Source organism: Aquarana catesbeiana, linkage group LG03, assembly GCF_042186555.1.
Source record: "Aquarana catesbeiana isolate 2022-GZ linkage group LG03, ASM4218655v1, whole genome shotgun sequence".
NCBI classification, from domain to species: domain Eukaryota; kingdom Metazoa; phylum Chordata; class Amphibia; order Anura; family Ranidae; genus Aquarana; species Aquarana catesbeiana.
Window position 1 is genome coordinate 730,877,160 of NC_133326.1, and position 72,089 is coordinate 730,949,248.

General features: G+C 43.5%; 1 protein-coding gene and 1 pseudogene across 1 annotated transcript; both read right to left on the reverse strand.

Moving 5' to 3' along the window:
• Positions 1-24,206: 24,206 nt before the first annotated feature.
• On the reverse strand, positions 24,207-28,547 carry LOC141133813 (E3 ubiquitin-protein ligase TRIM39-like). Its single transcript, XM_073623372.1, has one exon. It carries the CDS (start codon positions 28,530-28,532, stop codon positions 26,880-26,882), a length of 1,653 nt encoding a protein of 550 aa, XP_073479473.1. The 5' UTR covers positions 28,533-28,547; the 3' UTR covers positions 24,207-26,879.
• Positions 28,548-52,402: 23,855 nt separating this feature from the next.
• Positions 52,403-56,974, reverse strand: LOC141133814 (E3 ubiquitin-protein ligase TRIM21-like; annotated as a pseudogene).
• Positions 56,975-72,089: the final 15,115 nt, after the last annotated feature.

Genomic DNA, 72,089 nt, shown 5'->3' on the forward strand with positions numbered 1-72,089 from the left:
TTCATATCTGTCTTTCTGTCTAGAGTGCATCGCAATGAGGTGAGACGCTTCACTGCTTGTCCTTTGTTTTTAGGAAGGTGGCGTCGGGGTGAACGGAAAGGTAGTGGAGCTACCCAGCTGTTTGACTCATCTATAAAGACTTCTCTGTCCATGATCTCAAGGAAGAGGCTATCTTCAACAGATGGTGCTGGTTTGTCATCTTGCGTTCTTTCAAACACTTTGCATCCTAGCTAATCTGTATCTTCAGATGAGGTTATGGCCTCCATGTAACTCTGAACTTTCTGCTGTTGTATTGGGTTGACTAGTCTCTCTTTAATCTGTATCCTGTTGGTACAGGGGCTAAGACAGGAACAAAATGACCAGAGCTCACCATTTCACGGCGTATCAAGTATTTTGTCACATCTGTGACTCCTGCTGCCTCAGGTGAGCATTTTCTGGGAACAAACACAGGGCATGTCTGTGGCTGGTAAGACGGTTGGGATGCTTGGTTAAACCCACTATAGTCGTGTGGTTGTTCTCGTTTACTGCAAGTCTTTCTGCTATAGGCCGGATTTTTATTTTCCCGTGGAGGGATTATGTCACCATTCATTTGATTTCCTGAAGGACCAACAGATTGGTCTCTGAGTATGTAACTACTTGGCTTGTTATAGTAAAGTTCTGGTTCAGTCTTGTAGCATCGAGCGATATCAAAGTTGCCTGCTGCTAGCGGGACCCTGGATGATTCTAATGCATCATTCGACTGTTGATCAGTGTCCATGTTCGCGTGCAATTGTACATACTCACAGGTGCGTTGGATTGGACTGAGTGGTGTCATCTGGGTATCTATCACCGAGCGCTCTCTGTACTGTTCTTCGGCAGCTCTCTTGAGCACCTCGGCTTCAGCTAAGGCTGCTGAAGTTGTTTTTTCTTGCTTGATAATATGTAAAGATGCTTTCACCTCTGCTTTTCTTCTAAGTGCTTCAGCTTTACTTTTAGCTTTAATCATATGATGTTCTTCATCTATGCAGCCCTGTTCTCTTATCATTTCAGCTTCACGTATTGCATAGGAAGACAGTGCACGCGCGGCTTCTGCTTTTGCATGGGCCCTGGCAGCTGCAGCACTGGTGGATGACAGGTTAGAGCAGCTTGAATGTCTAGAGCTAGTGCGCTTGGACCTGGCAGATTCAGCACTAGCTGATGTCTGATCCGACTGACTAGAGACTCTGGAGCTTGTGCAGCGTGACCTGTTGGTTGGCATATTGTGTATGCTTTCCTCTGCTTGTGTATGCTGAGGGATGACTGGTGTATTATCCTTGTCTGTGTGCTGCATGATGAAACAGATTACTTCTTTGTAATGTCTGTGGCTGTAGAGGTTAGCTGATGATGAGCAGAATGAATCCACTCTTCTTTAGACTAGGCCCGCTGTGTTAAAAGTCTTTTTACTGTTCTGCCCTCACAATGTGTTCAAAGTACAAGGCTTGGCAGACAGCTAACAGCTTCCCAATAAAGACTCAGGAGGAAGGGCTAATAGTTGTAATCTTTACTGAGAATAAGTTTTTTGTAAAACTGCAAAACACAAATTATAAAAATATGCATTAGTATTTAACATTACATCACAAATGCAAATAGTAACAGGCATGCTACAATACTGTTAAGGCACTAGCTAGCAAAAATGTGGCCTAGCTGAATAATCTCCCTGACAGAAACATCCTACCAAACAAACAGATGAAATGTAGTTGAATTAGTAGAACATATACTAATTAATGGAAAACTAATGACAGCCTACTTACAGACTTATGCTTCCAAAGGCCAGTATTAAGAAATAGTGGAGGTCTTTAACATGCTTCCTTCACTGTAGAAAGATTATCTGCTGGGCAGGAAGTGGGTGTAATATACTACACTTCCTGTTAATAATGGATGCCAAAGTAAAGCAACAGTACGATCAGTAAATATATACCTTATAATGATCAGAACAATGTGTATGTCAAAGGAATTGACGTATTTTGTGGTATGCCAAGGAACCTTGTCTAAAATAAATAAATAAAGAATTAAAAGTGAAGCAAATGAAGTAAAAGTGATGTTTTCAATCCGTTTTGAGAGGGGTGACAAGTTATTGTCAAACCACCATGTGAATTCCCCGGTTTCGTGGAGGTTTGGTGAGAATTTCGGATCTCCTATGAAGGAGGGGTGTGGGGGTTTGGTAGAAATAAGTAAAACCTCGGATTGAGAGTAACTTGGTTTGAGAGAGTTTTGCAAGACAAGCAACTTTTTCTAAATAAATTTTGCCTTGATATACAAGCGATGTCTTGATATACAAGTAGCGTCACATCACAACGGAGTATAAAAGAGAAGAGAGGAGCCTCTAAGTGTAGTAATATGGTTACATTTAATGAAGGTACAACATTTAGCAACTCACATGGTTGATGAATAAAACAGACACATCTAAGTATGCAGACATCCGGGGTAAAGCTGTCCACATAGACCATCTCCCGCACTGCCATCGTCATCATCCCTTCCACGAGCGCTTCAATCGCTTTACTGCAGGGTGGTCTTCCTGGTCACGATTGCAGACTGACAGCGGTGAGAGTCGGCGGTGCGGGGGATGGTCTATGTGGACAGCTTTACCCCGGATGTCTGAATACTTAGATGTGTCTGTTTTATTCATCAACCATGTGAGTTGCTAAATGTTGTACCTTCATTAGATGTAACCATATTACTACACTTAGAGGCTCCTCTCTTCTCTTTTATACTCTGGAGCTCCTGATGGATTTTTCTTCTAATCCCCTTGTGGAGGCTTCCATTTGTAGATGGACATTTTATGATTACACAACCTGATCACATTGCTATAATCTTTTTATATGGGCTATAAACTGAAGGATTTAGGAATAAATGGTTGTGGAACGAATCATCCAAGTTTCCATTATTTCCTTTTGGGAAATTCTCTTTGATATACGAGTGCTTTGGATTACAAGCATGTTTCCGGAATGAATTATACTCACATTCCGAGATTTTACTGTATTTCTTATTGTGTAGCTTCCACAGTTGATATGATTGTGAGACTAATTGATTGAGAGTCTCTAAAGTTTGCTCTGAGATCTTGTTGGCCCATAAAAGACCTGAGATAGAATATGGAAGGATTGAGTCTTTTTCCAATCTGACCCAGGAGTAGGGATGAGCCGAACACCCCCCTGTTCGGTTCGCACCAGAACATGCGAACAGGAAAAAAGTTCGTTCGAACATGCGAACACCGTTAAAGTCTATGGGACACGAACATGAATAATCAAAAGTGCTAATTTTAAAGGCTTATATGCAAGTTATTGTCATAAAAAGTGTTTGGGGACCTGGGTCCTGCCCCAGGGGACATGGATCAATGCAAAAAAAAGTTTTAAAAACGGCCGTTTTTTCAGGAGCAGTGATTTTAATAATGCTTAAAGTCAAACAATAAAAGTGTAATATCCCTTTAAATTTCGTACCTGGGGGGTGTCTATAGTATGCCTGTAAAGGGGCGCATGTTTCCTGTGTTTAGAACAGTCTGACAGCAAAATGACATTTTGAAGGAAAAAACTCATTTAAAACTACCCGCGGCTATTGCATTGCCGACAATACACATAGAAGTTCATTGATAAAAACGGCATGGGAATTCCCCAAAGGGGAACCCCGAACCAAAATTAAAAAAAAAAATGATGTGGGAGTCCTCCTAAATTCCATACCAGGCCCTTCAGGTCTGGTATGGATATTAAGGGGAACCCCGGCCAAAATTAAAAAAAAAAAATGACGTGGGGTTCCCCCTAAATTCCATACCAGACCCTTCAGGTCTGGTATGGATTTTAAGGGGAACCCCGCGCCAAAAAAAAAAAAAAACGGCGTGGGGTCCCCCCAAAAATCCATACCAGACCCTTATCCGAGCACGCAACCTGGCAGGCCGCAGGAAAAGAGGGGGGGATGAGAGTGCGGCCCCCCTCCCTCCTGAACCGTACCAGGCCACATGCCCTCAACATTGGGAGGGTGCTTTGGGGTAGCCCCCCAAAACACCTTGTCCCCATGTTGATGAGGACAAGGGCCTCATCCCCACAACCCTGGCCGGTGGTTGTGGGGGTCTGCGGGCGGGGGGCTTATCGGAATCTGGAAGCCCCCTTTAACAAGGTGACCCCCAGATCCTGGCCCCCCCCCCTGTGTGAAATGGTAAGGGGGTACATAAGTACCCCTACCATTTCACGAAAAAAGTGTCAAAAATGTTAAAAATGACAAGAGACAGTTTTTGACAATTCCTTTATTTAAATGCTTCTTCTTTCTTCTATCTTCCTTCATCTTCTGGTTCTTCTGGTTCTTCTGGCTCTTCTGGTTCTTCTGGTTCTTCCTCCGGCGTTCTCGTCCAGCATCTCCTCCGCGGCGTCTTCTTCTCCTCGGGCCGCTCCGCACCCATGGCATGGGGGGGAGGCTCCCGCTCTTCTCTTCTTCTCTTCTTCTCTTCTTCTTTTCTTCTCTTCTTCTCTTCTTCATTTTCTTCTCCGGGCCGCTCCGCAATCCATGCTGGCATGGAGGGAGGCTCCCGCTGTGTGACGGCGCTCCTCGTCTGACAGTTCTTAAATAACGGGGGGCGGGGCCACCCGGTGACCCCGCCCCCCTCTGACGCACGGTGACTTGACGGGACTTCCCTGTGGCATTCCCCGTGACGTCACAGGGAAGTCCCGTCAAGTCACCGTGCGTCAGAGGGGGGCGGGGTCACCGGGTGGCCCCGCCCCCCCCCGTTATTTAAGAACTATCAGACGAGGAGCGCCGTCACACAGCGGGAGCCTCCCTCCATGCCAGCATGGATTGCGGAGCGGCCCGGAGAAGAAAATGAAGAAGAGAAGAAGAGAAGAAAAGAAGAAGAGAAGAAGAGAAGAAGAGAAGAGCGGGAGCCTCCCCCCCATGCCATGGGTGCGGAGCGGCCCGAGGAGAAGAAGATAGAAGACGCCGCGGAGGAGATGCTGGACGAGAACGCCGGAGGAAGAACCAGAAGAGCCAGAAGAGCCAGAAGAGCCAGAAGAACCAGAAGATGAAGGAAGATAGAAGAAGCATTTAAATAAAGGAATTGTCAAAAACTGTCTCTTGTCATTTTTAACATTTTTGACACTTTTTTCGTGAAATGGTAGGGGTACCCCCTTACCATTTCACGCAGGGGGGGGGCCGGGATCTGGGGGTCACCTTGTTAAAGGGGGCTTCCAGATTCCGATAAGCCCCCGCCCGCAGACCCCCACAACCACCGGCCAGGGTTGTGGGGATGAGGCCCTTGTCCTCATCAACATGGGGACAAGGTGTTTAGGGGGCTACCCCAAAGCACCCTCCCAATGTTGAGGGCATGTGGCCTGGTACGGTTCAGGAGGGAGGGGGGGCCGCACTCTCGTCCCCCCCTCTTTTCCTGCGGCCTGCCAGGTTGCGTGCTCGGATAAGGGTCTGGTATGGATTTTTGGGGGGACCCCACGCCGTTTTTTTTTTTTTTTTTTTGGCGCGGGGTTCCCCTTAAAATCCATACCAGACCTGAAGGGTCTGGTATGGAATTTAGGGGGAACCCCACGTCATTTTTTTTTTTTAATTTTGGCCGGGGTTCCCCTTAATATCCATACCAGACCTGAAGGGCCTGGTATGGAATTTAGGGGGACCCCCACGTCATTTTTTTTTTTTAATTTTGGTTCGGGGTTCCCCTTTGGGGAATTCCCATGCTGTTTTTATCAATGAACTTCTATGTGTATTGTCGGCAATGCAATAGCCGCGGGTAGTTTTAAATGAGTTTTTTCCTTCAAAATGTCATTTTGCTGTCAGACTGTTCTAAACACAGGAAACATGCGCCCCTTTACAGGCACACTATAGACACCCCCCAGGTACGAAATTTAAAGGGATATTACACTTTTATTGATTGACTTTAAGCATTATTAAAATCACTGCTCCTGAAAAAACGGCCGTTTTTAAAACTTTTTTTTGCATTGATCCATGTCCCCTGGGGCAGGACCCAGGTCCCCAAACACTTTTTATGACAATAACTTGCATATTAGCCTTTAAAATTAGCACTTTTGATTTCTCCCATAGACTTTTAAAGGGTGTTCCGCGGCATTCGAATTTGCCGCAAACACCCCAAATTGTTCGCTGTTCGGTGAACTTGCGAACAGCCAATGTTCGAGTCGAACATGAGTTCGACTCGAACTCGAAGCTCATCCCTACCCAGGAGATGTTAGGATTGTGGATGTGCCATTGGGCCATTTGTGACCATCTGGAAGGTAAATAATAGAACCAGAAATCTGGGAGGTCTAAACCTCGGCTCTTCTGTGAATTGAAGAACACTATTCTAGATAGACCAGGGTGAGAATCTGGCCAAATCAATGTATTAATATCCGATTGGAATTTGGTTATCGTTATTTGTTTTATTCTAATTGGGAGTGTCCTAAATAAGTAGAATAACTTTGGTAGAATTGTCATTTTAATTGCTTTTTTTCTGCCTATAAATGATACATTGAAAGGTTTCCACATTTTAACCCCTTCCCGACCAGCCGCCGCAGTTGTACTGTGGGAGGTTGGCTCCTCTGAGCGGAACGACGTTACCTTATGTTGCTTCGCCTTTTGACCATTAGGGGGCACACACCCACGGCTCGCCACCGATGGCAGTGCCAGGCAGGCGCGATGACCTGCGATCACTCGTGACAGATCGAGAACCCGGGATCTGTGTGTGTAAACATACAGATCCCGAATCTCTCAGGGCAGAGGAGACAGATTGTGTGTTCATACTAAGTATGAACAGCGATCTCTCTCTCCTTCTAGTCACTCCCCTCCCCCCTACAGTTAGAACACACCTAGGGAACACAGTTAACCCCTTGATCGCCCCCTAGTGTTAACCCCTTCCCTGCCAGTGACATTTACACAGTAATCAGTGCATTTTTATAGCTCTGATCGCTGTATAAATGTCAATGGTCCCAAAAATGTGTCAAGTGTCCGATGTGTCCACCGCAAAATCGCAGTCCCGATAAAAATCTCAGATCGCCGCCATTACTAGAAAAAAAAATAATAATAAAAATGCCATAAATTATCCCCTATTTTGTAGACGCTATAGCGTTTGTGCAAAACAATCAATATACGCTTATTGCAATTTTTTTTTTTACCAAAAATATGTAGAAGAATACATATTGGCCTAAACTGAGGAAGAAATTTGTTTTTTTTTAATGTATTTTTTTGGGGATATTTATTATAGCAAAAAGTAAAATATATTGTTTTTTTTTCAAAAGTGTCGCTATTTTTGTTTATAGCACAAAAAATAAAAAAATGCAGAGGTGATCAAATACCACCAAAAGAAAGCTCTATTTGTGGGGAAAAAAGGACGTCAATTTTGTTTGGGTACAACATCACACGACCGCGCAATTGTCAGTAAAGTGATGCAGTGCCGTGTCGCAAAAAAGGGCCTGGTCAGGAAGAGGGGTAAATCCCTCCGGGGCTGAAGTGGTTGAGATCATTGTTTAGTACTGAGATCGCCCTATAGTTTTGGGGTAATGTATGGTCTTTATTTGGTTTTGGGATGAAGGTCATGTTAACAACTCTGGGAATTGCTCTCCTTTTAGAATGTTGTTATATAATGTTCTCAGGTTCGGGATTAGAAGTTGGTGAAATTGTTTATAATAAAAGGAGGAGAACCCGTCTGGGCCGGCAGCTGAACCTCTCTTAATAGATTGAATTATTTGGAGGATTTCTTCATCAGTGTATGGTGCTTTTAACCACCTCAATACCGGGCACTTTCACCCCTTTCCTTCCCAGACCAATTTTCAGCTTTCAGCGCTCTCACACTTTCAATGACAATTGCGCGGTCATATAACACTGTACCCAAATGAAATTTTTATCATTTTGTTCACACAAATAGAGCTTTCTTTTGGTGGTATTTATTAACAACTCCAGTTTTTATTTTTTGCAATATAAGTAAAAAAAGAGCAGAAATTTGAAAAAAAAAAAAACAATATTCTCTTCTTTCTATTTTAAAAGAAATCCAAAAAAAATCAAAATTTGTCATAAATTAAAGCCAAAAAAATCCCATTAGGTGTATAATAATTGGTTTGTGTGATCACAGACAGATTGTAAATAATGAATCAAATTCATTACGTTTTTTGGGAGATCATGTTAAAGATGTTGGGGTCATGTATATTGGTGTGGTCTTTATATAATTTATGGAGATCTGTTGTGAGGGAATGAATCTTTTCCCATTTTTTCTTCTTCACTTGAGCTGCGTGTTTGATGAGGTGACCTCTCAGGACAGCTTTGTGCGCTAGCCATAGTGTTGTGGGAGATAAATCTGGGGTGGAATTTAACCACTTCCGGACAGCCCGCCGTTCGTTTTACGTCGGTACTTTGAAGAGGAATACCGTTGTTATGGCAGCAGCTACCATAACCCAGATATCCTCTTCTTCAGCAGGCGGTCTGCTTCAAAATAAAAGTGGTCTCTGTGGTGGATTCCCCTCAAGATCACTTTTATCGACTGCGGGAGAGGGCCTCCCCCACTCCCGCCGCTCTCCGGTGCCCTCCGCCGCCCTCCGACACTTACTGGAGCCGCCGGCAGCGGCAGAGGCGATTGCGTCCTCTCCCTGGCTTGGTATGGAGATGAGTGAGGAGAAGATGGCCCCCATCTGTCTCCATTACATTGCAGGGCAGAAGCGACGTCAAAACGTCACTTCCACCCATAGCTCCTAAAGGGGCGTTTTTATTATTTATTATTACATTGCATTTTAGTGTAAATATGAGATGTGAAGTCTTTTTGACCCCAGATCTCATATTTAGGAGGACCTGTCATGCTTTTTTTCTATTACAAGGGATGTTTACATTCCTTGTAATAGGAATAAAAGTGACACAATTAAAAAAAAAAGTAAAATAAAAGATTAAATAAATAATAATAAAAAATTAAAAAATTGAAACATGCCCCGTCCCGCCGAGCTCACGTGCAAAAGCGAACGCATACGTGAGCAGCGCCCACATATGAAAACGATGTTCAAACCACACATGTGAGGTATCGCCGCCATCGTTAGAGTGAGAGCAATAATTCTAACCCTAGACCTTCTCTGTAACTCAAAACATGCAACCTGTAGAAATTTTTAAACATCGCCTATGGAGATTTGTAAGGGTAAAAGTTTGTCGCCATTCCACGAGCGGGCGCAACTTTGAAGAGTGACATGTTGGGTATCAATTTACTCGGTGTATCATCATCTTTCACAATTTAAAAAAAAAATGTAAACATCCCTTGTAATAGAAAAAAAGCATGACAGGACCTCTTAAATATGAGATCTGGGGTCAAAAAGACTTTACATCTCATATTTTTACACTAAAATGCAATAAAAAAATAAAAAATAAAAAACTGAATTTCATTTTAAAAAAAAAGTCTCTTTAAGAGCATTGGGCGGAAGTGACGTTTTGACGTCGCTTCCGCCCTGCAGTAGTATGGAGATGGGTGGGGGCCATCTTCTCCTCACTCATCTCCATGCCACAGATGTGAGAGGATCCCATCACCTCCACTGCCGCTGATGGCTCTGGTAAGCGGCGGAGGGCACCGGAGAGCGGCAGGAGGGGGCCCCCCTCTCCAACCATCAATAAAAGTGATCTTGCGGCGAATCTGCTGCAGAGACCACTTTTATCTGAAACTGGACCACCCACTCTTGAAGAAGGTACCGGGGTTATGGTAGCTAGCTTCTACCATAACAACAATATTCCTCTTCAAAGTAGTGACGTAAAACGACGGCGGGCGGTCTGGAAGTGGTTAACGTATATCTTATTAGCTGTGCTATAATATCTATTACATTTTGAACTAAAGAAGTTGTAAATGGTTCAGCTATTGACGTTATGATGAACTTGGTGAACAATGTTGGAGAGTTAGACATCAAGAGAGTTTGATAGATCCACTGAGGCCATAACAAGTTTAGTTGGGTTTAAACTCATGTTTTAATACTATAGTGCATGTTATGTATAACTTCTTTGAAAGAATGATGACCACAGGGTTGTGTTAGACTCTAGAATACCTTCTAGATATAAACTCCCCTTGATGTCTAATCCCTCAAGTACAATATTCTTATATTTTAGATATAACCAAAAAAACATTAAATTGCATATAAAGTAGTTATAACTCTGGAGTTGTTTCTAGAGAATGTTTGATGATGAAGAGATTATATCTTCAGTTATTAATGGCTCTACTATAATTGATTGTTTTTAGAGAGGTGCCAAAAAAAAGATTGTGAATAGTTACAGAATTGTTACAAAAATAACTGCAGTTCATATTTAGGACAGAAGGTGGCAGTAGTAAGGTAATAATGAACTGTGATATTCTTTTTTTTTGTTTACAAACTTTTTTATTTGGTACAAAGAAATAGTACAAAAAGCTTATTGACATATGCCATAAAATGTACAATCAAAGTCATTTCTACAGAAAGGAATAACAATATATATTAAGCGGTTCTTGAATGGAGTATAAATTTATATATAAATATAGCAATTCCTATTATACATTAAACTCTATATTCATATAATACTCTTCAGTGAACTTCAGTATTTAGTAGAATTATTCGGGGTTAAAGAAGAGATTAGCATGGTTAAACCATGGGTCCCATTTCTTTGTGTAGAATTGGTTAGTGTTTTGTATTGTGTGGAATATTTTTTCCATTAAATTAATATTGTTAATTCTGGTTTTCAAATGTGAAAGAGGAACTGTGGGGGATTTCCAATGGTATGCTATCAACCAGTGTACAGCAACACATATTGTGTGGATCAATCTCATATTATGTATGGAAAGACCAATGATAGGGGAAAATAGGAGACAGTTATATATAGTGAGGTTTATGTTGCTATTTAAGATTTTGGAGGCAAATTTATCCAGTTGTTTCCATATCTGAGTAACTCTATCACAATCCCAGAAGATATGAGAAAAGGATCCTGCTGAATTGCAACCTCTGAAACATGTATGAGGGGTGTCAGGGAAAATAGCATGAATTTTAACTGGAGTATAATACCACCTTGTAAAAAGTTTGATTGCAGTTTCTTTGATCGTGATCGATCTTGTGCATTTGTGTAAGTTAGAGATACATTTGTCCCAATTTTCTATTCTGAATGAGGAATCACATTCTTGTTCCCACTTGAGCATATAGGGAAGTTTGGATTGTTCTGCATTATTGACTAGATTAGAGTAGATTTCAGATATCAGGCCTGCTCTCCTAGGTGTTTTTAGACAAATGTTTTCAAAAAATGATGGTGGGAGTGAGTTTACTGTTTGGAAATATGTACTAAAAAAATGTCTAATTTGGAGAAATTTATTAAACTCAGTATTGGGGATCTGATGTCTAGATTTCAATGAAGAGAATGAAGTGAAGTTGTTGTTTTCTATAAAATGATAGAGAGATATTAGGTTATTATTTGTCCACCATAAAAAGTCTCCTCTCTCATTGGAGGTAAGGGGGAATTTTGGGTCACCAATAAAAGATGCAAGTGGAGGTGTGTTAGAGGTTAATTTGTATTTTTTGTTATGTAGTTTCCATAATTGATATGAATGTGAGACTAATTGATTAAGGTTGTCTAGGATGTGAGTTGATACTTTATTACCCCATAATATACTTGAGATAGAATATGGTTGGATGGAGTCTTTTTCAAATCTAACCCATGGGACTTTGGGGTTGGGAATGTGCCATTGTGCTATTTGTGACCATCTGGCGGCTAGGTAATAAAGCCAGAAGTCTGGGAGACCCAGACCACCGTTTTTCTGTGGATTGTGTAATACTGATCTAGATAGACGTGGACGGGAGTCTGACCAGATAAATTTATTGATTTCTGTTTGGAATTTAGTAATAGTTACTTTATTTAATCTGATTGGGAGGGCTCTAAATAGGTATAAGATTTTTGGTAAGATTGTCATCTTAATCGCTGTAATTCGGCCAAGAAATGATATTTTAAATGATTTCCATAATTTGAGCATCAATCTCATTTTTTGTATTAATGGGGTGTAGTTTTTTAAGGAAAGGTCATTAATATTTGGTGTAAGAAATATACCAAGATAAGGGAGAGAATCCATTGACCATGAGAAATTGAATGAGGAACGTAAGGAGTCTAATTGGGATGATGGGATGTTAATTGGCATTCCTATAGATTTGGTGACATTCACTGTTAGGCCAGATAGTGAGGCAAATGTTTTAAGAGTGTGTAGTAAATTTGGTAAAGCAATATTGGGTTGTGTGAGGAATAATACCATGTCGTCTGCATACATACTCAATTTATAGGTATTATTGTTAGAATTATAACCTTTTATATCTGGGTTGTGCAGTATTGCTGTAGCTAAGGGTTCAAGCGCTAATGCGAATAATAAGGGAGATAGGGGACAACCCTGTCTTGTTCCTCTGCCTAGTCTGAAAAAGTCTGAATTACAGCCTGGTAATCTAATCCTAGTAGATGGGTTATGATAAAGAGCGTGAAAGGTGTAGAGAAATTCTCCTAAGAAGCCGTATCTTTTCAGAACTAAGTCCAGGAAATCCCAGGATACACTATCGAATGCTTTATTGATATCGAGACTAAGAAGTAAAACAGATTTGGAGTTGATATTTGCGTCTTGTATTATGTTAGTGGCTAATCTAATGTTGTCTGTAATTTGTCTACCAGGTATGAACCCTGATTGGTAGGGGGAGATTAGTGAGGGAATTATTAATGCAAGTCTATTGGATAATAATCTACAGAATATCTTAAGGTCATTGTTTATTACAGAAATTGGTCTGTAGTTTTGTGTGGCAATGTGTGGTCTTTGTTTGGTTTTGGGATAAGAGACATATTTGCAAGAAGCATTTCCTCTGGGAACTGTTCTCCTTTAAGAATGTTGTTATATAATTTTGCTAAATTTGGTTAATAATTGTTGATATTGTTTATAATAGAATGAGGTGAAACCATCTGGGCCCGGGGCTGAGTTTTTTTTAAGGGATTTTATTATATGATGTATTTCCTCCTCTGTACATGGGGCGTTTAAAGCTTCTATTTGTGCTTGGGTTAGCTTTGGGAAAGGGATTTTCTCCAACCAGGACATTGCTGTGGGCGCGATCGATGAGTTAGGGGCTGAAAGTAGGTCAGAGTAGAATTTTTTTAAAGATAGATAATATTTCTTGTGGATGAGTGACTAGTTGGTTTGAGTTATTTTTAAGTTTATATACATGGGTGGGTTTTATAGATTGATTAAGCTTGCGAGCAAACATTGATGAATATGCATTACTTGACAGGAGAAATTTTGCTTTTGACCATCTAAGGGACTTTTCTGCTTTATATGTGAGTAATGAGTCTAATTCATTACGTTTTTGGGATATTAATGAATATATGTTTGGGTCGTGCGTGTTGGTATGAATTTTGTATAGATTGTGAAGATCTTTAGTAAGGGTATGGATTTTTTCCCATTTTAGTTTATTACATCTTGCTGCTCTTTTGATGAGAAGGCCTCTCAGAACAGCCTTATGTGCTATCCATAATGAAGTTGGGGAGATCTCTGGGGTGGAATTTAGATTGAAATAGTCTTTTATTTCTAAAGCGATCTCCTGGTTGTGTATGGGGTCTGTTAGAATTGATTTGTTAATTCTCCACGAATATGGAGTAGAAGTGAAGCCTATAAATTGAGTATTAAACGTTGTGATTTGATGGTCTGACCAAGCACACGGGTGTATTGAGGCATCGTGGGAGTTGGCAAGGATTATTGGGGTGCAAAAGATGTAATCGATACGTGAGTATGAATCGTGTGGGTGAGAGTAATAGGTATAGTCACGAGCACCTAAATTCAATGATCTCCACGTATCGATTAGTTGTAGACTATTTATGTGCGTTATGGTTGTTTTTGAGAAAGTTTTAGAATTTTGATTTTGTTTGCTGCGGTCTAAGTTAGGTTGGTAGGCCGAGTTAAAATCACCACCTAAAATAATATGTGGTGAGTGGTATTGTTGTAGTATATTAAAGAAATTTGTGAAAAAAGTAGTTTGTGAATCATTTGGTGCATATACATTAGCAATCGTTAGTTCTCTACCGGATAACATTCCTTTTATGATGATGTACCTACTATCTTGATCCTTGTAAACCTGTTGAACCTCCAATGGAAAAGAATGGTGGATAAAAATTGCCACACCTTTAGTTTTGGAGGTGGATGTGGTATAAAAGGATTGATTAAAAGCTTTATGGAAATATGTGGGGTGTCCGTCTTTCATGAAATGTGTTTCTTGTAACAATAATACTTTGGCATTTAGTTTTTTATATTGTAAGAATGCTTTTTTTCCTCTTGTGTGGTGAATTAAATCCTTGGACGTTGTGAGATAAGATTGTTATAGTCATGTGGTTGGAAACAAATTTGGGGGCTCATCAGGAAGTAATAAGATTTGATAAAATAAGGGAAACATGGTGTATAATTGATCAATTGTGATAGGGATAGATACTGTAAAATAGGCGTACAAGGATTTAATCCAGAGTATAATCTTTACAATCAAGTGCAGCTTGAGGCATAACAAAAAAATTGTACCATCATTTTTCTGTATAGTGTCTAAGAGTAACATAACATTAATTAAGAGTAAACCAAATTTATAGTGAACAAACTGTATGGGGTTGGAAAGAGAGTCATTTTCCAACCGACCGAGAAAGTTAAATCGAACCCTAGAATTTAAACTCAGTCTATGGGACAAAATTTTTCTGTCTAACAAGAGATAACATTAATAAGAACATAAAAAGATATATGAATAATCTTTTAGAAAAAATAGAAAACATTTCTCTAGTGAGAAAATATGTAGAGACTGAGAGGGGGGTCAATCATGTCGGCATAGGTGGGACGCCAAATCCAATGTCATAGAAAAGTATAACTGTGCAGCTTATGTCTAGTATTCTAGAGCTTAAAGACGGTGTAATTGTATCTATTATTGATACCTGTGAAAAAGGGAGCTAAGGAAGAGAAAAAAAAAAAAAACATAGGAATAGATCCAAAAGTCTAGTGATGTTGAAGAACACACACATATAGATCAAACTTTAGATTCATTGTACTGTTGTATACTAATACGTAATGAATAGTATGCAATAATACTACCATACCAGAGAATGAAGCAAGTAATAGTAGTATTAACTGTTATACCCAATAGGTATATTGATCTACTGAAGGTCAGGCCAAATTGTTGATTAGTATAAGAGATGAAAACCATGTTGCTGCATGGGCACATGTCTAGTGAGGATTGAGCGAAGCATACCTGTAAAAGAGCAAAAAGTGACTATGGTCTGGTTCTTTTAATTGGTATGTCTTTCCAGTATATGACACAAGATGGCAGTGTTGTGGTATGGTATAACATATAACAAAACTGTATTGAGATTATTAAAAGCCTGTGTGAAGAAAGATATTTAAGGCATGTAGTGCCATGTAGCGACAGTAGATGTCAGTGTAGTGCCATTATTCAGATAAGCTTAGAAAGTCCATCTGAATATATTTGCCTTATTATGAAGACATATATTGAATTAATACAGAATTACCATTAGTTACTCATAGATGTATGTGATTGCAAGGCCTCAATAATTAGTAAGGGTGAGTAGGCACATACCAGTTATGTACTAAACTGTAAATAATACTGAAATATATTAACCGGTTCAATACCGGGCCTTTTCACCCCCTTCCTTCCCAGACCAATTTTTAGTTTTCAGCGCTGTCGCAATTTAAACGACAATTGCGCAGTCGTGCGACGTTGTACCCAAACAAAATTGACGTCCTTTTTTCCCCATAAATAGAGCTTTCTTTTGGTGGTATTTGATCACCTCTGCGGTTTTTATTTTTTGCGCTATGAACAAAAGAAGAGCGACAATTTTGAAAAAAACACAATATTTTTTACTTTTTGCTATAATAAATATCCCAATTTTTTTTGAAAAAAAAACAAATTGTTTCCTCAGTTTCGGCCGATACGTATTCTTCTACATATTTTTGGTAAAAAAAATCGCAATAAGCGTATATTGATTGGTTTGCGCAAAAGTTATAGCGTCTATAAAAGACGGGATAGATTTATGGCATTTAAAAAAAATATATATTTTTTTTTTTTTTTACTAATAATAGCAGCGATCGCAATTTTTTTTTATGATTGCGACATTATGGCGGACACATCGGACACTTTTGACACATTTTTGGGACCATTCACATTTATACAGCGATCAATGCTATAAAATTGCATTGATTACCGTGTAAATGTGACAGGCAGTGAAGGAGTTAACCACTAGGGGGCGGGGAGGGGTTAAATGTGTTTCCTAGGGAATGCTTCTAACTGTAGGGGGAGGGGACGCACAAGGGGAGGAGACGATCAGTATTCCGCTGTTCTGGGAACACAGATCGCTCTCCTTTGAGCTGACAGGACGTGGATGTGTGTGTTTACACACACACATCCACGGTCCGGCCCGGTTAACGGGCAATCGCGGGTGCCCGGCGGACATCGCGGCCGCCGGGCACATGCACCGGGTCCCGAGCAATGCGGCGGGCGCGCGCGCCCCCTAGGCGGCCAGGAACCCGAGGCCGTCATATGACGTCCACCCAGGATGGGAGATCCCATCTGTGGACGTCATTTGACTATAGGCGGGTAGGGAAGTGGTTAATAAAAAAAAAAGAAATTTAAGTAAATTTGAATAAAATTAAATAAAATAAAATAATATGGAGTTTGCAAAAATACATAAAAATGCATGTATCAAAATTCCCACTTCTGCATAAATATAGTAGCAGATGCTCAATGACTTATAATAAGCAGTGTATTGAGGAAGTAGAAAAAAAAATCAAAAAACTCCAGAAAAAAAAAAAAAAATATATATATATATATAAAAATAAAATAAAAATATAAAAGAATAAAAATAAAAAAATTAAAATAATTGTCTTCCTGTTAAAGCTTTATGAGAGAAAGAAAAGGGGAACTAAAAAGTTTTCATAGATTTTTCTAGCTCCATTGAGCGGGATCGTGTCTTTATCTGCGTCTGTCTCCACGTGAAGCCGGGGTGTTCCAGATAGGCGCTTGGCTGTTTGTAGAGGGAGTACGTGGGAGGTTGCTGGGGTTTAGAAGACCTAATTTTATCAGGATGTCTTGACCTTCGGTGATGTTGGTGGCTGTGTAGTTGGTACCATTATGAGGAATTATTAGCTTGAAGGGGAAACCCCATCTGTAGCAGATGGGGTTTCTGTAGAGAGAACTGAGGTGATTTCTTTCAATTTTCTGCGTCTATCAAGCGTTGCCTGCGAGATGTCCGGATAGATCTGTAGCTGGACTCCATCTAACGTGATGTTTCTGATGCTCCGTGCGGCACGCATTATTTCTTCTTTAATTAGGAAGTCTTTCATACAAAGTACAATATCTCTGGGGGGTTTATCAGGCGGAGGTTTAGCTCTAAGTGCACAATGTATGCGGTCACATTTGAAGGATTCGGGGTTTTGCTCTGGTAATAGAGACTGGAATAATTTTGTGGAGTATGCGATTAAATCTGTGACAGATTCTGGGGCTCCTCTTATTCTAAGATTATTCCTTCTGTTTCTATTTTCCATATCCTCCACATGCGCCTGCAACTGGGAAAAAGCTGATGCAAGAGATTCATGTTCTCTGGAGAGATCATTACAAGCAATTGATAGTTCATCATGCTTATTCTCTAGCAGGTCAGTACGTGTTCCTATTGCTGCAATTTCCTGGGATAAGGTACAAGTGGATTTTTGTATCTCTGTTTGGAATTTAGTGAGCAGTTTAGAGTATAAAGCTTCTAAGCTGTTGTCCAAATCTGATTTAGATAAGGGTGAGTACTCGCTGCTTTTTGAAGATCCTGTGTCTGTCTGTTGTAGTTCTTTAGCAGGGGGGATGGGCGGCAGATGATGTAGGCAGGGTGCCAGCGCCATATTTAGCCACGCTTTTCTCCTTTGATCTGAGCAGATAGTGAGTGAGAGAGTTCTGTTGGCTCTTCCGTCTCTTTTTCCGAGAATTCGGCATGCACAGATGATAGTCCGCGGGGGTATCTTACTTTCAGGCCGTTTTTATGAGTTTATGGCCCCGTTTAAGTGGCTTTAAGCCCTGAAGGCACCGGAGCTCTGATTAGAAGCGGCCGCTCCGTCCCATGCCGCGCATGCACCGAGAGCCAGAAATCTAGCTTGTTTGTAGGTGACAAATACTTATTTTCCACCATAATTTGCAAATAAATTCTTTCAAAAATTACAGGCCTCTCTCATCTTTTTAAGTGGGAGAACTTGCACAATTGGTGGCTGACTAAATACTTTTTTGTCCCACTGTAGTGCCTGGGGGGTCCCTTTAATGTGCCTGTAAGGAAAAAACAAAACAAGTCAAATCACATTTAAATTGACTTGTGGTTGCAATTTCCAGCACCTGGCAAAAAAACTGAAACAAAAAAAAATGGTGTGGGGTCCCCCCCAGTTCATACCAGATCCTTATCCGAGCATGCAACCTGGCAGATCAGGAAAGGGGTGGGGAGGGGGAATGCTCGCTCAATAACTGTCAAACTGTCTTTATTTTTATTACTTTTTGACACATAGGGGGGACGGGATCTGTGGGCCCCCTCGTTAAAGGGGGGCTTCAAGATTCTGATATGCCTCCTACTGGCATACCCCCACAAACACCGGCCAGGGTTGTGGGGATTAGACCCTTGTCCATCAACATTGGGATAAGGTGCTTTGGGGCAGAGCCCACCCCCATGTTGAGGGCATGTGGCCTGGTATGGTTCAGGAGGGGGGGCGCTCACTCATCCCCCCTTTCCTGACCTGCTAGGCTGCATGCTTAGATGAGGGCCTGGTATGGACTGGGAGGGACCCCACGCCATTTTTTTTTCTTTTTTTCTTGCTGGCAATTTTATTTTCTTTATTCAGCTGTCAGCGGGGGAAACCTATTGACAGCTGATGACTCATCGGTTGTTAGGTATGCCACGGCCGGCTTCCTGACCCTGCTCCCTAACAACCAGCTTATACTGAGCCATGATTGGGCGCAAAATGCACTTTTTTCACTTTCCACTCTCTTTCCACTCTCTTCTTTGCAACATTGAGACACTTTATGCTTTTTATCTAGTATAGCACACTATTAGCAAAGCACCACATCTATCTTCTATTCTTTCCTATGTATACATGTGGGGACACACTGTGCCGATGTGAGCAGCCGCTGGAACACTTTTATCAACCATAATCAGTGGCGGCTGGTGATCCATTTTGAGGGGTGGGCACGGCAAAACTGCCCAATACCCCCGGTTTGGTAGGTTGGTCACACACCCGACCGCCGTCGCTTGATCATTAGCCCACCAGCCCCCCCCCCACACTTACCCCATCCAGGCTGCGTGCAGCACTTCCTCTTCGTTGGCTTCCCCTGCGTCTCCTCCTCCTCGGCTTAATGGCGGCTTCCCCTGCGTCTTCTCCTCCTCTTTGGTGACCAATATGATCGCTTTTCCTTTCGGCCAATCGGGACAGGCTTCCTGATTGGCATGAAGGAGAATCAGGAAGATCATATTGAATATTATTTCGCTATTGTCACACAACTGGGTGGGCTCACTGTGCTCCCGAGCCCACCCTTTTTTAAAGCCAATTAGAGCTTCAGGCTTTAATCACGTGCTTCTAAAAAAAAAAAAAACATTGGAATCCATGCGTCCGGTGCCCTGAATGTAGATTAGGGGGATGGACACATGGATTAGGGGGGCAGTGCCCCTTATGGACGGGCCACCACTGACCACAATACTATAAAGAGGGAGCACTTCGGGATTATTTCACTTTATATTGAGGAAGAACAAGGTTGCTAAAAACTGCACAGTTGCTGATATCATCCATGTTATATTGTGATGGTGGATTGATTTTAAAGTAAACAAATTTCCATTATTTTTGGATAAGGCATCATCTTCCTTTTAGGCTCGGTTCACATTACCGTGACTTGGGATCCGACTTGTAAGACCCCAAGACATGTGAAATCCCATGTTAGTCAATGAGAGCGATCTCCTAATTAGTACCACTGTAGTCACTCCAACTTTAGAGAAGGTTCCTGTACTACTTCAAGGCGACTTCTATCCCACTTGTGTCCATAGACTTTAACCTCTTGCCGACCGTATACCGTATATATACAGCGGCAAGGCGGCTCTCCTGTGCAGATTCACTCACCTGTACATGATTCTGCACTTCCGGGTCTGGGGTGCGCATGCGCGCCTCCAGCGACCCGTTACCGATGTGATTGGACGCAGCGGGAGCCAATCAGTGGGTCAGGCAGACCCAATGTTCGCTGGGAGCCGACGATCATTCCCAAGAGAGAAAGAACAGTCATCTGCCTATGTAAGAAGGGGAGGTAGAGATCCTGTGTTTCTGCTAAGCAGGAACATGGATCTCTGCCTTCCTACAGTTAAACCACCTCACCCACAGTTAGTAAGCACTCCCTAGGAACACATTTAACCCTTTGATCGCCCTTGATGTTAACCCCTTCCCAGCCAGTGTCATTAGTACAGTGACAGTGCATATTTTTAGCACCGATCACTGTATTATTGTCACTGGTTTCCAAAAAGTGTCAGTTTCCAATTTGTCCGCTGCAATGTTGCAGTCCCACTATTAGTATCTCTGCCATTACTAATAAAAAATAATGAAAATTCTATAAATCTATCCCATAGTTGCCAACCGCAATATATATTTATACGTTATGGATGAAGCTATCAGCCATAACCCCCGTGTTTTTGTTTTCAGACAGCTGGCTTTCTGAAAATGGTTCGAACAGCTCATTTGCTGCTGGATCTTTCAGAAACGGCAGGACTAGACATCCCCCCCACACACCCCGCCACTCACCGGTGTTTCTCGTGCTTATCATTTTTACCCGCGTGCATGAGAAATGATCTAACAGTGTGGCCAGCTGGTCACAGAGGTGAATAGAGACCAGATCATCTCTGATCACCTCTATGATCTTGGAGGACCGGAGCGACATGATGACGTCACTTCCAGTCTAGGGGGTTAGTAAATTATTATTTTGTATTTGATCTTCTTTTTTAAAAGTAAAGGAGAGATTTGGGGTCTTTTTGACCCCCAGATCTCTCCATATAGAGGACCCAGTGTTTGGAATCATGGACAGATCTGCCGCAAATCTGCCGTGATTTGACAGCGCTGATGTGTGAATGACAAAACTTGGAACTCAAATCGTGGTGCGGGTCTGCTGTGATTATCGCACAATAAAACGTGCTGCAATCGTGGCAACCCACATCACGGGACACATGTCGCCCAAAAATAGTTCAGGAGCTACTTTGGGGTGACGTGCGTCCCGTGATGCAGGTTGCCACGATTGCAGCACATTTTATCGTGCGACAATAGCAGCAGATCCACACCGCGATTTGAGGTGTCGTTCAAATGAATGGCACCTCAAATGCGAGTTCCGTGTTTTGTCATTCACACATTAGCGCTGTCAAATCGTGGCAGGTCTGCCTGCAATTCAAAGTGCTGTAGTGTGAATGCAGCCTGATAGGTACTGATAGGTGGCACTGATGGGCAATGATAGGTGGCACGAATAGGCAGGACTGATGGGTACTAAAAGGCAGCACTGATGCATTAAGGTGAAAACAACTTCTGTCACTCAGCAGCCCCCCAGCCCCCCCCCCCCGTTTTACTCACCTGAGCCCGTTCATTCCCACGGTGGAGACGCGCTCTACCTCTCTGCCCGTTGTCTCGGCTCTTGATTGAATAGATTGATAGCAGCGCACCCACTGGCTCCCGCTGCTGTCAATCAAATCCAATGACGCGGGCGCTGGGGCTGCGGGGCCGAGTCCGGCATTCTGTGTCTATGGACGCAAAATGATGGATTCAGGAGTGAACCCGGCAGTAACCCCCTGGAAGAGCTCTTTTTCTAGGGGGTTTCCAGATTCCAGGAGGAGCCGCGAGCGCCGCCGGGGAACCCCAGAAGACAAGGTTTGGGGCCACTCTGTGCAAAATGAACTGCACATTGGAGGTAAGTATGATATGTTTGTTATTATAAAAAAAACAAGGGTTCAGTAACCCTTTAATGCTAACCTTCTTTCCAGGGAAAAAAACACTCTAATAGGGCGTACACACGGTCGGACATTGATCGGACATTCCGACAACAAAATCCTAGGATTTTTTCCGACGGATGTTGGCTCAAACTTGTCTTGCATACACACGGTCACACAAAGTTGTCGGAAAATTCGATCATTCTGAACGCGGTGAAGTAAAACACGTACGTCGGGACTATAAACGGGGCAGTAGCCAATAGCTTTCATCTCTTTATTTATTCTGACCATGCGTGGCACTTTGTGCGTCGAATTTGTCTACACACTATCGGTAATTCCGACAACGGATTTTGTTGTCGGAAAATTTTATCTCCTGCTCTCAAACTTTGTGTGTCGGAAAATCCGATGGAAAATGTGTGATGGAGCCAACACACGGTCGGAATTTCCGACAACAAGGTCCTATCACACATTTTCCATCGGAAAATCCGACCGTGTGTACGGGGCATAAGGTTGAAACTGTGGTCCCTATATTCCAAATGCAACATAACTATGTAGCTTAAATGGTGTCTATGGAATGATTCAGTTATTTATTCAATCTCTATGTGAAATATACTGCATTTATTTTTTATCTGGAAAAATGCACGTGTTCTGTACTTTATAAAATGCGGACAAGAAAAATAAAATAGCAATACTGTCTGTGCAATATGTACAATATTCATTCTTTCCTTTTAAAGTGGACAAAAATAAACAGGTTTTTTTTGTTCTTTGTCCTAAAATCTGCATGAGATTAATTTAATCAAAGGAGGCTTTCCGGAAATATATCATTACACATGCAGTATCTGCCATATTTCTTCCAATTCTATAATATAAAATGACTTAATTCAATGTAATTCTTATTTTCAGGTAAAAAAAGTGCCCCCCCCTATATTCAATTGAGGAATACTAAAACACGCTTACGTTATGGGCAGATGATCTCTGTAAAAATTCTGCCTCTTGTCTTTGTCATAGTCTAATGCAATTCCTTTTTTTGGGTAAAAAAAGTGTCTCATGTCTCTCTCTTTCTACAGAAGCCCGCTACAAAGGATTACAGGATGTGCAGCATGTCTCTGACCTAGCAAACTAACTTTTATTTCTGGGTAAAAATGTCTCATCTCTCGATATTAAAATGCAGCCTACTAGAAGGCTTATATGATGTGCAGTGTGTCTCTGTAGGATTTCTGCCTCTTGACTCTGATTAGATCCAATGCATTTTTTATTTCTGGATAAAAAATGCCTCATTTCTCCTTCTTCAAAAAAGGCCTACCACCAAGGCTTACAGGATGTTCATCATGTCCCCATAATACTTCTTATTTATGTCTTTAATATAATCAGTGTAATATTTATTTCTTGCTAAAAAAAAACCTTCTTGATTCTCTCCCTCTTCAAATTAGACCCACTTAAAAGGTTTACATGATTTGCAGCATGTCTCTGCAATATTTCAGCATAATCACTGTAATTTTTATTTTATATATTTTTTTAAAAACTTGCCTTGTCTCTCCATCTTACATTGCTGCCAATCAAGCTGCTTACATACTCTCCAGTCACTGTGCTATTTGTCTGACTATTGTCTCTAAAATACGGCTGTGTCATTTTTATTTCTTCATAATAAATTGCCTCATCTATGGAACGTGTAACTTTATCTATTGAGGTGTATTGTACACTCTGTGATGACATTTGATTAAGGTCTGCAGACAATACAGTGTGGTACTGCATTAAATGAATACCACGTGTTGTGCTATGAAACATGTTTTGCCACTCTTTGGAAATTGTTGCAAAGTATTTAGCATTATTTTATTTAGAAAAGTAATTGTATTCTATGCATTAAGATAAAGAGCCTTCCGTGTGCAGCAGCCCCCCTCATCTCCCCTAATATTTACCTGAGGTCCCTCTAGATCCAGCAATGTTGCAGGAGTGTCTCACCCATCCGGAACTCCCCTCCTCATTGGCTAAGACAGCAGTGCAGTGCCATTGGCTCCTGCTACTGTCAATTAAAGTCAGTCAGCCAATGAGGAGAGAAAGGGGGCGGGACTGGGCTTCGGCTCCATATCTGAATGGACACAGGAAGCTATAGCTTGGCTCGGGTGCCCCCATAGCAAGCTGCTCTCTGTGGGGGCACTCAATGGTAGGGAGGGGCCAGGAGCAACGATGAGGGACTCCGAGAAGAGGAGGATCCGGGATGCTCTGTGCAAAACCATTACACAGAGCAGGTAAGTATAACACCAACACTTCACATCTACAACTGAGAAAAACTTTATTCACATTAACATCTTTCCAAATTCCTCCTTCATCACCGGGACACAACTAGCGATTATAAGATACACCATCATGATACATTATATTAGGATCCATTATAAAAGTGACAACATAGAATTCTATTTGTGATCCATTCTATGGGGACACATTATATTGGGGACACATTCCAGTTCTAGTAATCATGCATTATTATAGTGATATCATTATATTAGTGATAAATCCCATTATTTATTTCATTAGTAAATCTCGGGATAATTTCTTCATATGTTTCCTCTGAGATTTTTCCATCGATTTTCATCTCTTTCTATTTATTTGTAGTTCTATTATTTATTTATATTTCTTCACACAATAAAATAATCAATGTAACTATACACAATGCTCATGTACTGGGAGGAGCCATTAGAACAAATGCCCCGCCCATTCTATAGGTGACCCAAGAACCATACACACCCACTTATACTTTCCTTTGTTGTCCCTCCATCTAAATCCTCACTAAGTCCCCATTTTCCTGGGTATTGAGGGATCATGTGATGTTCTCCCAACATGCAGTGATCAGACCTGAGCGACCAATTGCAGGACTTACATACTGTCACATGATGGAGGGGTGACATCATCAGTCCTGTGTAAGCTCCGACATAACCCACTGTGTATCTTACAGAGGTGAGGACTCAGGGATCTGACATGGATTGATGGGGGCTATGAAAGGGGATAGAAGTGGGTCTGGGGGAGGGGCTGTGACTGCCTTAAATGAGCATGTAGCATTTAGTGCGATTTTACCGCATTTTTTTGCCACAATTTGTGTTTTACATTTTTCTACCCAACAACAAATTTTCCAAGATAAAAAGAGCTTAAAAAAAACGCAAAACACAAAGCGCGGCAAGAACGGTAAACGCGGTAAAATCGCATGTTCAAAACACAAAAAGCACTGAAAAAACACTTTAAAGCAACAGGCATAGATGTGAATTGAGCCTAAAAAATTCCCCTGACACTCTTCAAAAATGCAGAGGCACAAAAATGCATTGATGTGAACGTGTTCCATAGGGATCCATGTTAAAAAAAATGAAAAAAATGCATTGGCCTGAATGGAGCCTTCAACACAAAAAGGTTTTTGCTTTTTATGGTACAATAGGCTTCAATGGAGAAGCTGCAGAAAAGCATGTAGTGCATTTTTACAGCGTTTTTACTGCAATTTTGCCGCAATTTGCATTTTGAAATCTGCTCAAACAGCAAATTATCTAAAAAAAATTTAAAAAAAAAAAAACCCGTGGAAAGCACAGCGAAATGGAAGGCTGAAACGCAACCTGCATAGGTGTGAATGGAGCCTAATGCTCCCTACATACGATTGGAAATTCCGCCAGCAAAAATCGTATGTGAGCTTTTGGTCAGAAATTCCGACCGTGTGTTTGCTCCATCGGATTTATGCTGGCGGAATCCCCACCAGCAAAAGATTGAGAGCAGGTTCTCTATTTTCCCGTTGCAAAAAGTTCCTATCGGAAATTCAGTTTGTATGCAATTCGGACGCGCAAAAAAATACACATGCTTGGAAACATTGACCTTAATTCTCTCGGCTCGTCGTTTTTTCTGCCGGAAATTCTGATCGTGTGAATGGAGCCTTAGTCTGGGATGAGACTTGTGGGATGCGGGAACCAGTGCAATTCCTGTGCGGGTTCCCTCATCACACCTCAATCACCGGACGTTCACACTGACATCTGAGAACCGCTGCGGGGGCTCAATGGAAAGTTAAAGACACCCCCAGATCGCTTCACAGATCGCAGTGCAAACGCTGAAATGGCGCAGGAATCGGATTGTATAGATGTGACACCCAATGTGATCCGATTCCAGTGAGGACCAAAAAAAGGGTCCGGCACCATTTTGGTGTGAATGTGATTTCAGTCACACAGTTTGTACGGCTGAATTCACATCACACAGACATGACATGTGATCTACACAGCAATGTGATCCCAGCCTTAGAGAGATTTCCTCTCACTTCCTGTCCTGGTGACAACAATACAATGAGTGAGAGAAATCTGTACAGGGACACAGACATATAAAAATCTGACAGGGGCTCTAAACCTTCCCCTTCCTTACTATACTAAACATATCATTCTTATTTCAGTCGGTGTTCCTGTTGGAGAGTTCCCTCATTTCCTGTCTAGATAAATGTTGTCACCGGGACAGGAAGTGAGGGGAAATCTCTGTAATGGAGCTCCGGATAGAAGAAAAAAGCTGACAGGGAATCTAATCCTGACCCACTCTGCCTAAAAAACAGTCTTGACTCTCTGATCACTTTTTTTTCTTTCAGTAATAAATATCTAGATGACGTCTTCATAGATTTCCTCTACGATTGTACCATTTATTTCCATCTCTTTGTAGTATAGATTGTATGGAGGGGGAGGGGAAGAGAGGAGAGGTGACCCCATCCTATCCCATCACAGCGACCCCACCCCCCTCTATGTTTGATCATGGCTGCCCCCCCACAGAAGGACCACATGTGGGGGAGGGGTAGGAAGGAGGAGGAGGGGGAGGAGCAGAGAGGGGGAGGGGCAGGGGGAGGAGATGGCTGATGTCACATACTGTGACAAAACACAGAAAGTATTATGTCAGATTGTCATGGAAGATAAAACTTGCAGGAAGCCCCACCCACTGCGGAGTTCTCACATCTCCCGCCTCCCCCCACATATCTTTATACCACCTCTCCATACACCTAACACAGCATGGAGGGGCTCAGTGAAGGTGGTGGTGAAGGTGTGGAGATGTCGGATCGGGTCACACAGATCATAAAAGGAGATCCGCCCGGCCTCATAATCCAGATATATTCTGACTCTGTTACTTGAGGGACTGGTGGGTAAGAGGGACCATTTACTGTCATGTGCCACTGAATACTCATCATCATCATCATCCTTGTTCAATACCCAGGACTTCTTATTATTTCCAATCACTGACTCCCCCCCTCTCCTCTCTATACTGGGGTAACACATCCCGACTCTCCATATATCTGATCCCCCGACATCCACTTCCCAGTAATGTCTCCCTGAGGAGAAACTCTGACTGCTCATCACCTGAAAAGAACAATCCTGAAATCTCTCTGGTGTTTCTGGGTGATTCTGGTTCCTATCTGACTTGGATACAGTTTTCCTGTCTTCTGATATCTGTAGATTATTATTAGCTGTGTTTCCATCCAGTAATATGTCTGCAGCTCCCTGTATATAGTATACATATACCTCTCTTATTATATCAGATAAACCTGTGTGTAAGACCCCCGCCACATCCAGACCCCCTCCATCATGGAGGAGCTTCTCATGTCTCTCTCTGTCCTCATTATCTCCATCCTCAGTATCACACAAGTCACCTGTGTCTGATTCCTGTAAGACAGTCAGTGGATCCGTCATGTTACACAGCTCCTCAATGTGACGCAACTTCCTGGACAGCTCCTCCTTCTTTATTTCCAGATCCCGGATGGAGATGGAGATCTGCTCTGCCCTCCTGGAGATGTTCCTCAGGATTCTCTTTTCCAGGTTTTCCAGACGTCTCCTGAGATCTCTAAACAAGACAGTGACTCTCTCGGTGTCACCAGCTGCTTCTTCTTCTACTTTCCTCCTGTGTTCCTGCAGACTCTGGACTCTTTCCTCCGTCTCCTCTCTCTTTGTCAGAAGATTCTGCAGAACATTCCTCAGTGTCTCCTTCTTCTTCTCAGAAGCCTCATCCAGTGTCTCCACCTGGTGTCCCTGATGTTCTCCAGCCAAACTGCAGGACACGCAGATACAGGCGTTATCTTTGGTGCAAAAATACTTCAAAACTTCCTTATGGATGGAGCATTTCCTGCTCTCCATGGACAAGGTGGGGTCACATAAGATGTGTTCTGGGGACTTTTTGTGGACTCTTAGGTGTTTATCACACAGAGAAACCTCACAGTGTAGACAGGATCTAACAGCAGGTACAGGAGAGTCCCCACAGTAAGTACAGAAGACCCCGGACTCCTCCCGATCTGGGTGAGCAGACAGGAAAGTCTCTGCTATGTTACGTAGTGTTATGTTCCTGTGCAGTGCAGGACGACTCCTGAACCTTTTTCTGCATACAGGGCAGAAGAAATCTCCAGACCCCCCCTGTGTATCCAGCACACGATCAATACAGTCCCAGCAGAAGTTATGTCCACATATCAGCATTGCAGGATCGGTATAAATGTTCAGACAGACGGAACATTTCAGCTCAGCTCTCAGATCACCAGACGCCATTGCTGACAGGGGAGGAGAAATGAAACTGAGAGTCTCTGACACCAGAGAGGAATGTGGATGGGGGAGGGGTGACATCCTCCTACACAGGGTGAGGCTGGATGAATATTATAGGACACGGAGATCAGAGTACAGAAGGGAGAAGATTAGTTTTGCAGTAGTAATGATAATTATACCTCCCAACATTAGAAGAGAGAAAGAGGGAAAGACGGGATGTGGAGAAGACATGCGGAGCACTAAGTACAATGACATGAAAAGTGGAGATGACTACATCATGATTAAAAGGAAATTGGTTATATAACCACTTGACCTCCAGAAGATTTACCCCCTTCATGATCAGGTAATTTTTTGCGATACAACACTGCGTTACTTTAACTCATAATTGCGCGGTCATGCAACATTGTACATAAATTACATTTATATAATAGAGCTTTCTTCTGGTGGTATCTGATCACCACTGCATTTTTTTTGAGCTATAAAAAAATAAATAAACAACAATTTTGGAAAAAATATATTTTTAGTTTCTAATCATTTTTATTAGAATTTTTGCATACCATACAGGAAGTTGCATACATTTCTAATGAAGTAAGAAAAGTTACACAGAAAGTATCTTACATTTATGAACATCACTTATAAGCCGAACTGAGTGTTATAGTTGCAAAACTGTCACTACCAAATTAACTCACTGCAGCTATATGAGGCTCAGTTATGTCCTGTAGTCAAGCTTAACTCAGTAGTGTAGCAAACTTCTCTGTTCAAAGCAAAGTAATAAAAGGAAAAAAAAAAAAATTTCGATGTATTAATATAAAGAAACCAATGAACAAAGTATGAACAGTCCTGTATGTCAGAGAGCTATACCGGTGCCCAAGGATCAGAGGATAACCCCATGAGGGTAATATTACAGTTAAGGTACCTTCAGTGATTTCCATTGGAGATCTCAAGAGACAGAAAGGTAAATTCGAGTCAGTTGATCTGTATTTACTGTACGGAATTATCCGAGGGAGCCCATCTGTGCGGGAGGAAAGGTAGATGTGGGGATTCGTCTCTGGGGGATGAACGCCGGATGACCCAGGGACCCCTCACACACCCCCCTGTGGTTTCTTCCTGTAGGTGTGTTTAGGTTCTGCCCCGAGTCAGCCGACTCCCCCAGGAGCGTTATGAACTGGTTGGAAGGGCTATAAAAGCGGAGCCCTCCATTTCCAATTCACAACTGCGGTAACTAGTGAACCTCTAGTGAGGAGAAGAAGGGGTCCCTCGGATACTCTGGTTAACACTCTCTTAAGAATTCCCCTCTGGGTGCGTATATGTCAAGTTGTACCTGATGAATAGAAGGATCTGAGCAAACCCATAAAGAAAAGATAAGAAACGTGTGAAAAGGGTTGAGAAAAGAGGGGAAAGGTAGGGTGAGGTTCAGTTAATAACAGAAACTAAACTTGTGTCAGGATCAATACCGGTATGAGAGTTATGTTGCAGAATGTGGCCCAGGGTTCCCAGACGGTATTAAACTTCCCAATTTTGTCATTCAGCTTCGCTACTATTTGTTCCTGGGACATAATCCAGGACACCTTTCTCTTGCAATACTGGAAGGAAACCGTGGGTCTCTTCCATGCTTTTGCTATGGTGATTTTCGCACCCAATAAAATAAAGTAGGGTAGTACCTGTAGGTGCTTAGGTGTATTGGGTATATTGTGGTTAAGAAAGGCAATGTGTGGGTTGGGGGCCACCGAGACCTTTATTAGTTTACCAATTGTACGGAAGATTTTCTTCCAAAAGGTTCATATGGGGGGACAAGTCCACCATGTATGTAGCATTGTACCCACAAGTCCACATCCCCTAAAGCAGAGAGGTGAAGTCCCAGGGTATATCAATGCCAATCTGGATGGGACATAATACCACCTGGTCAGGACCTTTAGGCTGGCCTCTATAAGGGAGATGTTACAAATACCTCTATAGGAGCGTGTCCAGGATCGGAACCAGTCTGTTGTCTGCCACATTTCGCCTATGTCCTCCTCCCAGGTCTTTGCGTAGGATGGCTTTTCCAGATTTGTCTGTAGTGCGGTATAAATCAAGGAGATTCCTCCCTTTTGTTCCGAAAAGTTAGAGCACCAGTGTTCATAAGGAGTTATTGAGGGAGGTTCAGGTTTGGTGATCCAAATAGGGTTTAAGAAGTGGGAGATTTGTGTAAATCTGAACTGTTCCGTGTCAGGCATTTCTAGTTTACGCTTACAATAAGACAGGGTAAGAGGGACGTCTGGGGAAAGCAAATGTCCTATCCGGTAAAGGCCTTTGCCAGTCCACCATCGGAATGCTTGGATGTTCATTCCTGGTGGAAATTTAGCATTATGGAATATGTGGGATAAAGGTTTGAGTGGTGATATAAGGGAGGGGTGTTTAAATAATTGAGTGCATAGTGCAATAGAGTGAGAAACTGTGGGGGCCATTATGGCAGGTCTTTGTTTAGGGTCACACCAAAGGAGAAAATCAATGGTATTGAGGGGTGTAGCCCACCTTTCCATTGAGAGCCACACGGGCTTCGGGCCCTTAGTGAAAATGATTGATATTTGCGATAATGAAAGTAGCCCCAGAGGTCCGGAAGGCCTAAACCTCCCTGTGACTTAAGGCGATGAAGTATTTTGGATGGGCATCTATAACCCTTATTGCCCCAGACAAAGCGTGTAATCTCTGATTGGAATTTGCGAAGAACATTCCTCGGAAGCGGGATTGATAGAGAGTGGAACAGGTATAAAAGACGGGGAAGGAGAGTCAACTTTACAGCGTGGACTTTTCCCAGCCAGGACAGACCACATCTCGACCACTTTTGGAGATCCCCCCTGCACCTGTTGATCATGGGGGGATAGTTAGCTTTAAAGAGGTTATTTATATCTGGGCTTAAATTAATCCCTAGATAGGGGATAGTCGTGGGGGCCCAGGAAAACTCAAAGTTGTTAGTTAGTTGTGTCACCATGTCAGAATGAACAGTGATGTTTAAGGCAAATGATTTAGACATGTAGACCTTTAAGCCCAAGATTTTGCTGAATGAGTTCAGAACCCCGTAAATAATCGGAGTGGTTATTAGAGGTGAGGTTATAAATAGCAAGAGATCGTCTGCATAAAGTGCGCATTTGTGCTGCTGGTCCCCGTACGCCACACCTCTGATATCGGGATTTGTTCTAATTGCTATGGCCAAAGTTTATATGGCCATCGCAAAGAGAAGGGGTGAGAGGGGACAGCCCTGCCTGGTGCCCCTCCCAATTGGAAAGGAGGCCGAATATCTTCCCATTAACCTCACTTGGGCAGATGGATTGGAGTACATAGAGTTGATTATGTTTAGGAAATAGGGGCCAAAGTTCCATCTTCTAAGGATCTCTGAAAGATAGTTCCATTCAATTGAATCGAACGCCTTGTGTAGGTCGATAGAGAGAATAAAACCCGATTGGGGGGAGCCTCCGTCCCAGCTAGATTTAAGGAGGGAGATAACGTCTATTGTCCTTCTAATCTGATCTGGGCCTTGCCTCCCAGGTATAAAACCTACCTGATCTCTATGGATATATGAGGGGATAAAACTTGCTAATCTATTGGCTAATATCTTGGTTATAATCTTGATGTCGTTGTTAATTAAGGATATAGGCCTATAATTTCCAACTTCGCTTGGGTCTTTCCCTGTTTTGGGAATCGCCAAAATATATGCTGCATTTAAGTCTGCCCCCAATGGGGAACCTTCCCTAAGAAAATTGAAAAACTTTGTGGGATGTGGGGCCAATGTTTCCCCAAATTTTTTATAATACCCGGTGGAGAACCCGTCAGGTCCAGGAGAAGAGCCGACTTTCAAGGAAGTAATTGTATCCAGAACCTCAGTGACCGAAAAGGGGCTTTCAAGTAGATCCCTATGATCTGAAGTCAAGGAAGGTAAAGGCGAGGAGTCAAGGAAACCTCCTTGTGATTGACCTGAAGGGTGATGTTGAGATCTATATAGTTCCGAATAGAACTGTTGGAAGGCTTCCATAATCTTGGTAGGGTTCTGGGTCAGGTCACCTGAGTTTAACTTAATTTTGGGGAATGCCAGTTGGCGAGGTTTAGGACTAAGTTTTACCGCTAATTTCAACCCTATCTTATCTCTCTGGGAGTAGAAACGCACCCCTGTCCACCTGAGATGCTTTTCAGCAGCTGTCGTTAGGTTCAGGTTGAGAAGGGCCCGAGCCTTATCCAAGTGAGCCAGAGATTCCGAAGTGGGATTTAGTTTGTGGGCTTTTGTGAGAGATCGAAAGTTTGCTGTTAATTTGATCGTGTCACTTTTGTGTTCCGCTTTTAGTGTAGCTGATAATTGCATTAGTTTCCCCCTGATCATCGCTATATGAGCAGCCCATACTGTGGATGGGGAGACGTCAGTCATGGTGTTTAGGCTGAAGTATTCCTTAATAAATTTCTCTATGATAGTGGCCTGTATGGGATCGTTAAGAATCGATTCCTGCAGGTGCCAACAATTGCGCTCCCTATGTCCTGATGGTCTGTGGAGGATTAGAGTGACCACTGAGTGGTCCGATAGAGGGGAGTCCATAATCCGTGACTGTACGACCAAAGGGATCATAGTGGCATGTGTAACGATGTGGTCTAACCTGGCATAGGAGTTATGGTGTGCTGAGAAATGCGTATAATCCTTAGAGCGAGGGTTAGTTTCCCTCCAGGCATCTACCAATCCCGCCTCATGTAGTAACTTAGCTACTTTAACGCTCTGTCTAGTAGGGCGTTTGGATTTCGGTATCCCAGCTCCAGACTTGTCCAAGGAGAAGTCAAAAGCTATATTGGAATCCCCACCAATAATAGTTGTGCCCTTAAGGTGAGGGCGGAGTTTGTGTAGTATGGATTCAAAAAAAGCCCTTTGACCTCTATTAGGAGAGTAATAGGATACAAAGGTGTATTGTTCACCATCTATGTTCCCCGATACTAGTATAAAGCGTCTCAGAGGGTCTATAATCATCTAAGGTTGAGAGAGATTGATATGTTTGGCAAAACATATTGCCACCCCTTTTGTTTTGTTGGGTGCGGAGGATATGAAGAATTGGGGAAAGTTGCGATGGAGAAATGTGGGTTGGTATGATATGGGGAAATGGGTCTCCTGTAAAAAGAGAATGTCCGTGTGCATAGAATGGTAGAGTTGAAACAGTTTCCTTCTTTTGACGGGGGAGTTCAGTCCCTGTGTATTATGTGATAAAATTTTGAGGGTGGGAGGGACTTTAGGGAGGTCAGTCATTATTTGAGTGTTGTAAGGTCATGCTTATGAGAAAGGTCTTACCTGTACATGTGGAGGAGAGAGCCTCAAGTATCCCTAGGAATAAGCTTGCCGGGAACCAAAGACCTGGGCGGAAAGGCCAGAAGCGAATGCGGAACCTGGAAGTGCTCATGTGATGAGAGGGAGAGAAAGAAAGGAGAGGGGTGAGAGAGAGTATTAGAGGGAGTAGGCAAGTTACTGAAATCTGATCCATTAAACTGTCATACATGTAACAAGAACAGAGAGTAATAATACAGGGGTCCCCAGACCCCTCCCTTACCCAAGGGTAGGATGGACTGGCCATGCCTTACCCTTTTACCTGAGAGGGCCGGGGTCGATTCAGAGGGACTACCGGACTAGAAACCAAATGCACGATCAGTGCCTCTGGTTTCAACTGGAGGTGCACTAGGTCCACTACAGCCCCGCCACCTATAAAACCGTATAACTAATGAGAATAAAACATGTGTGAAATAGGATTGCACTGCACCACCTGGGCCAAAAGTTCCAGTAGCGGAGCAGTGGAATCTGATTAGGGGGGTCAGCAGGCCCATTCGGTCACTAAAATGTGGTCAAGAATATTGAAAATACCAAGGTAAGAACAACTTCAGGATCAACCAGTGAGAGGAGGGTCCAACAAGCACCAGAGGTTGAAAATACCTATCTTTTCTGAGTACTGTCCAGATGAGATATATATAAGTTGAGAGGCCCCCTCCCGCCCCTGCCCCATCCCTGTAATTTCACAGGGTCGGCTGTTGCTAGGCCTATGATATCCGAGATGGGAAGAATGGAAACTGCTGTAAAGGAATAAGGCCGACTGTCATGTGGCATTGTTGCAGGAGGCGCAAAAGTAAATCCCGGGGAGGTCACCGTTGAACCGAAAATGTCCAAGGGGGAGTTCCGGATCAGATCCCTGATCCAAAAAGAGGACAGCACATCACGGGGGAAGATTTTTCTTAAAGCGTTTGGAGCTCTGTTTAAGCCAGGTGGGTTGCAGCGGGCTTGCTGGTGGAGGCCTTTTTGTGGATGAAGAGGAGCTCCTGTTCGTCTGTGAGGAATAAGGGTCCTGGGAGATCAAACCCAGTTGCAGGAGCAGACGTTCTCCCTCGGCGAATGAAGAGAAGCCGTAATTTTTGTTCCTGTAGGAAAAGTTTAATCGAAGGGGGAAGGACCAACGATATGTGATCTCTTTTTCCAGCAGCAGTTGAAGTAGCGGTTTGAGAGAGCGCCTTTTTTGCACTGTGTATAGTGACAAATCTGCAAAAATCTGGATCCTGTGTCCCATCAATTTGAGATTTTCTGAGCCCCTAGATCTTCTCATCACCTCCTCCTTTATGGAGAAGAAATAGGGTTTCACGATAATGTTTCTGGGAAGGCCATCTGATCGGGGGGTTAAAGGGCTCTGTGAGCTCTGTCTAGCTCCTGTTGTTGTTCTGTGATATCTGGTATGAGGTTCCGTAAAAGGGTCTTCACAGCGGCATGAACATCCTTTTCTGATTCAGGGAGCCCTCGAACGCGAAAGTTATAGCGTCTCGATCTATTTTCGAGGTCGTCGATCTTTGCAAATGCTGTTTCAAGCTGGTCTTGCATGTCTTGAATCCTTGCTGAGTTTTGATTAATGCGAGATACCGCTTGGTCAGCTTTCTTTTCTATTATATCAATCCTCATCCCTATTTTCTGCAGGTCAGCATGGATGGATGAGGTAATTTGTGCTGCATTTTGGGCCAAGCTCTTGGAGAGGAGCTGGGAGAAGGCCTCCATCATGGAGGGGAAATCGGATGGCACAGGGATGTCAGAGTGGGCTTCTGATACAGACAGTAACAGTCCTGTATGACCGTCCATCATAGGTGTGGAGGGGAGGCCCAAGCCCATCCTGCCCAGGAGGGACTCCGTGGATGAGGGGGAAGCAGCCTGGGGCAGGGGCGGAAAGTCTGTACCTGGGGACTGTGGTGGCTGTGAATGCTGTGAGTCCTGGTCAGCTATAGAGTGCTCCATCTCCTCCGTGTTGTGCGGGCCTCGTGGAGCCGCCGCCATCTTGGCATAGCTGACCTGAATGCCTGCCGCGGTCATCTGGCTCGTCAGGTTCCTGCGGACGTTCGCCGTTTTGAAGGCAGTGTTCCTGGGGGTTTCCCCCGTTCGTGTGGCCCAGTAAGGTGCTCGGTGGGTTGCTCCGATCGCTCCGGTGGCTGTCACAGAGCCGTGGTGGAGCGGAGCTCTAACAGCCTGCGGCCATTTTAGGAGCTCCCGTGCATGCGCCCAGAAAAAATATTTTTTTTCTTACTCTGTTATAAAACATATCCACTAAAAACATTTAAAAAATCAAATTTCTTCATCAATTTAGGCCAATATATATTCTGTTACATGATTTTGGTAAAAAAAAAAAAAACTCCCAATAAGCGTATATTGATTTCTACAATCTATGGGAAGGATACTGGAATTGTTATTTATTTATTTATTTATTTTTAATACGATTAATGGCGTCGATCAACGACTTATAGCGGGACTGCGATATGAGCGAATATGACACTTTGTGTGAACCAGTGACACTAATACAGTGATTAGTGCTATAAATGTGCATTGTCTATGTACTAATGACACTGGCTGGGAAGGGGTTAAACATCCAGGGCAATTAAAGGGTTAAATGTGTGCCTAGCCAGTGTTTTTGTGTGTACAGTGTGCTGCTTTTACTAAGGAATGTGCTTTGTGGGGAAACAAAAACCAGCACATCCCCCGCTGACAGGACAGAGCTCCTCATTGTTTACATAGACGGAGATCTGTCCTGTTTTCCTCCTCGCTGATCAGCGGGTACCGGTAGTCATCTATTGGCTGGCACCCACTGATCAACTTGTGCTTTTAGAAATCACAGCACAAGCGGCGTGCGCACCCCCCATGTGCACATGCCCTCTACCTGGAAGAGCAGAATCACGTACTCTCCGGTATCACCCCGCTTTGTAGTATATTGTGGAGTAGATCTTGGACCTCCTTGCACAGGGTTGGGGGAATGTGACAGCACCACTCCCAAATGAATGGAGCATGTCCTGTGTGGATCGGGTACTCAGTGGCTTTGGTGAACCTGTAGTCTTCTGGACCATTGGCAATGGCAAATACTAGTAGATGTTTCTCCAGTAATTGATGAAGTAGTCTCTGTTGTGGTAGAGGAAAGCCTTGGAAGGGTATGTCCAGAAGCTTCACCAAAAGGTTGTATTGTAACTTGTCTAACAAAGCCATGGCTGCCTGTAGGGAGGCACATACTGCTTCTACTCCTGGTTGGGCCTCTGAGATACAGTGATGAGGCCTGCTATGTGGAGGTCTGCTATGGTGGCATGGCTGGGGAGTGAGACTGGGGTTGTCCCCAGGTTAATTAGCTTCACCAGAACTTTTCCCTTGTGGATCTTGGATAAGGTGCAGGCAACTAACCACTCCACAGGTGCCATTGAGTCCTTACGTGGTTTAACTATGATCGTGGCCCTCTGAAGCTTCTTATGGGACCCAATGGGTAGAAGCAGTGCTGACAACTCCCACCTGCTCGGGTTGTTTCCCAGCTGCCCTCTGTTGAACCACATATACCCTAATCATGTTGAGCCATACCGCCTGCAGGGCACAGCTCCATGTACATCAGCTGGGATATTCAAACCCCAGGCTAGCAAGCGGGGTAAATCAAAGTCATTGAGTACATTCATGCCCAGAACAACAGGTACTGCAGATCTTACTGGGTCATGTGTCACTACTACCCCCACTTGTTCCACCTCCTGATCTTCAATTTGGTTCCTCACCCAGGTGACACCCTCTACCAAGATAGGTAAGGTCAGGGCCGCCATCGGGGGTATAGCTGATACAGCTGTAAAGGGCCCTGGGCCAGAAGGAGGCAGGACGGTGAAGGGGAGCCCTGTTGTGCACTATAGAAACGATCTTGCAGCTTCTGCTGCTGTCTGTATCACTGAGCTCAGACATTGAGCTCTTTACTTCCACCTCTGGCTACCATGTGCATGTGCACCCCTCGTGTGAGATGCTTGTTCTGTGCTCCTCTGTGTCACCAATATGTCAGCTTTGTGAAAACGAGCTAGGACTAGGTAGGAAGATTTCCTTTTCAAATAGGGGCTGTGAAGGAAAGGGAGGGGGCTGTTTGTGTACAGGGAGGGGCCAGAGGCTTGTGTGTTAACAGATTTGTGTATGTTTGGGGCTGACATATATATATATATATCTATATATATATATATATAGCTATAGATAGATATATATATAGATTAAGATATATATATACACATAGATGGGGGGTTGAAATATATACAGGTGTAAGGGGGGCTGGCATATATACAAGTGTGAGGGGGCTGAGATATATACAGGTGTAAGGGGGGCTGACATATATACAGGCGTGAGTGGGGCTGGCATATATATAGGTGTGGTGGCTGACAAATTTACAGCTCTGGGGGGGCTAACATATATACAGGTGTGAGGGGGTCTGATTGTGTACAGGTGAGGTGGCTGGGGTGTGGATTCGGTGAGATGGCCCGTGGGAAAGCACTGAGGAATGTTGGTGGTCAGGCTCAGGGGGGGCCCAGGCCTAAAGCTGTGTAAGGGGCCCAAAAATTTCTGATGGCTGCCCTGGGTAAGGTATTGGCCACTTTGAGGGAAAGTCATGAGGGGTCCAGCTGTTCTCATGTTCTGAACTGTTAGGCAAAGAAGTCATATTCCATGACAGTAACCTCATAACCAGTGTTGATTAAGCATGGGACCTCCAGGTCATTAATGAGGACAGTCACTATTGGGCTTGGTGAGACAATGGATTCTGGTTTGTTGGGACCTTGTATTGACTGTCCCGGGGGTTGTCCTTCTCTGAGCTACTAGTTTAACAACGGCCTGCATGAGCTTTTGAATTCAGGCCACAGTTCTTACATACTGTACATGTCCATATCGGCCACACTGCCAGCACTTCCAGTCCACCTTTGGGTCCCTCCGCAATGGATTCATGCCCTTAGAGGGATGGGCCAAGTCCAGTTGGAAAAAGGATATTTCATGTTTCAAGGAGGCCAGTTCTTTTGCAAGTTTCCTCAACCTCAACTGTGTAGCTGATAGGGGCAATGGAGTTAGGGTCTCATCTTTCAAGTGCATTGGATCATACTCCTGTGTCACAGCCACAGTTTGTTCTGCATCTTCCTATTCCCACCGAACTGTGTCCACCACAATGTCAAGGAAAGAGCTTGCAGGTTGCCTTCTAATTTGCTCTTGCAGGGCTCTCCTGACTGGCTTTCGTTCCCACTATGAGCTGGTCCTTCAGTAGATGATCTAATTTGGTAATATTGGCACAGCCACGCACATCACACTTTTTTAGGAGTTTCCAGAGAGCTACCGCAAAGTGAGTGAGGCTCTCATCTTCCTGCTGTCTCCGGACAAAGAATCTCCACCTCAACTCTGGGAATGTTATACTCTCTCCAAACAGGCCCTCCAAACAGGCCCTTCAATTTGTTTCAGTGTGGCCCGTTTCTCTTCTGGCAGAGCAATCACTTCTCGGTGGGCATCATCCTCTAAGGTGGTAATAGCCAGCTCTGCAACCAGCCAGCAGGAACCTGGTATAGGTGTGCAGCACTCTCTAGTCTCTCCTATTCAGCCAGAATAATGTTTGAACCATTAAACTTAGGCACTAAGGCTAGGGCCGATCCTAATGGTGCCATGAGGGACCCTGCTCCTCCTTCTGCAACAATTCCAAGAAGGAACATATCCTGCCAACTGCCACCGAGTTTGAGTGGGTGCATGGTGGGGCAGTGGCAGTAAGTACACAGTCCATCTGAAATTAACAGAACTTGTACTGTAGTCACGGCCCAAAGATACAAACAGCCCAGTGGGAGGAGACCCAACTGGGAACACTCACAGTTCTGTACAGTAATACAGAACCGAACAGGTCCTTATGTACCGACAGTGTCTGTCTCTGAGGGTGTAGTGCAGCCTAGCCAGTCTGAACTCAATTGGTAGGAGTCCTGGAAAGGATAGCATGTCTCTATCATGTCCCTATTCATCTGGAACCTTTCCCTATTACGGCTCACTTTCCCTGAAAGATGGTTACCTGTCCCTGCACTGTCCACTCACAACATGCACGCCAAACCCAGGAGCCAGAGTCTTAAACAGATCTGCCTGATCTAAGATGGCCACCAGAGTCACATAGGATGAAAGCATCCGACCAAAATGCTTCCCCAGTGACCCAGGAAACCATAGAAGAAAGGTTCCTCCTGACTCTCTCTCCTTCTGCAATGCTGCAGTGTTTGAGCGCCATCCGCAGTGGAAGAGTGAGACTGCACCTGCCTACATGCCAATACCCTAACATGCAGAGAGAAATGATGATGGTATTCACATTAGAGTCTGCAGAGGGCCAAGGTGCCATATCCTCAAAATACAGAATAATAGCAAAAAAAATCCCCCCAAAACACAAAAATAAAACAATTAATTTTATTAAATATGATATAAAACAATGATAAAATCAAGACTAATTAAATGGTTAGACCCTGCTGTTTTTTGAACCACCTATAAACTAGGAATGAGCTGAACCCCCCTCCCCGTTCGGTTTGCACTGGAACATGGGGACAGACAAAAAATTTGTGCGAACACTGTTAGATTCTATGGGACACGAACATGAAAAATGAAAAGTGCTCCTTTTAGAGGCTTATATGAAAGTTATTGCCATAAAAAGTGTTTGGGGACCCGGGTCCTGCCCCAGGGGACATGTATCAATGCCAAAAAAAAAGTTTTAAAAACAGAAGTTTTTTCAGGAGCAGTGATTTTAATAATGCTTCAAGTAAAAAAAAGAATTAAATATTCCTTTAAACAACGTGCCTGGGGTCCCCTTAGTCTGCCTGTAAAATAATGCATCTTTCTGATGTGTTTAAATATCCCACAGCAAAATTACTTTTCTAAAGAAAAAAAATGTCATTTAAAACTGCTTGCGGCTGTAATGTATTGTCGGATATAGATAAAATAATTGAAAAAAAATGGCGTGGTGTCAGGAAATGTTCCATCCGCTGGTAAGACCTGTTATTTGGCATGCAGTACTGAGGTCCACCAGCAGGTGTCTCCTGGCAGTTTGGAACTGTCAGGAGTGCTTTTCCCTGTTAATATAATATCATCTTTGGGCCGCAGTACTGGCGTCCACCAGCGGATGGATCCTGGCAGTGTGGAGCAGACAGTACCTCCTACAATCAGGTGTCACTTGAGGCCAATCATAGGCCTATAAATACCCGGCAAACATTCACATGTTTGCCTTGATTTCTTCATTGCCTCCTGACCTGCTAGCAATCTGATCCTGTGCTCTGAACCTGATCCTGTCCCGGACCCTATCCTGTCCCACCTGTTACCTTGTATCCCTGCCTGCAGTCTGACCCATCCATCCTCTCCCTGTCCTGTGTTCCTTACCCCATCGGCTGACCTCCCTGTGTATGACCTTGGCCTGGCTTATGTTTATGTCTCTGGAACATCCCTTGTCTATCTGCTGATCTGCTGTGTATGATCCTGGCCTGGCTATTGTTTATGAACCTGGTATTTCCCATTTATTGCATTTATCTATCTGTTGTTATTTGTGGGTCTCTGTCTGTGGTTGGTTATTGCACTGTGTCATATTGTTGAAAAGTGTTAACCTTGTCTCTAAAGCTCTTAATGCAAGCTATAAACGAACCTGCCTCTTGAAGGACGCTACTGTTGTAGAGTAAGACTCTGAGCAGATCTGTCTGTAGTGGCAGTGTGTGTGGCAGACGCTTATTCTAAAATTATAATTGGTATTGCAAAATTACGAGTCTCCCCCGGCTCGGTCTTTTAAACGGGGGTGGTGGCAGTTAAAGGGTTAATTGTGTAATTAGCCCAGTGACAATCACTCTCAGGCTGCTCGCACCTAGATTGTGGTCCCGCAAGCTGGAAAATCTTTGTGCTGGGCGCAGCTGAGAGTGGCATTGTTACGTAAGTGACAGCGTGGTGTGAGGTTGGCCGGTCCTTTGTCGCGAGTTAGCGAGGAGGGCAGGGATCTGACACCCGCGTTTGTCACATATTGGAGTTAATTGTATTATATTACTTTCTTTAATAAATTATTATATTTTCACTTATATACGTTTGGGTGTCCTCTGTCGCAGATCACACGGTTCTGGTCACACCTGTTCATGACAGTAAATCAAGGCCATCTCTGACCAGAAGTGACTGCTCAAAGGAACCATTGTAGTGCTATGAAAATGCAATCAGAAACAGTTGTTCTCCTTGCCTCACTGGTGTTGGAGGATAACAATTACTGTCGTCTGGTATTGAAAGAGTGGGCCAGGGATCAGCTCCTGGAGTGTATCCATCTGGCCCATTCTCTGGTTGATCAGGGTAGATTGCTATTTGAAAATGTTCAGCCTCTGATCCAGCTGTGTGCAGAGCTAGCCTTGTCCAGAACCCCAGAGGGCGGGATGATTTTCCTCCCCCCTTCAGTTTTGATCAGGTTGAGTCTCTGGTGTGGTTATTAGAGGATGACCCAGCCTTTTTCATGGAACATTATGCCTCTTGTTCACAGCAGGTGTTGTCTGATTGCATCCATTTAGTGCAATCGCTGGTTAGTCAGGCTGTGTGTGAATCAATGTTTGTTCATCCTGTGCTACAGGCATGGTCAGATCTCCTTAATTTAGCCAAGCCACAACAACCCAGCTCTGCCATTAATCACCTGCCTTCCCAAGAATCTATTCCCCCATCGCTCATGGCAACCTCAGCTACAGCCCAATATACCCTGCTCCCCACCAAGTATCAATGCCCTGTTTCTACTTCCTGTACCTATCCTGCCTTTAACCCACCTGCCTCTTTTCTAATACCTGCAACTTCCCCACAAGAACTCCCTCTGGCTGCTGTTCCCCCTTCCTTGCCATATCCCAGCCCTTCCTTTCAGTATGCCTCACCTCCTGTCTACAGTCCTACAGCCACCTACAGATCTCCAGCAGTTAAGCCAAAGAAGAAACGGAAGTTCTTCCCTACTCATACAATCCTGCCAGTAACCCAACCTGCTCCCGCTTCCCAGATGGATGTGCCAGCTTCCCAGATGGGTGTGCCAGCTTCCCAGATGGGTGTGCCAGCTTCCCAGATGGGTGTGCCAGCTTCCCAGATGGGTGTGCCAGCTTCCCAGATGGGTGTGCCAGCTTCCCAGTCGGATGTGCCAGCTTCCTAGTCGGATGTGCCAGCCTCCCAGCCTGATGTCTTGAAGCTTGCCTTCCAGCCTGATGTCTTGATGCCTACCTACCAGCCTGATGTCCGGGTGTCTGCCCTCCAGCCTGATGTCCGGGTGTCTGCCCTCCAGCCTGATGTCCGGGTGTCTGCCCTCCAGCCTGATGTCCGGGTGTCTGCCCTCCAGCCTGATGTCCGGGTGTCTGCCCTCCAGCCTGATGTCCGGGTAGCTGCCCAGCTTGAAGTGCCAGCTGCCCAGCTTGAAGTGCCAGCTGCCCAGCTTGAAGTGCCAGCTGCCCAGCTTGAAGTGCCAGCTGCCCAGCTTGAAGTGCCAGCTGCCCAGCTTGAAGTGCCAGCTGCCCAGCTTGAAGTGCCAGCTGCCCAGCTTGAAGTGCCAGCTGCCCAGCTTGAAGTGCCTGCTGCCCAGCTTGAAGTGCCTGCTGCCCAGCTTGGGTTGTTCCTGTCTGCTGCCCAGCTTGGGTTGTTCCTGTCTGCTGCCCAGCTTGGGTTGTTCCTGTCTGCTGCCCAGCTTGGGTTGTTCCTGTCTGCTGCCCAGCTTGGGTTGTTCCTGTCTGCTGCCCAGCTTGGGTTGTTCCTGTCTGCTGCCCAGCTTGGGTTGTTCCTGTCTGCTGCCCAGCTTGGGTTGTTCCTGTCTGCTGCCCAGCTTGGGTTGTTCCTGTCTGCTGCCCAGCTTGGGTTGTTCCTGTCTGCTGCCCAGCTTGGGTTGTTCCTGTCTGCTGCCCAGCTTGGGTTGTTCCTGTCTGCTGCCCAGCTTGGGTTGTTCCTGTCTGCTGCCCAGCTTGGGTTGTTCCTGTCTGCTGCCCAGCTTGGGTTGTTCCTGTCTGCTGCCCAGCTTGGGTTGTTCCTGTCTGCTGCCCAGCTTGGGTTGTTCCTGTCTGCTGCCCAGCTTGGGTTGTTCCTGTCTGCTGCCCAGCTTGGGTTGTTCCTGTCTGCTGCCCAGCTTGGGTTGTTCCTGTCTGCTGCCCAGCTTGGGTTGTTCCTGTCTGCTGCCCAGCTTGGGTTGTTCCTGTCTGCTGCCCAGCTTGGGTTGTTCCTGTCTGCTGCCCAGCTTGGGTTGTTCCTGTCTGCTGCCCAGCTTGGGTTGTTCCTGTCTGCTGCCCAGCTTGGGTTGTTCCTGTCTGCTGCCCAGCTTGGGTTGTTCCTGTCTGCTGCCCAGCTTGGGTTGTTCCTGTCTGCTGCCCAGCTTGGGTTGTTCCTGTCTGCTGCCCAGCTTGGGTTGTTCCTGTCTGCTGCCCAGCTTGGGTTGTTCCTGTCTGCTGCCCAGCTTGGGTTGTTCCTGTCTGCTGCCCAGCTTGGGTTGTTCCTGTCTGCTGCCCAGCTTGGGTTGTTCCTGTCTGCTGCCCAGCTTGGGTTGTTCCTGTCTGCTGCCCAGCTTGGGTTGTTCCTGTCTGCTGCCCAGCTTGGGTTGTTCCTGTCTGCTGCCCAGCTTGGGTTGTTCCTGTCTGCTGCCCAGCTTGGGTTGTTCCTGTCTGCTGCCCAGCTTGGGTTGTTCCTGTCTGCTGCCCAGCTTGGGTTGTTCCTGTCTGCTGCCCAGCTTGGGTTGTTCCTGTCTGCTGCCCAGCTTGGGTTGTTCCTGTCCGCTGCCCAGCCTGATGTGCCCACTGCCCAGCTGGACACCATGGACTTTCCCCAGCAATGGCTAGTTGGAGCGTCCGGAGGTCGCTCCTTTTGAGGGGGGTACTGTCAGGAAATGTTCCATCCGCTGGTAAGACCTGTTATTTGGCATGCAGTACTGAGGTCCACCAGCAGGTGTCTCCTGGCAGTTTGGAACTGTCAGGAGAGTTTTTCCCTGTTAATAATATATCATCTTTGGGCCGCAGTACTGGCGTCCACCAGCGGATGGATCCTGGCAGTGTGGAGCAGACAGTACCTCCTACAATCAGGTGTCACTTGAGGCCAATCATAGGCCTATAAATACCCGGCAAACATTCACATGTTTGCCTTGATTTCTTCATTGCCTCCTGACCTGCTAGCAATCTGATCCTGTGCTCTGAACCTGATCCTGTCCCGGACCCTATCCTGTCCCACCTGTTACCTTGTATCCCTGCCTGCAGTCTGACCCATCCATCCTCTCCCTGTCCTGTGTTCCTTACCCCATCGGCTGACCTCCCTGTGTATGACCTTGGCCTGGCTTACGGTTATGTCTCTGGAACATCCCTTGTCCATCTGCTGATCTGCTGTGTATGACCCTGGCCTGGCTATTGTTTATGAACCTGGTATTTTGCATTTATCTATCTGTTGTTGTTTGTGGGTCTCTGTCTGTGGTTGGTTATTGCACTGTGTCATATTGGAGTTGATTATATTACTCACTTTCTTTAATAAATTATTATATTTTCACTTATATACGTTTGGGTGTCCTCTGTCGCAGATCACACGGTTCTGGTCACACCTGTTCATGACACGTGGGTTCCCCCCAGTCCATAACAGGCCCTTGTGGTCTGGTATGAATATTAAGGGGAACCCCGCACCAAAATAAAAAAAAATGGCATGGGGGTCCCCCCAAAATCCATACCAGACCCTTATCCAAGCACACAACCTGGCAGGCCGCAGGAAAAGGGGGGAACGAGAGAGCACCCTACCCCTCCTAAACTGTACTAGGCCACATGCCCTCAACATGGGGAGGGTGCTTTGGGTCCCCCCCAAAGCACCTTTTCCCCATGTTAATGGGGGTCTGTGAGTGGGGGGCTTATCAGAATCTGGAAGCCCCCTTTAATAAGGGGGCCCCCAGATCCCGCCCCCCCCATGTGAATGGGTAGGGGTACATAGTACCCCTACCATTTCACAAAAAAAGTGTCAAAAATGTAAAAATGATAGGAGAGAGTTTTTGACTATTCCTTTATTAAAAATAAAAGTGTCCTGCGATGTAAATCCATCGTCAATCACGGCACCGATGGTTTTGAAAAATAGAAAAAAAAATGGAAAAACCCTGCCTCGATGGGAGACGTCCCGCCGACTGCAGTCTTTTCGCAATGACCACTCTTAAATAGCCAAGGGCGGGGCCACCCGGTGGCATAACCAGGTGACCCCACACCCTATTGATGTCATGTGACATCAGAGGGGGGCAGGGTCAACCGTTTACCTCACCGGGTAGCCCCGCCCTTGGCTATTTAACCACTTAAGGACCAGCCTCGTTTTGGATTTTAGGTGTTTACATGTTTAAAACAGTTTTTTTTGCTAGAAAATGACTTAGAACCCCCAAATATTATATATTGGTTTTTTTCTAACACCCTTGAGAATAAAATGGCGGTCATTGCAATACTTTTTTTTGCACCGTATTTGCGCAGCGGTCTTACAAGCGCACTTTTTTTGGAAAAAATGCACTTTTTTGAATAAAAAAATAAGACAACAGTAAAGTTAGCCCAATTTTTTTTTATATTGTGAAAGATAATGTTAGGCCAAGTAAATTGATACCCAACATGTCACGCTTCAAAATTGGGGACAAGGCGTTTTGGGCAGACCCCAAAGCACCCTCTCCATGTTGAGGGCATGTGGCCTGGTACGGTTCAGGAGGGGGGCGCTCTCTTGTCCCCCCTTTTCCTTCGGCCAGCCAGGTTGCATGCTCGGATAAGGGTCTGGTATGGATTTTGGGGGGACCCCCCACGCCATTTTGTTTTTTTTTTAATTTTGGCACTGTTTTTTTTCAGTGATTTTTATGTATATTGCTGGGTTCCGGCAATACATTACAGCCACAAGCACTTTTAAATGACATTTTTTCCTTTAGAAATGTCATTTTGCTGCTCTCATTGATTACACTATATAAGGCCACTATGTAAGCAGCCTTATATAGTGTGGGGCGTGGACTTAGCCCCCTGAGCCATGATTGGACAATTATGGCTCTCTCAGCAGATCATGCTGTGATTGACCAAAGCTTGCAGGTCAGGTGCATGCTTTGGCCAATCATAGGACGCCAATGCACTGCAATCTCGCAGTGCATTATGGGTAATTTCGTGGCACTTGAATTTTTGCACAAACGCCCCATAATGTTCGCTGTTCGATGAACGGGCGAACACCCGATGTTCGAGTTAAACTTACGTTCAACTCGAACATCAGGCTCATCCCTACTATCAACACACATAGATATATTAATACATTGTTACAGATTGTGAACGATTGTTACATCCGAAGCATTTCTATTTCTAAAGAATCTTCATCAGGAAAAGATGGGAGGTCAGTCTGCAATACAGATGTCAGAAAAACACTCACAATTGTAAAACACAAGTGCTTGACATAAATCGTAACAGTAACCTCCATGATATACGTCGGCAGAATGGCACGGGCAGGCAAATGGGCGTACCTGTACGTCCCTGTGAATTTGCCGCCGCGCGCCCACCGCATGCCTCGGGAGTGTGCTCGCGGGTCCCGGGAACTCGATGTTTGCCGGCAGCCCGTGATTGTGAGACCGAGAGGCAGAATGGGGAGATGCCTATGTAAACAAGGCATTTTCCTGTTCTGCCTACTGATGGGACAGGGATCTACTGCTCCCTGTGATTGGGAACAGTGATAGCTGTCATGTCACTGGTAGTCCATCCCCCCCACAGTTAGAATCACTCACTAGGACACACTTAACCCCTTGATCGCCCCTAGTGTTTAACCCCTTTCCTGCCAGTGACATTTTTACAGTAATCAGTGCAATATACGGTTATTGAAATTTGTTTTTTTCTAAAAAATTGGGATATTTATTATAGCGAAAAGTACAAAATATTGTGTTTTCTCTTCAAAATTGTCGCTCTTCTTTTGTTTATAGCGCAAAAAATAAAAACCGCAGAGGTGATCAAATACTACCAAAAGAAAGCTCTTTTTTGTGGGGAAAAAATTACATCAATTTTGTTTGGGTACAGCGTCGCACGACCACACAATTGTCAGTTAAAGCGACACAGTGCCGAATCACAAAAAATGGTCCGGACATTGGGCAGCCAATTCTTCCGGGGCAGAAGTGGTTAAAATGGAAACTACCGTATCCATAGGTTGCTGGGGACCCACACAGCGAGCAGATGGTGTCCCTTCCCTCCCTCTAGGCTCCTGTTACTTTCCTCTTCAGGGCCTCTCTTGCAGCAAATGGCTCATGCTGTGCTCAAATATTTCAGCAGACTCCTCTATCATAGTTGGCAGGGCAATAGAAGTGTCCCTGATCACCTCCATACCAGTCACAGTGTCCCTGATCACCACCATACCAGTCACAGTGTCCCTGATCACCACCACACCAGTCACAGTGTCCCTGATCACCACCACACCAGTCACAGTGTCCCTGATCACCACCACACCAGTCACAGTGTCCCTGATCACCATCACACCAGTCACAGTGTCCCTGATCACCACCACACCAGTCAGAGTGTCCCTGATCACCACCACACCAGTCAGAGTGTCCCTGATCACCACCACACCAGTCAGAGTGTCCCTGATCACCACCACACCAGTCAGAGTGTCCCTGATCACCACCATACCAGTCACAGTGTCCCTGATCACCATCACACCAGTCACAGTGTCCCTGATCACCATCACACCAGTCACAGTGTCCCTGATCACCACCATACCAGTCACAGTGTCCCTGATCACCACACCAGTCACAGTGTCCCCGATCACCATCACACCAGTCTAGTGTCACCATAAGGGCTTGTTCACATGTGCGATGCTCTTTGGAGAGCACTCTGTGTGTAAAAGGGGTTGTGATGTGGTGATCAGGGACACTGTGACAGGTGTGGTGGTGATCAGGGACACTGAGGAATATAACCACCCGGGACCACCCCAATACTCTGCCCCCCCCCGCGGCAGAAATAACCAGAATTGGTGTTTTCCCAGGGATTCACAGGCTGTCAAACGGCACAGGATAGGGACAGAGACTCACTACTGTCTGATGCATCCCCACATAGGGTTGATGTCTCCGATGTACCATTCATTACAACTTTTTCGGTGCAGCATCGAAGCATCAAACAACTGATACAAAAACACTGGCATGTGTTGGGCAGTGACCAAGTTCTTGGCACTGTCTTACCAGCTATACCTAGAGTCGTTTTCAGGGGAGCAGCCTCCCTTGGGAGTAAAATAGCTCCCTCTGTTCAAGACCCCCCACGGGAGAACAGATGTTTCCTTCGGAACCTTACTGGTTACTATAGATGTGGGAAATGCCAAGTCTGCTCTCTGAATGCCAGTAGAGAAAGGCGGATCACCACGTTCACATCCACCAGTACCTTGCGATCTTATGAGATCGAACCCTTCATCACATGCACCTTTGAAGGGGTGGTCTATCTTTTACAATGCCCTTGCGGGCTACAATACGTGGGGAGGACCAAAAGGGTATTACGTGTTTGTTTGAACGAAAATATAGGGAACATAAGGAGAGGTTATGATAAACACCCAGTCTCCAGACATTACGATCAAGTACACAAAAGGGACCCCTCCAACACACTTTACGTGGGGATTGACAAATACAGACGAGGCAGTCTGTTGGTTAGGGAGATCTCTAAGCAAGAGATGTCCTGGATCCATAGACTTAAAACTTATGTCCCATTTGGCACGAACATCAACACAGATGTGAATGCTTTTATCAATAATGCCTGATGAGGGTCAGTATGCTACCCCTCACTATTCCTATTTCTATAAGTTTTTTTGGGCCGTTTTAGCATTCAAATGCCTTGTAGTAGTTTTTGTGGAGGTACTGTAACTGTATTTTGGAAGTGAGCATTATGCCAGAGGTACTTTATGTGAGGGCTTCTGCTCTGAGTCTCCATTTTTGCCCAATGGGTGGGTGGGGGCTGTTGGCGACCCCTAGCACTAATTCTGTGGTCTACTTGGCCCCTTACCTATATATATGTATGTGTATGTATATTTTTTTTACCTCTTTTAATATTTTTCAATCAATACTGTTTGTTCATTTTTTTTAATTTTTTAATCTTTATTTTTCATGTGTGGGCATTAGGCCCAGACATGCTCACACTGATTAGGGTTATGAATGAATCATCTCTGGATATCTATGCTTTGATGTCCATGGAGATCTTAGATTCCTTGCCTTTATTTTAATTTTAGTTTGCAATTTATTTTCATTACGATTTGCCACGGATCTGACTATTGAATTGCTTATAATAACCTATATGGCCACCGGGTGGCTCTTGCTCCTCCCGAGTGTGTCCCCCTGGGCCTTTACATGGCACTTCCGGCTTTGATGCAAACCACAACGGCTGCCGTCATCGCCTGGTTTATGGCTCTGTCGGTGTTTGCCCTCCATCCAGACCTTAGTTACACACTGGGTACATTCAGTTTTGCTCCTGCTTCTCTGAGCAGGTACATAAACTTGGACGGTTTTACTAATCTTTTTTATTTTATTTCATTTATTTTTTTTACGTATATTTGCAGGCCACTGGTGTTCAACAGTGGCTGTTTGTGTCTTTCACATAACGACACAGATTTGTTTCAATTCATTTATTGCCCGATCGTGGCATTATTTTGTCACGTTACTCGCATTTATTTTATGTTTTCCTGGTCTCTGACCCTACAGTCTGTTTTCAGATCAGGCAGGCTCTGTCCTCTCTGTTTGATGGATTCGATCCTTACTTACTGTGGGTGCACCTGCACATTCGGAGCCATTCATTGTCTAGGACTCAGGCATATTGCGCATGTCCGCCGATGTAATAGAACTCAGAGCGAGGCTTGGCTAGGTTGTTGTGCTATAAAGGGAGGTGACGCAGCGCGCCGCCCGTGCCCCTGGATGACGTAACTCTATTATGAAATGCCGCGTAGGGCGGAGCGACGCGTTTGAGTCATCTCTCATCGCTGTTGTGGTTACCAGCAGGACGGGTTGTCTGTGAGCTTCCGGCTGGCGCTCCAGACATTTTTAGGCGCTTACTTTATACTACCAGCATGTGAGTGCATTCTTTTTGTTTACATATTTTAATAAAGGTTAATGGTTTTACACTATTGGATGAATACCTCCTCTAGGGCAATAATGTCCTTGTTGTGGCACTACATTCCAAGGCTCCTGGTTCATCGGTTGTGATCCGGATTATCATCCTTCTAAACGGCTTTCTCTGATCCTCTGTAGCGGGGGATCATGAGTTTCTGGTAAGCGCCCATTGTTTACCTATGGTTGTGGATCAAGCACTCTTGTCTATATACAGCAGAAATCACAGTTTATATGGACTTTTTTTATTTATCACATTGGTGATTTATTTTTATGCACATGGACTTATGTTTATTATTGGTACTATTTCACATCAAGCAATGTATATTTGATGGACTGTTACTTTGTCATCACTTGCATCTACTCTGCCTAATTTGTTCATTCACATACTTTAGGAATCATTGTGGATTGGTGATCATATGCATGGTCATGAGTCCTTTTTAGCGCAATTCCAATTTTTTCTAATTCTATTTTCACTGTGTTTATGTTGCATAGAGGAATTGCAGCTTATTATTGAGTTTTTTTGTACACTTCACCTAAGCGCAGCTTCTTCCCCTTTTTTTTCCTAATTAATTTGGAGAGGCTGGGAGGGTGGCAAATTCATCACAATCTCTAAAGTATAAAATTGAGATCTGCGAGCAAATTGTTGTCATATCTGAGGGGTCCTGTCTATGTTGGGGGTATGCACCCCTGTGCCTTTAATGAGGGGTGGGCTCCCTCCAGGCTCACCTGCCTTCTGCCTATTTATTATAATGCATGTGCTTCCACTGTGAAGGCTCTTAAATTAGATGAGTTCTGACTACAGAAAATATTGGGGTGCCTTGATGGAACTCTGTAGATTACTTGTGTATTTCAGATGTGTGCAAACTAAACCCCTCTCTTTCCATCACCCCTCTTCTCCACTCTGCATATATCACCCTCCCTCCTGTCCTCTCCCTAATACTGCTCCTACCAACTCTTTCACTCCCACATTACTTCCCTCATTTCGGATTTTTTCTACTCAAATTTTGTTTGTCGGAAATACGAGGGAAAATGTCCGATGGAGCCTACACACGGTCGGAATTTCCGACAACAAGCTCCCATCGAACATTTCCTGTCGGAAAATCTGACTGTGTGTACGGGGCATAACAATAACTTACAAAGCCATCCACAACTTGGCCCCCAGCTACATCACTAAGTCTCAAAATATCAACCAAACCGTTCTCTTTGTTCCTCGCAAGACCTCCTGCTCTCTAACTCCCTCATCACCTCCTCCCACGTTCACCTCCAGGACTTCTCCCGAGCCTCTCCTATCCTCAGGAACTCGCTACCCACATCGGTCCGACTTTCTCCTACTCTGTCAACTTTCAGACGATCCCTGAAAACTCATCTCTTCAGAGAGGCCTATCCTGTCCTCACCTAACAACTGTACATTTATTTTCTCCATCAGCCCATCCCCCACAGTTATTGCCTTTTGTATCTCTTGACCCTCCCTCTTAGATTCTAAGCTCTAACGATCAGGGCTCTAATTCCTCCTGTATTACACTGTAATGTCTGCCTTCATGTTGTAAAGCACTGCGTAAACTGTCGGCTCTATATAAACCCCGTATAATAATAATAATAATTTCATAGAGAAGAATATTTATTTCACATTAACATTTTATTTCCTAATTCTCCCCCATCACCAGGACACATCTAGTGATTATAATACAACATCACATGATACATTATATTAGGATCCATTATAAAAGTCATCCCATAGAATTCTATTGGTGATCCATTCTATGGGGACACATTATATTGGGGACACATTCCAGTTCTAGTAATCATACATTATTATAGTGATATCATTATATTAGTGATAAATCCCATTATTTCTTTCATTAGTAAATCTCGGGATCATTTCTTCATATATTTCCTCTGAGATTTTTCCATCAATTTTCATCTCTTTCTATTTGTAGATCTATTATTTATTTATATTTCTTCACACAATAAAATAATCAATAGAATAAACTCATTGTAAATGTATTAATAATAAGGAATGAGACCGTCTACACATTATAAACCTATAGAAAGATAGATTTGTTCTTAAAGGGCCAGTACACCTCTATCTATACTTTCCACATTGGGTCCCTCGGCAGCCATTTCCCTACTATGACATCACAGCTCGGACACAGACAATAAGTCATATTACACTCTGTGCTCTCTGTCTCTCAGCTTCGGCACTCTATACAATTCTTCACCGTCCCATCTCACTATACACAATGCTCGTGTACTGGGAGGAGCCATTAGAACGAATGCCCCGCCCATTCTATAGGTGACACAGGAGCCGTACACACCCACTTATACTTTCCTTTTGTTGTTCCTCCATCTAAGTTCTCACTAAGTCCCCATTTTCCCGGGTATTGAGGAATCATGTGATCTTCTCCCACCATGCAGTGATCAGACCTGAGCGGCCAATCACAGGACTTACATACTGTCACATGATGGAGGGGTGACATCATCAGTCCTGTGTAAGCTCCGACATAACCCACCATGTATCTTACACAGGTGAGGACTCAGGGATCTGACAAGGATTGAAGGGGGGCTATGAAAGGGGATAGAAGAGGATGGGGGGAGGGGCTGTGACTGCCTTAAGTGAGCATGTAGCATGTAGTGTGATTTTACAGCATTTTTTTGCCACGATTTTTGTTTTGCATTTTTTAATCTACCCAACAACAAATTTACCAAGATAAAAAAAACGCAAAACACAAAGCGCGGCAAAAACGAGGTAAAATGACATGTTCAAAACACAAAAAGCACTGCAGAGACACTCAAAAGCAACAGACATAGATGTGAATCAAACCTAAAAATTTCCCCTGACACTTTCCAAAAATGCAGAGGCACAAAAATGCATTGATGTGAACGTGTTCCATAGGGATCCATGTTAAAAAAAATGAAAAAACACATTGGAGTGAATGGAGCCTTCAACACAAAAAGGTTTTTGCTTTTTACGGTTCAATAGACTTCAATGGGGAAGCTGCAGAAAAGCATTTAGTGCGTTTTTATAGAGATTTTACTGCGATTTTTATTTTTAAATCTTCCCAAACAGCAAATTATCTAAAAAAATAGAATAAAAACCCCCAAAGGACACATTGCGGTAAAACACCTGCGTTAAGCACAGCAAAAAGCACATTAGAAAGTCTGAAAAGCAACCTGCATAGGTGTGAATGGAGCCTTAGTCTGGGATGAGACTTGTGGGATGCGGGAACCAGTGCGATTCCTGTGCGGGTTCCCTCATCACACCTCAATCACCGGACGTTCACACTGACATCTGAGAACCGCTGCGGGGGGTCAATGGAAAGTTAATGACACCCCCAGATCACTTCACAGATCGCAGTGCAAACGCTGAAATGGTGCAGGAATCGGATTGTATAGATGTGACACTCAATGTGATCCGATTCCAGTGAGGACCAAAAAAAGGGTCCGGAACCATTTTGGTGTGAATGTGATTTCAGTCACACAGTTTGTACGGCTGAATTCACATCACACAGACATGACATGTGATCTGCACAGCAATGTGATCCCAGCCTTAGAGAGATTTCCTCTCACTTCCTGTCCTGGTGACAACAATACAAGGAGTGAGAGAAATCTGTACAGGGACACAGACATATAAACATCTGACAGGGGCTCTAAACCTTCCCCTTCCTTATTATACTAAACATATCATTCTTATTTCAGTCTGTGTTCATGTTGGAGAGTTCCCTCATTTCCTGTCTAGATAAATGTTGTCACCGGGACAGGAAGTGAGGGGAAATCTCTGTAATGGAGCCGCGGATAGAAGAAAAAAACCTGACAGGGGATCTAATCCTGACCCACTCTGCCTAAAAACAGTCTGGGCTCTCTGATCACATTTTTTTCTTCCAGTAATAAATCTCTAGATGACGTCTTCATAGATTTCCTCTCCGATTGTTCCATTTATTTCCATCTCTTTGTAGTATAGATTGTATGGAGGGGGAGGGGCAGAGAGGAGAGGTGACCCCATCCTATCCCATCACAGTGACCCCACCCCCCGCTATGTCTAATCATGGCTGCCCCCCCACACAGAGGGACCACATGTGGGGGAGGGGCAGGAGAAGGAGGGGGAGGGGCACAGAGGGAAGGGGGAGGGGGAGGAGATGGCTGATGTCAAATACTGTGAAAAAACACAGAAAGTATTATGTCAGATTGTCATGGGAGATAGATAGATAGATAGATAGATAGATAGATAGATAGATAGATAGATAGATAGATAGATAGATAGATAGATAGATAGATAGATAGATAGATTTATTTCTCACTGACCAATAGGAACATGTTATTGTTACTCCCATAATTGGACAGATATTCTACCCAATAAGAAATCTCACATTTATTTATAGTAGAAAAACTTGCAGGAAGCCCCGCCCACTGCTATATACTATTGGATGAATATTAAATGAATTCCCCTCCTTCATCTGACATCACCAGACTGTGGGCGGAGTTCTCACATCTCCCGCCTCCCCCCACATATCTTTATACAACCTCTCCATACACCTAACCCAGCATGGAGGGGCTCAGTGAAGGTGGTGGTGAAGGTGTGGAGATGTCGGATCGGGTCACACAGATCATAAAAGGAGATCCGCCCGGCCTCATAATCCAGATATATCCTGACTCTGTTACTGGAGAGATTGGTGGGTAAAAGGATCTTATTACGGTCATGTATCACAAAATACTTATTATTATACCTGTCCAATCCCCAGGACTTCTTATTATTTCCTATCAATTCTCTCCTGTCTATACTGGGGTAACACATCCCGACTCTCCATTCATCTGACCCCCCGACATCCACTTCCCAGTAATGTCTCCCTGAGGAGAAACTCTGACTGCTCAACACCTGAGAATACAGAAATCTCTCTGGTGTTTTGGGGTAATTCTGGTCTATATCTGACTTGGATACAGTTTTCCTGTCATCTGATATCTTTAGATAATTACCAGCTGTGTTTCCATCCAGTAATATGTCTGCAGCTCCCTGTATATAGAAGTATACATTTACCTCTGTTATTATATCAGATAAACCTGTGTGTAAGACCCCCGCCACATCCAGACCCCCTCCATCATGGAGGAGTTCCTCATGTCTCTCTCTGTCCTCATTATCTCCATCCTCAGTATCACACAAGTCACCTGTGTCTGATTCCTGTAAGACAGTCAGTGGATCCGTCATGTTACACAGCTCCTCAATGTGACGCATCTTCCTGGACAGCTCCTCCTTCTTTATTTCCAGATCCCGGATGGAGATGGAGATCCGCTCTGCCCTCCCGGAGATTTCCCTCAGGATTCTCTTTTCCAGGTCTTCCAGACGTCTCCTGAGATCTCTAAACAGGGCAGTGACTCTCTCGGTGTCACCAGCTGCTTCTTCTTCTACTTTCCTCCTGTGTTCCTGCAGACTCTGGACTCTTTCCTCCATCTCCTCTCTCTTTGTCAGAAGATTCTGCAGAACATTCCTCAGTGTCTCCTTCTTCTTCTCAGAAGCCTCATCCAGTGACTCCATCTCATGTCCTTTATGTTCTCCAATCACATAACAAGACATACAGGCACAGCTACCATCCTCAGTGCAGTAATACTCCAGGATCTTCTTATGGACGGAGCATTTCCTGCTCTCAATGGACAAGGTGGGGTCACATAAGATGTGTTCTGGGGACTTTTTGTGGACTCTCAGGTGTTTATCACACAGAGAAACCTCACAGAGCAGACAGGATCTAACAGCAGGTACAGGATAGTCCACACAGTAAGTACAGAAGACCCCGGACTCCTCTTGATCTGGCTGAGCTGACAGGAAAGTCTCTGCTATGTTACGTAGTTTCATGTTCTTCTGCAGTGCAGGACGATCCAGAAACTTCTCTCTGCATTCAGGACAGGAATATCCTCCAGACCCCCCCTGTGTATCCAGCACACGATCAATACAGACCCGGCAGAAGTTGTGTCCACATTTCAGGGTTACAGGATCGGTATAAATGTTCAGACAGATGGAACATTCCAGCTCAGCTCTCAGATCACCAGACGCCATCACTGACAGCAGAAGAGAAACTAAACTGAAAGTCTCTGACACCGGAGAGGAATGTGGATGGGGGAGGGGTGACATCCTCCTACACAGGGTGAGGCTGGATGAATATTATAGGACACGGAGATCAGAGTACAGAAGGGAGAAGATTAGTTTTGTAGTAGTAATGATAATTATACCTCCCAACATTAGAAGAGAGAAAGAGGGAAAGACGGATGTGGAGAAGACATGCGGAGCACTAAGTACAATGACATGAAAAGTGGAGATGACTACATCATGATGAAAAGGAAATTGGTTATATAACCACCTGACCTCCGGAAGATTTACCCCCTTCATGATCAGGCCATTTTTTTGCGATACGGTACTGCGTTCAACTCACAATTGCGCAGTCATGTAACACTGTACATAAATTCTATATATATCATTTATTCCCACAAATAGAGATTTCTTCTGGTGGTATTTGATCACTTCTGCATTTTTTTGCGCTTTAAAAACAAAAATAAACAAGTTTGAATAAAATATATTTGTGTGTACAGTGTGCTGCTTTTACTAAGGAATGTAATTTGCAGGGAACAAAAACCAGCACATCCCCCGCTGACAGGACAGAGCTCTGCATTGTTTACATAGACGGGGATCTGTCCTGTCGTCCTCCTCGCTGATCAGCGGGTGCCGGTGGTCATCTATTGGCTGGCACTCACTGATCAGCTTGTGATTTTAGTAATCACAGCACAAGCGGTGTGCGCACCCCCCATGTGCACATGCCCCCTAGAGCAGAATCACGTACTCTCCGGTATCACCCCGCTTTGTAGTATATTGTGGAGTAGATCTTGGACCTCCTTGCACAGGGTTGGGGGAATGTGACAGCACCGCTCCCAAATGAATGGAGCATGCCCTGTGTGAATTGGGTAGTCAGTGGCTTTGGTGAACCCGTAGTCTTCTGGACCATTGGCAAATACTAGTAGAAAAGTGTAAACAAATAATTTTGCACAGCTCGCAAACTTAGCAGCTGACACACCAAATTGGATAAATGGCAAACATAAACAAAAACAAAAAGTGTAGCTCTAAAAAGTGATGTGCCAAAGACAGTATAGACAATGAGTCCAGATGGCACTAAAAAACCTCAAAAAATGAATAAAATAATTATGGCAAATTTATATATATATATATATGTATATATATATATATATATATGTATATATATATATATATATATGTATATATATATATATATATATATGTATATATATATATATATACTGTATATCAATTGAAGTCCATACAGATAATAGTGAAAAAAAGGAAAAAAAGAAAAAAACTCGATGTCTATATAGTCCCAGTCTATATGATTGAGGATGTAAACTCATCAGTGAAAAACTCGAGTGTGAGGAATAATTTCCAAAGGCTGGGATGTGTGATTGTGACAAAACCACCACCATGTGAAGAGGAGGCTTACCAGATTGTTTGGACATGCCAGAGCATATGTTCTGCTTTCCAAACAGGCTTGTATTGAGGTGGATGGACTCTGGAGCTGTCAGTATCCTAGGACAGAGATTCCCAATTCTCGGCCAGGTGGAAGCATATGGACTATAACATCTCATACGGACCGATGCTCAGAAATCCACAGATGTGTAGAGGGTGACAAAGGAGAAAACGAAAGGGGACCACATAGTGTAATTCCGTAAGTAAAAAATGAAGTTTAATAAAAGTAGGAACACTCACATGATTGAAGGTAAAACAGCGCTTGCATAGAATCGATTAGCAGCAGTGGAGACCCTCCTGATGCGTTTCGTCTGGGGTGTCCCTCCACTGCTGCCCTCCACAAATTTATAAAGAATATGACCCCCTTAATGAGAGCCAAGCCCACAAGCATTTGCAGCGTGTGTAACAAGTACTTCCGGTTCGGTGAAAATGGCGCCCCAGTGTGCGCTCCACAGCACGCACTGAACAATGTGAAGGTGCGCTCCAAGGTTCATATCTACCCGTTGAGAGGAAACAATACTAGAAAAGGGGGCGGTTCAACGTGGACTCGACCTCACCGATGCGAACTGCGAACCCATAGGCGTGTGCGTGACCAAAAAGGGGCCGGTTAGAAGAATGGCGCATCAGCGTGCGTACCGCGCCATAAACTGGCGTGCGTTCCGCATCGTGAATGGCGCATCAGCGTGCGTAACACACCATGAAATGATTATACAAACATCCGCATCAGCGTGATGAGGTCACACGCGCGGACGTGTTAACAGGCGCGCGCGTGACTGCATACGTGTACGTACTGCAAACCGGAAACAGGAAACGCTGGGAATAACATTGCAGCAATCAGGGGGACATGCAATCGTAAAGTACAAGAACAAGAATGAAATTGAATTAAATGTAAAAAAGGAATGAAAAGTAAAAATAAGATTTATAGAAAAAAAGAAGAAAAGAATGACACATAAATGTCATCCTTAGTGTCACCAAAGAATAATTGTTTTAATAAAAAACATATATTACCAAAAAAAAAATGTTATTATTAAAATATGGAAGTAAAAATGAGCCCTGTTATGTCGACTCAGTTGCAAAAATAGTTGTTGTATAAAAAGCCGCCAACTAAACGTAACAGAACTTCAATTTTCTGTCTTCTATATGGAAGTATTCAGTATAACTACTCTTACCTCACCGAAGGAATTATAGCCAACAGTGATAGGCTTAGGGTAGATATGAAATAAGTTATGTGTAACCTCTCATGAAATGGACTCTCATGTGGGATCATATGTACATATGACACAACAATATCTCAACGTTACAAACAAAAAACGTTTCAAACAAAAAAGACAGAGAAAAGGGATGGGAGTGTAATAAACAATGTAAAAAATGAAAAATGAGTTTGTCAGGCTTTACTAATGAATGAATTGATGTCCCAGTCTATATTCATACCAAAAGGAGAATAGGAACGTAGCTCATAAATCCAGTAGGTCTCGAATTGTGAGACCCCTCTAATTTTAGACCCTCCCCTCCAAGGGGCCATGTACCTGTCAATTACCAAAAATGTGTTCCCTTTGGGGTTCCGATCATGATGTAACTTATAGTGTCTGGGTACGGTGTGTTTCGTGTCACCACTCTTAATGTGTTCCTCAACTCTAACAGAAAATGTGCGGATGGTGTGACCCACCTACTGCTATCCGCAAGGGCAGGTGATTAAATAAACTATGTAGTGAGTGGCACAGGTACAAAAATGTTTACTAGAATATTGCTTGTTGGTGACGGAAGATCTAAAGACAACTACCCTACGTCCTACTCCTGAATTGTGCTGACACACTGCGCATTTTCTGCAAGGGAAAAAGCCAGTCAGTTCATGAAAAAACGACGGGCATGAAGGGGGATTGATAATGTTCGGAGCTATTCTACTTTGTAAAGTGGGCACTCCTCTGAAGACAACTTTGGCTTGGTCAGGTAGAGATGAGCTAAGGATACAATCATTTTTGAGAATATTCCAGTGTTGAGCAAAAATGGCTTTGATCTGGTGATACTGGGTGGAAAACGAGGTCATCATAGCCCACCTAAAGCTATTATTGGTATCACGTTTGGGCTTGATGGCCAATAGAGATTCTCTCTCCACTTCCATAGTATGTGAAAGTTCCCAGTCAACGTCCAAATGGCTGTATCCTTTATCCAATAAATGAGTTTTGAGTATATTGGCCTGTGCTTTGAAAGTTTCTATAATTGTACAGTTTCTACGTAACCGCAGGAATTGGCTACGTGGAACAGACCGGAGCCAAGACGGGTGATGGCAGCTATCTGTAGACCCCAGATCTCTCCATAAAGAGGACCTGTCACCCCTTATTACTGTCACATGGGATGTTTATATTCATTATAGACCCCAGATCTCTCCATAAAGAGGACCTGTCACCCCCTATTACTGTCACATGGGATGTTTACGTTCATTATAGACCCCAGATCTCTCCATAAAGAGGACCTGTCACCCCCTATTACTGTCACATGGGATGTTTACATTCATTATAGACCCCAGATCCCTCCATAAAGAGGACCTGTCATCTTCTATTACTGTCACATGGGATGTTTACATTCATTATAGACCCCGGATCTCTCAATAAAGAGGATCTGTCACCACCTATTACTGTCATGTGGGATGTTTATATTCATTGAAGACCCCAGATCTCTCCATAAAGAGGACCTGTCACCACCTATTACTGTCATGTGGGATGTTTATATTCATTGAAGACCCCAGATCTCTCCATAAAGAGGACCTGTCACCACCTATTACTGTCATGTGGGATGTTTATATTCATTGAAGACCCCAGATCTCTCCATAAAGAGGACCTGTCACCGCCTATTACTGTCACATGGGATGTGTACATTCATTATAGACCCCAGATCTCTCCATAAAGAGGACCTGTCACCTCCTATTACTGTCACATGGGATGTTTACATTCATTATAGACCCCAGATCTCTCCATAAAGAGGACCTGTCACCACCTATTACTGTCACATGGGATGTTTACATTCATTATAGACCCCAGATCTCTCCATAAAGAGGACCTGTCACTGTCTATTACTGTCACATGGGAAGTTTACATTAATTATAGACCCCAGATCTCTCCATAAAGAGTACCTGTCACCTCCTATTACTGTCACATGGGATGTTTACATTCATTATAGACCCCAGATCTCTCCATAAAGAGGACCTGTCACCTCCTATTACTGTCACATGGGATGTTTACATTCATTATAGACCCCAGATCTCTCCATAAAGAGGACCTGTCACTGCCTATTACTGTCACATGGGATGTTTACATTCATTATAGACCCCAGATCTCTCCATAAAGAGGACCTGTCACCTCCTATTACTGTCACATGGGATGTTTACATTCATTATAGACCCCACATCCCTCCATAAAGAGGACCTGTCACCATCTATTACTATCACAAGGGTTTTTTTTTTAAAGTGGGAAAAAAATAAATGAATAAATAAATAAAATAAATTAGAAAAAAAAATTCAAAGCGCCCCCGTCCCCGCGAGCTCACGCAGCAAAGAAAACGGCCACGTAATTTGCGCCCGCATATGTAAACGGTGTTCAAATCACACATGTGAGGGGAGGATGCTGACGTGACACGTCAGAGCGTGGGGAGGGGCCTGTCGACGGGGCTGGTGTGTGGGAGCTGAGGAGGGATGGTCGGACCGAGCAGTGAGGACGTAGTGCAGGGTGAGAGCCTGCAGAGGGTTTCACAGAGGAAGCCCTGGGACAGACCACCTCACTCTGCATCACTTCAGAGCTACTGCAGCCACTGGGAGAAGCTGGAGGCTAACGATCCCTCCATGTGGGAAGCTTGCCCCTGTGTAGCTGGGAGAATGTCTCTCCCCTTGTGAGATCCCCCCCCTGCAGCCCTTCTCACTCCCCATAAGCCATCCATAAGCCATCCGGAGCTGATATCAGCCTGAGCAAAGACAAGTAAAGATAAGAGGAATGGAGGAAGAGGGGGTGAACAGCCTATGCCTTAGGCGAACTTGGACCCCTGACACAGAGCAATTATCAGCTAAGCACAGCAGCCTGCAGATAACAAGTTTGTTTCCTAGAACAGCATGGAAGGTATGGAGATAAGATAATGACTCATCTCAAGGTATGAAAATTAACCCCCTCTTACCTCAAAGAACTGCAGTATTATGCTTTTGAAAGTTATTAAGTCTATTTAAAGCTATTCAGAGACCCCACAAGCGACTGCCTCAGATAAATCATCCCCACTGATTGTTTGGTACATTGGTATGGCACTCTAAAAAAAAAAAAAGGGAATTTTTCTTTTTTTTTCTTCCCCTTGAGTGTGTATCTGCCTCTCTACCTGTGTTGGGCAAGTTAAAAGATACTGAGATGGTCATTGTGATGGAAACTCACTAGATCCTTTAACAAGATCATACTACTACAACAGCGTTGCCCCCATGGTTAATAGGGGGCCTAGGGGGAAAATCTGCCACTCGAGCCCCCCTGATTAAAACGCAAGTCGCAGTGTGGGGCAAATAAAGAGTTGGGGGTATAAGAAAAAGGAGGTAATATGAGAGGTCGATCACAAAAAGCAGCTGAACCCAAGACCCCAAGAGAAAGCCTAAATTCTAGCACAATACAGAAATATCTTAAAGACGTTAGCACAAAGAGCCCAGGACTGGATAAGAAACAAACAGGGACAAAAGAGAAAAAGAAAGAACTGGCGAAACAAAAGGGGGAAACGGGGGAGAATATCAGGGACGACCCAGAACAGCTCAGAGCGCTTGAACGCAGTATGATGGAGGAGCAGAGAAATTTTGCGTTATTACCCACCAAGCCTGAAATGCTTAAAATGTTTTCCAAGTTAGAAAACTCTATAAAGTCAGAGATACTGAATGTACGCACTGACATGGGCCACCTGCTGCAAAGAGTTGAGGAGGCAGAAGAAGCATCAGGAATTCAGGCTAAAGAAATACTAGATTTAAAGTCGCAGATGATGAAGATGCAGAGCGATTATTGCACCCTGTTACACAAAGTTGAAGAGCAGGAAAATCAGAGCCGCCGCCAAAATCTGTGGATTAGATCTTTACCTGAACAAACGAATGAAGATCTGATGATCAAAATGAAAAAAATCTTTAACCCAATCTTGGTAGAAGGGAAGAAGAGGTACTAAAGATCGACAGAGTACATAGAATCAGAAAGCCCCCAAATTTGAGGAAGGAGGTACCTAGAGACGTAATCATCAAATTCCACTCATATGAAGAAAAAGAAAAGATCTGGAGGGGTCTTCGGGGGGCTTCCCCAGTATGTTTTGAGAATACGGAATTACAAATTTTTTCAGATCTATCAGCTGGGACTCTGGCATGGAGAAGACAGCTAAGACCGCTGCTTGAGCAATTAAGAAAGTCTAACATAAAGTACAGTTGGGGATTTCCCTCTTTCCTAGGAGTTATGAAAGAAGGAAGATCAATTAGACTGAGGCCCCTGGAAAACCTACAGGATGTCTGTGAAAAGTTGGGCATTCCAGTTCCGGACATCCCTAGCTAAAGGGAAACAGGGACTCAGTCTTTTTTTTTGTTTTTTGTTTTTTATTACAGAGGAGAATGTCCCGGACTGGGAAGTTTATTGGCATAGGGCTTGTATCTCTTTCAGTTCTTAATAATCAATATGGCTTGGGGAGGGGGGTGGGGTCCGGGGGGGGGCGGGGGGGACTAATACTGGAAAAATGTGATGCAGGTGTGGGGGGTTACGGGGTAGGACGATGTGTGGTTCAGAATGCCCGCCCCGGCCCCTTCCCCCCCACCACCCCGTTTGTGGTGGGGTGGGGGGCACTGGTTGCCGTAGGTAGAGCCGCACCCAGGGTATGGAAGCGCATGGCATGGGATCAGCTGAGATCCATGTTGTCGGGCGCAGGGCCGGACCTAGGCCGGAGAGGGTGGGAGGGGGTGGGGGAGGGTTTGGGGAAGGGTGTTTTTGGGGGGCAGGGGAGGGTTTTGGGAGGGAGGGAGGGTGGGAGGGAGGGGGAGGGTGGGTAGGTACCCTACTGGGATGTGAACAAATTTCCTTAGTAAAGCTGGTGGTGGTAGGTAGACAAACCCCCCCAATAGATCGGAAAAAAATTATGGAGTTAAACCTTTTTTCTTATAATGTGAAGGGCCTGAACTCCCCAGTGAAGAGGCACAAAGTGTTAAAAGAGTTGCATCATTATAGAGCGAATGTGGTATTCCTCCAGGAGACTCACCTTGCCCTGGATACAAACATTAGGTTATACTCCTCAGCTTTACCAGTCTGGTATTATAGTGATTCTCCCATAAGGAGAGCTAAGGGGGTTGCAATTGGTTTCTCAAGGTCGGTTAATTTCACCCTAATTAACAGATTAGCTGACCCGGAGGGACGTTTTTTGTTTCTGAAGGGTAAGCTGGGCGGTAAAGTAATGACTTTAGCCAATGTGTATTGCTAGAACAAAAACCCGACTGTTTTCTTGAAGCAGGTGTTGGACAATTTGATGAAGTTTAAAACAGGGGAGGTAGTTTTGGCAGGAGACTTCAATTTTTGTCTTAATCCTGTTCTGGATAGTACGTCCCGGGCACAGGGGACAAGCGGGGTTCAACTAAAGAAAATTGGGCGTAAGCTGCACCAATGCCACATTATGGATGTGTGGAGAGTGCAGCATGCAAAGGTAAAAGACTACACCTTCTTCTCCCCTGTGCATGGAAGTACTCAAGATTAGATTACATCATGGCTGACCACAGTTTACTGTATTTGGTGGAGGAAACCAGAATAGGGATTACCACGCTTTCGGACCATGCGCCGATTTCAATGAGGATCAGGCTACCGGGGCCTCATCGACAACCATTCTCATGGAAATTAAACGAAAGTTTACTAAAAGATGATAACACGGCAGAATTAGTACAGAAAGAGATTGATTTTTTTTAAGGCTAATTAAAGGGGCGAAATAGCATCCTCTATACTGTGGGAGGCCTTTAAGGCATATATTAGAGGGATCCTTATATCCATTGGGGCAAAGAAAAAAAAAGAGAGATCGAAAAGAAAGGAACAACTTATAGAGGAAATACATTTACTGGAACAAGAACATAAAAAACATAAGGGACACCATCGGGAAAGTTTCCACCAGTTGACCATCAAAAGGGAGGAGTTAAGGGATTGTCTGGAACAGGATTCGAGGAGGTCATTAAACAAAATAACAAGAGACAGGTATTTTTGGGGAAACAAGTCAAATAAGCACCTTGCAAGGTTATTAAAAAGTAAGAGAGACCCAAACTTCATCGAAAGAATCCAAAATAAAAGGGTGAGACAGTATTCACAACTAAAGGTATAGCAGAAGAGTTCAGGAAATATTATGAGGCACTCTATACAGTAGGTCAAAAGGGACACCTAGAGCAGACAAAGGGTAGGAGGGTCGAGGAATTCCTGAGTGAAGCAGGGCTGACAAGGCTGGCGGAAAGAGACAGGGTAGACATGGATAGACCCATAACTGAAGCAGAAATTTACTCCGCATTAAAGGATTCTCCAGCAGGAAAGAGCCCGGGCCCAGACGGGTTCACTACCTTTTTTTTAAATAAATATAAAGAAACCTTGGTGCCAAAGCTCTGCCATTTCTGGAATGATCTAGGTACCAAAAGTGTGATGGGGGAGGATTCCTTGTCCGCAACTATTACCCTGATACTAAAAGAGGGAAAAAATAATATGCTGTGCTCCAGCTATAGGCCTATTGCCCTTCTAAACGCGGATACCAAATTATATGCTAAGGTCTTGGTGGGCAGGCTGAAGGACAAAATGATGACTCTGGTACACCCAGACCAAGTGGGGTTTGTCCCGGGTAGAGAGGGGAGGGAAAATGGAGTTCGCTCGCTTCTCCTCCTCGAGTCTACCAAGTCTGGTGGGTCCCCAGCTCTATTCCTGTCAATGGATGCCGAAAAAGCATTTGACAGGGTAGACTGGGGACTCATGATTAAAACATTGGAATATTTGGGAGTTGGCCCAAGATTTATTGCTTGGGTCAGAATGTTGTATAATCACCCGCCAACATCCGTTAAGGTTAACGGGGTCCTCTCAAGGCCATTTAAGATGGAGAAAGGAACTAGACAAGGGTGTCCATTGTCTCCCCTATTATTCATCTTAACCTTGGAACCCCTGCTGGCGACTATCCGAAAAAACCCAGACTGTAGTGGGATAAGGATAGGAACCGAGGAACATAAACTAGCGGCGTATGCCGATGATGTCCTTTTCTATATTACGAAAACCCCAGATATCGATTCCAAACTTGCTGCAGATTTTAAAAAGATATGGTGACATCTCAAATTTTAAGGTAAATCTCAGCAAGTCTGAAATCTTAAATATTAACATAGACAAACAGGAAGAAGAAAAACTTTCAGGGGAATTCCACTTCCCCTGGAGAAGGGAGATAAAATATTTAGGAGTTAAACTATCCAACTCTCTGAAGAAATTGTATTTAATTAACTATATACCCTTATTGAATTTAATTAAGCAAGAAATACAAAAAATGTCCACGCGACCACTCTCCCTGTTTGGCCGCGTAAATACAATAAAAATGGTGTTGGCCCCGAAAATCCTCTATAAATTTCAGATGCTTCCAATTTCCCTACCACAGCCATATTTGAGAGCCTTGCAAGGCCTAACGGCAAAGTTTGTCTGGGGTAATAAAAAGCCACGAATAGCATATAAGGTCCTGACTAGGGGTAAAAAACAGGGTGGGCTTGCCCTACCGGACTTAAGTAAATATTATAAATCAGTGATGCTTTCACGGGTGATGGAATGGTCAAAGTCGACATCAGAAAAAAGATGGGTTAATATCGAACATAGTTTAAGTAGCACACACTTAGGGCACACTATATGGAATCCCCCAAAATACAGAGCACTTAGCACAAACACATCGGATATAACACTTAATACACTAAAATTATGGAATCAGATTCACACTCAAAATAAATGGAGTTATAATTCTCCTTTGATTTATTTGAGGGATAATAAATTCTTTGAACCCGGGATGAGGGAGGTGGGGGGAATTGGATTAAGAACGTTAATACACAATTAAAAGATGTAATTAAAGAAGGGAAAATTTGCACATTTCACGATTTGAAAACTGAGACAGATTTAATGGAGATTGATGAGTGGCGGTACATCCAGCTGACACATTTTGTAAAGAAACTTCAGAAACCAATCAGAGGCGAAGAAGATTATAGGCCACTTGAGCAGCTTTGTTTGAGAAAGGAATCCAGAAATATAATTTCTCGGCTGTATAAAATTTTAATGACTAGCGAGGAGCTGGATGTACCTCCCTACATCAGGAAATGGGAAAGGGAATTGGGGACACAATGTAGCAATCACGTGATAGGGAAAATCCTGAAAATGCTGCATACCTCCTCAGTGAGTACGAGGATGACAGAAACAAATTTCAAGTGCTTGGCAGGGTGGTATGCGACCCCAGACAAACTTAGCAAATTTCAAGCGGAGAAATCGGGGGAATGTTGGAGAGGGTGTAAAAATATTGGCACAATGGCCCATATATGGTGGGAGTGTCCCACCATCAAAGTGTATTGGAAGAAAATTATACACCTAATAAAGGAAATTACTAATAAGACGATCCAAGAAGACCCATGGATCTGTTTATTCCATGGGACTGAGGAGGCAATCAAGCAATATCAAACATCGATACAGTAGTTCCCATTTTGTTGGATACTGCCAAGAGTCAGATTCCTAAAAAATGGATGGAGCCTGAGAGCCCTAAAATTCGTGAATGGTTGTTCTATGTTAATGAAATTTATATAATGGAGAGTGAGGAGGGTGCCGAAGCAGAGTTTGAGGAGGGGACTGAACCAAAAGATAAATGGGCAGGGTGGCGAAGGTATAAGAATACCTGGAGCTATGTGGAGGAGATTACTGGCTAAAGGTTAAACGGGTACAAAACAAGGGTACTAGGTGAGGGAATTAGGTTATTGAATTATATTATTGTAACTCAGCAGGATTGGGAAGGGAGGGGGGCTGGGTATTTTGTTTTTTTGTTTCTTTCCTAAGTTGGGGGTCATTAAAGATGGATTTTATCTATATGTATGTCAATATATGGATTTTTGTATTTTGAAAATATAAATAAAGAATTGAAAAAAAAAAAAAATCACACATGTGAGGTATCGCCGCAATCGTTAGAGCGAGAGAAATAATTCTAGCACTAGACCTCCTCTGTAACTCTAACCTGGTAACCATGATTTGTTTTTTTAAAAGTGTCGCCTATGGAGGTTTTTAGGTACCATAGTTTGTCACCATTCCACGGGTGTGCGCAATTTCAAAACATGACATGTTAGGCATTTATTTAGTCGGTGTAACATCATCTTTCACATTATATAAAAAAAATGGGCTAACTTTAGTGTTTAGTTTTTTTTTTTAATTCATGAAAGTGTCTTTTTGCTTTTGAAAGACTGCTGCTAATACCGTGTGACATAAAATATTGCAACAATCGCCATTTTACTCTCTAGATTCTCTGCTAATATATATATATATATATATATATATATATATATATATATATATATATATATATATATATATTTAATGTTTGGGGGTTCTAAGTAATTTTCTAGCAAAAAACACAGATTTCTGGTTCCAGGAAAAAGTCCAGGACCTGATGGGTAAACCACTAGATTTTATAAGAATTTCCAGGACATAATTATTCCCATCTTGAAAGAAACATATGATTCTATATCTAATACACAAGGTTTTGTACCACAAAGCACAGAGGCTCATATTACTTTAATCACAAAACCAGAGAAGGACCATACACTATGTAAAAATTATCGACCCATCTCCCTAACTAATATAGATATAAGGTTATATTCTAAAATCATAGCAAACAGATTAACACCAATTATACCTAATTGTATAAAGTTAGACCAAGCGGGATTTCAGAAGGTAGAGAAACCAAGGATAATATCATAAAGACTTGCACATTGGTGGAGTACGTCCAAAGAGCCGCCAACCAAACATGCCTTCTGGCTGTCGATGCGGAAAAAGTATTCGACAGGGTAGGATGGCGATTCTTGGAAGAAACAATAATACAATTAGGTATGGGTCCAAAAATGCTTAGTAGAATTGTCGAAACTCCAACTCAAAAGTCAAAGTGAGAGTAAATGGGCTATTATCAGAGGATATAAGAATATCAAATGGAACCCGTCAGGGATGCCCCCTTTCGCCTTTGTTGTTTGTATTAGTAATGGAGCATCTAATTACGGCAATTAGAAATAATGGAGATATCAAAAGTATAGAGGTGAGGGATAAAGAATATAAGATTGCGGCATATGCAGACGATTTATTAATATACATAACTAATCCCATTATAACTATCCCAAATTTAATGAAAGAATTTAAAAGATTCGGGGAATTAAGCCATTTTAAAGTCAATTATGATAAATCAGAAATGCTGAATATATCATTAAATGAAAAAAATATATTCACTCCTGCACAAGAATTTTCCATTTAAATGGAAGCAAAATGCAATTAAATACTTAGGAGTCTTTATAACAAATGATATGAAATTACTACAGGGGTTGAACTATGAGGAGACAATCCAAAAAGCTATTAAATTATTACAGAAATATGATAAGTTAATGTATTCATGGACGGGAAGAATTAATATAATAAAAATGGACATACTACCAAAAGTATTATATACTTTTCAAACAATACCATTAGAACCCCCCAAAAAAAACTGATGTTGGAACTAAGAAAGGCTATGGTCGATTTTATTTGCGCTCACAAAACACTCGGATAAAAAGAGAAAACCTAATTAGTAAAAAGGGAAACGGGGGACTCGCACTACCGGGTTTTGTAAATTACCTACAGGCAGCATCATTGTCCAGCATAATAGACTGGTATCATAATAAAGAAACAAAGCAATGGGTCAGCCTAGAAGAAGAAATAATAGGAGCCCAACTAAAAGTTCTCCCATGGATAAAACCTCACTTAAGACCAAAAAACAAACTAACACTTTTTGTAAATGCTACATTAAAAATCTGGGATGCCGTAGTGAACAGGGGGGAATCTATCCACAATGATCGGACCTATGACCCCATTATTTTCCAATCCTGAATTCCCTCCAACTATGAGGTTACAAATTATTCGAAATAGAATAAAATCGAACACGCAAGATTGGTACAAGTACTTGTGAATGGGAAGCTACCCATATTGCGGGAACTGGGACTGGAAAGTAAGAATAAATGGCTGCAATACCAGCAAATGCGGACATTTATAGAGGCCAAAATATCCAAGATAAATAGACTGCTAACTAAATTTGAAAAAATATTAGTTGAACAACAAGTCCCAACTAAAAAATTATCGAAGATATATGATGAACTCCTTCCTTCTGGCCCCCTTAGAGAGATAACCAGCATAAAGAAGCGGGAAGCAGAAATGGGAAATTCTTTATCAGAGGAAGAAATGGAAAAAATCTTTGAAATTATACATAGAACAACCATATCAAACAGATATCAAGAGAGAAACTATAGGATTGTAATGAGATGGTACAGGAGCCCAGTATTATTAAATTAAATTAATAAAGGAAATACAGATTTATGCTGGAGATGTAAATTAGAAAGAGGAACGATGGAACATATATGGTACGGATGTCGTCTGGTGAGAGGATTCTGGAACAAGATATTCGAGATTTACTACAAAGTATCAGGAGTAGAGGAGGCTCCAAGTATGGAAATCACCTTATTGTCTTTGACATCAAAATCGAATAAAAACAATCAAAACAGATATCATCCATCACATGACATCCGCAGCCAGAACACTAATAGCAAGAAATTGGAAAGAAACAAGGAGCCCAACAATAGCGGAATGGATATGTGAAATGAACGAAATTCAATATATGGAAAAACAGTTAAGAGATGAAGAATTCATAACAAGCCAAATACCGGAAGTTTGGCAAAAATGGGATGAGTTTCGGTCGTCAAGAGAAATGTTAGAATTTATATAAATGGAAGGAACGGGATCTTGTTTATTTATTTTTTTTTCATTATTGTTGTTTGGATTGGCTGGTTGTATGAAAGTGGCATGGATGAAATATAGGTACAAACATGGTTGTAATAGGGAAGGTAGAAACGGAGGGATAATGATTAAGCTTGTTTATGTATTTATGGATCGACATATTAAAATATCATTATATGTACCTTTTTGTATGACGGATCGATGCAAAGATGTTTATGTTTAACTGGTATGTATTGGTATTGATTACTGTTTTATAAAACAAATCGAGTGAAAATCTAATAAAGAGAGATTGAAAACAAAATGGCAGCCAGGAGGTGCTGTGTAAATACAGCAGCTGTAATAGCTGCTGTGAACAACAAAAAAAAAAAATACAGATTTTAACTTGCAAGCAACAAATGTGAGAAATAGTCATGAAAGGGTTACCCTGTTTCCACGAAAATAAGACCTAGCGTGATTGTCATTGATGGCTGCAATATAAGCCCTACCCCCCAAATAAGCCCTAGTTAAAGTCCCTGTAGGTCTTATTTTCAGGGTAGGGCTTATTTTTGGGAAACAGGGTAGGGCTTATTTGGGGGGGGTAGGGCTTATATTGCAGCCATCACCGACAATCACGCTAGGTCTTATTTTCGGGGAAACAGGGCATTAATACATTCGTCTCAGTTTTCAGTTGAATATGAAACATCACATTCCTGCTCCCATTTATACATATAGGGAAGTTTATCTTGTTTATTATTATTAACCAGGTTTGAATATATCTCTGATATCAGTCCTGTTC

What these genes read in the sequence shown, in the direction of transcription:
- LOC141133813 (XM_073623372.1), bottom strand. Translation starts at nt 28,532, where the DNA reads ATGTCACCCCTCCCCCATCCACATTCCTCTCTGGTGTCAGAGACTCTC.